Here is a 70,165-nt window from a genome sequence, read left to right on the forward strand (position 1 = left end):
GGTTAGGGCTTGCAACCCAACTTTCTGCAGTAAGTTGAACCAGACCTGTCGGGTGAAGATGCAAGATGCTAGCAACTGATCAATTGTTTCCTCATTTTGATCATATAATGGACAGCGCTCCGGATGGGGCAGATTTCTCTTAGCAAGCGATCAGCCATCCAACATCTGTTATGAGCAACCAACCATAGGAAGAATTTGCAATTTAGTAGGTTAACAATTTACTTTGTAATTTGTAGTTTTTTAAATGCTAGAAGCTCTGTTATTCATTAAAGTAGAATATAATTTTACACCTAAATTAACCACTAAAAGCCATTTCCTAAAAAACAATAAAAGACCGCCAGGAAGTGAACCCTAGAAGAGGATTACAAGACAATTTTTGTATGTAACTTTGTTCTTAGGATCTTGAACAACTCCTTTTCAAAATGTATGGTATGGTACGTGCTAAGACTACACTTTGAGAGATCCAAAGATTGTCCTAAGTCAAACTATTCTATATTGGATGAAGTTTATAAAGAAGAGTATTACCATTAGCACATCAAAGAAGTAAATTATGAATGTATATCTCATAGTAGATCTAATTGTGTTCATTTGATGTTGCGAATATTATTATTCTTTTCGATACACTTACTCAAAATAGTTTGACTTAAAACAAACTCAGGGTCCCTTATATATATTTCAGAATAGATTGAGTACAGTATAAAGATTATAAGCCTTCTTAGTTAAGACTAATAATAATCCGTGTTTCATATTCAAAAAGAACAGGAGGGAGCACAAAAGAACAAGAGGGAGCACTGTTCTTGCTTGCGTATTTCCAGCGTCCAGCTCTTCCGAGCTGGTGTGCGTGCGAATCATTCGGTTAGAAAATAGCACATTTTAATTTGCAAGTTGGCGCTACTATATGCCAACACCTTTCATTTCTGCCAACAGGGATAACGCCATCAGCTTTTCGATCGAGAGGTCGCAAGAAACGACGACGAACGTTGGTGAACTTTACATGTTTCAGAGATAATATCTTGAATGCCCTTTTTTACAATTTTCAGCGTCCACCTTAGGTACCTTTTTATCTCCTTCCTATGGACTATATATGGAGGATATAAAGGCTTCAGGAAAAAGCCACAGGCAACATATATCTTTAGAAGAAGACGTCTGTGAGAAATATTTCACGTTGGGTGCAGGTGATGTCCAAGTAAAGTTCTTTAATTTCTATCCGCGAATACATCGGGCTCTTCATTTCCGTTCCACAAATTTATGTCTGGGCGACAAAGCCTTCATGTCCATTTTCCCAATATTATCATACAATAACTGTATTTTTGTCCTTCTGTTAGCTCTTTAGGGCATGAGAAACATGTGTGGTTTCAGTCCTACGAAATTGTTTGCAAGTTGACGCTACGACCCTTATTTTTGTTTTTTTCGTTTTTTGCTTTTTGAGAGGCTGCAAGAAAGCACAATATGGATATCACGGAAGAGGACATTATAGGTAAGCCTAACAAGTCGCCAAATGTTATTTCTTTTCCCCGCTTTTACAGTTTTACTGCTGTCTGATCTGGAAACTTCGCCACATCAGATTGTCCTCACGATAGAAGCGTTCTTTCACATTTTCCACTGGCACTTTTTTATATTCCAGAAGGGGCGTAGAGAAATATTTCCATGTTGTTTTTTTTTAAACGAACCGGCAGGAGAGCTACTGCTATATTAAAAAGAGGAAAGTCCAGATGAGCGCATACAAAAAGTCACATTTACATCACCACACAGAGGGGAGGAGAAACACTCATGCTTAAGAATGAACTCCTAGAAGTGACAAAAAGGGGTGGGCAGCTGTCCTAAAGACACCGCACGAGAACCGCAAGGTGCTTTGCTCCTGCCGCGATCCACATTGAGGCTTCGTTCTTTATGGATTGTGTGACTTGCTGAGTTATAGATTCTCGGTGATCGAAAATTCTTGCGTTGCGCTCCTTCCAAATAACCCAGTAGACGAGGATGATAAGGGATTTCAGACCGCTTTGGTCAACACTCACGGAGGCGGTTAGGTTTGTCCACCAATGATGGACAGAAACCTGTTGTGGCCAGTTTGCGGGTCGGAGATCGATGTTGGCCACCCACATTGCTATCTCGTTCCAGATTTGCCTATTGAAGCGGCACTTTGCAAAAAGATGGCAGCCCGACTCCTGGTCCTGCCGGCAGAGAGGCAGTTCCCTGAATTTGCCCACCCTCGCACTTGCAGCCTATCCGATGTCCACACACGGTTTTGGATGGCCAGCCACACGAAGAACTTGCATTTTGATGGTGCCCAAGTTTTCCAAATCAACGTTTTCAGATTTGTCTTCGCAGCTACGATGAATTGCACGCGGTGCGCTGAAGCTGTTGTGTATTCTCGATTGTTTGAGAATTTCCAAGTGATGGCGTCCTGCACATTTTCCCTTAGGCCAGCATCTCTGGTCTGGCCGCCCTCCATAGTTGGACGAATTCAATGAAGTGCTAAACCAAAAAGTCTGGGTGACGCAGGTTTATATCATGAACCCATTTATTATTGTTTAAAGCTTTCTTCCATGATTTTTTTTCCTCCTAGTAGTGAGGTTATGTCTACTTGATTATGCCATACTCAACTAGTATGCTCTGATAATACAAGCATACCTTGGTAACTGTTTGCTCACTAGGTAAAGACTTACGGTCTTGGATGGATATCTCCTGCTGCAAAGTGTCATCAGCGATATTACATAATACATTAGCAAAAACTTTAATATTACTGTTGTAGCTATGTACATTAGAAATAAAGTATCTATTCTATTACCTGCACTTCATTTGTGGGAGAGTGCACATTACCAATTGAGTGTGCAGGGCTGTGTTCAGTATGACTTTCTGGTTCTATAAGTCCATCCTTGAAAAAATAAACAATTCGGAGGGCTTACTTCCAAGTGGTAGGCATCACATATATGTAAAAATAATAGATTGAACCATTCTGATGTTTAGAGCATAATAGCATATCTAATAATTGTTATCAATGAGAAAAAAGATCTAGTTGCCATTCTGAAAAAGGAACAGATGTTTATCTTCACATCTTATTTGATTAGAAATACAATACTATGTTCTAGTTTAATATGTAAGGCATTACTGGCCATGTATTGTGCTTTAAATTCTGATTCCCAAAGGGGTTAAATCCATCACTTGCAAGACCAAGGCATACATTACGAGCATTAAAGTCTTTCTAAGCTTCACCATCTGCTGGATGTTGTAGTTTTCCTTCTTTCGTATGGGCCTCCTCATGCCATCACATATCATTTGAAGTTTTGGTAGTTGAAAATAACCTTTGGATCCTAGGTATCAATGGAAAATACCTCAACACTTTTTGTTGGTTTCCTTTTCCCCTTAGGTTTAGCTGATGAGGCATTCTCCTAAACAACTTTCAACGAGATCTCTTGCACACATGGCAAACATCCATTTTGGCATGTTCACCTCGAAATAGCATGCAATCTTTGGGGCAAGCATGGATTTTCAAATAATCAAGACCTAATCCACGGATGATTTTCTTCACTTCATAATATGTCTTAGGTAGATTTACTTTAGAGGTAGCGCAGCAGATAGTAGACCCGGTAGTGCTGCAAACAATTCTTGTGACCAACCATTTAAGCACTTCAAGTGATACAAGTGGACCAAAAATGACAGCCTTGAGTATTCACAACCAAGGTATAACCTTATATGTGCATCCTTCAAGAACCTTGCATATATATTCTGATCCCTCCCCGAATCATCACCTTGAGCTAAATTCACAATATCCTCTGGGGCATTATGTTCCATATCTGCAAATCCTGACTGAAAATCATTTGCTTCGCCTTGAGGCATGGTTGCAGCCCTACCAAATGTAGCATGTAGCAGTTTTGCATGCTATCCGATTCCCCATCCCGGCAACCTTGTACTATACCCGAAGCAAGCAATGTTGTGATATTTAGCACATCAACAAATGTAATTGATGATCTGTCATAATTCTCATCATGATGAACCCAAGTAGTATAACCTTGAAGAATACCGTCGCACCGCAGATGTGTCATAACTTCATCATGACTTTGGTTTATTCTATTCTTGCATTTTTTACACGGACAAAGTATCTCGCTATCTTGTGGAAGGTCCCGGTAAGCAAGAGCTAAAAATTCCTCAACATCATCTTCATATGCCGTCTCCCGTCTAACTTTTTTCATCCAACTTCGATCCATCACCCTATGTAAGGAGCTGTAAAATTCAAATAAAACAAATCAGCTAGTTTAATTTGCATTACATAGTTGTGACAGAGATGAATATTAGGTGATGGTTAATTTCTAAAATAAAATGTAAACACAATCCTTAATCATTATAGAATTGTGAATTACTACAAAACACAAATTTAATCTACTGGATAAACTCAATTTACTAATAAAACTTAGAAAATTCCAATATTATTTATTTCAAAGCAATATGCAAAACAATTTACTGATAAAACTTAGCAAACTCTGAGTGAATCTGACCAAATAGTGTTAAGCCTGCATGATGCTTTAAATATGGCATGCTTCTCAAATAGTTACACTGTATGCCCTTGAGGGAGATGCTTAAGTTATGAAGAATACAGAGAGAGACAACTTGCTCAGGGAACTTTTGGCTGATAGGTTTAAGTAGCCCAAATAGGCTAGTGTTAGCAACAATGTAATAGAAGATAGTCTAATCCCGTCAGCTCAACTAGAAATATGAAACTCTACTTTGGTTTTAAGAAGTCTTACCCTCTCTTTTTTAAGAGGCTTCCACCTAACCAGCTCAAACAGTAGACTGCAAATCAGAAATAACAGAACTGCACTAATATGAAATTCATGGTCATGCTTCACCAGCCCATATTAGTGAACAAAAAGTCCTGAAATATGCATCACAAACCTGAGCTGACACTTAGGCCATGTGCTTCAGATCAGAGGAACTAAAGTGGTGATGAGTGATGACTGATGACTACTCTAGGCTTTTAGACTACGCAATACACAGGAGGTCTTTAAATCCTATCACCGTATTAGGGAGGCCATGGCCCCTGCTGCGCCCCCCCCCCCCACCCCACCCCCGGTTCTGCCACTGGATTCAAGATTTACCGGCCATGCGCTACAATGGAGTTGAACCAGACAAAGGGAGAGGGATGTAGGAGGGCGAACCAGGACCTCAATGTAGCTGCCGTGCTGCTACCCTCCAGCATGCCCAGGGAATGAGGATTTCGAGTGCAGCAGGCTGGCACCTGGCGCAGCATTTTGTCGAGTTGGAGGAGGAGTGCCGATTTGGTCCGTGGGTGCCTGGCCAGATGTACTAGGTGGGTTACGTACAACCAACAATAATTTTATTTAGAGACTTGACGTGCTTACTTTGCTAACTCAATGGTATGGCTGCAAGTCTCTAAAATTGCCAGGTGCGGATTGATTCCTTGGAGGCACCTATTTTTTCCTTTTTTTAATTCTGTTGTACACAGCTAATTTTAATATGGTTTTTAGCATGCAGGTCTCTAATATCTTACTAACGCTATAAATATTAGGTTATATGGTAGTTGTATTTTTTTTACCAATTCAAATATATTTTTTTTCATCCTTCAATGATTGCGAATATTAGGTTCTCTTATTCCGAATAAGTGTGTCATTTCCGTTTTGCATCAAAATTCATCTTTACGTGCCTATTAAAGTTATTTGATACACTTTATGACTTGTCTACATGCTATTCACGATTGAAAGCATGTCAAACTTTGTATCAATTCGATATGATTTTCTAATCGAGTCAGAAAGCATCTTTACCTGGCTATAGACAATTGTTTGATACGCTTTACAACGTGTCTAGGGGATAATGACGCTTTAAAGCGTGTCTAACTCTGTGTCATTTTGAGACAACTTCAATAGCATGTTAACAATGTCTTTATATGACTAATAACACTATAAGCGTGTCTAATATCGTAACAATCTGACACATTTTTGAAATTGTGTCAAAAAGCATCTTTACATGCTAATGTAGAGACACTTTTAGCGTGCATTACTACTATAGCGTAGCTAAGGAGGGGTTCTAGTAGTGAGCTACGTTAGGGGTTACAACCCAATCCAATGTTGATCTAAGATACATGAGACCGCAACAGCCGCAACCTCTGAGGTACTGGTAAGGAATTGAAATTTGCAATGCGCTGGGAACTAAAGGTGATGCTTGACTGAAAATAGCGATGGATCATGTTGCGACTTGCACAGCGGCCACCTCCCATGGAAGATTGTTGATCCCCTCACCCACCATGGCGAGCATTGCATCATCCAGCTCGTCGGCTTTGTCATTGTTGATGTTGAAAATCTCAGTCAGCGTGGCGATGATGTTTGCTGGTAGTGGTCCCATGAGCATGGCAAGGAACTCCTGCAGAGCAGCCAACACAGGGTCAATGATGAGAACATCACCTGCTCAGATACAACCACAATAATAAATTTTAATTCAAAGGTGAAATAATTCTTTATCAAGATTGTATTTGATATATTTGATGAATTGACGTTGCACCATAATTTGTGTTCATTGTAATTTTTAGAAATACGTACGTGGATCACAAAAAGTATTAAACACATATGGAATGCATGGAGGACCAAAGAAGTTGATTGTGGGCCAATTCTAAGTATTCCCAACATCCTTCACCAGGCCACCACGTCACTTTTGGTCCAAGGAAAGAAAGAGATCAAATCCAACACATTTTGAGGCTGGATTCGGACTGCAGCACTATGCCAACTTGCGACGGACGTCACGACCTCATCCGGACTCCATTTTGGGTGTTCAAGTACTTCTTGGAATCCTTATGAAGTCTATTTTCATATGGATCTGGACTCATATTAATATCTTTCTTGAAGCGGTCGCAATGATCAAATTATTACCGAGAAGTTTTTATGTCCATGGTGCTACGTTGCCTTATTATGGCCCGATAGGCCTTGTATCAAGTCGGATCCAATAAGGACGTGTCCTAGGGTTGGAGCACGACACCAGGACTCCCTGGTCATCCTCCTAGGTATTAATAAGGATTAGAGCCACCACAAATAGATTGGATTTTGTTTTGTTGAAAGTTTAGCCATTACTACTTCCTTGTAGATGCGTGTATTGACTAGACCATCCGTTCTACTCGATTTAGAACCCCAACTTTGTGAGTTCAGATTGGTTTTTATCTCCATATTTGCAATTGAGTTGCTTGTTCTACTTGCTCTTGCTTGTTCCTTGATTGCTTGCAGGAATTACCCTAGTGGTTTAGTTGATCGTGCTCCACAAGATCGCGACGACCATTGAAGATGGTATATCGATTGCTAAGGCGCAGCATCCTTGAATAGTTGTAGTCAGACCGTGAATGTCATCTCCATCCCCAAATCGAGTTATCCACCTTATCTCATTGAAAGATTGGGATTCAACCCCAACGGGTGCATATCAGTCAAGCTCATCACCTAGAAGCCCAAGCTTACAACACAAATTGCACTGCGTCCGCTGCATTGCCGTCATAGGGCGAGTCATAGAAAGCCGAAAACTGCGACGTACCAAAGTCATGTCGAAAACACGGCGCTGGCAGGGACCGGTGTCGGAGTTGGAGTTGGGACTATGGGTTCTTCCGATGACTGTAGCACTAGCTGTGGAGGAATAGAGAAGAGGCCGGCCACCCCGTTAGTCGATGGTGTGCCTGCTGGGAGAACTGGGGACTTTGGTGATGCAGAGTCGCCACCAGTCGCCTAGTGCGCGTCATGCACGAGTGTCGGGGATAGGGGCTGCCAGTCCCCATTCTCCTGTACCCCTGATTTTAGTGATGCAGAGTCGTCAGCGTCAGCCTGGTGCACGTCATGCACGAGCGTCGGGGGCTCGTGCGAGAGGAAGTCGCTCGCCACCGGTCCTCCGCTAGGCCCTCTTGCTAGGTGTGCTCAATGGACTCCAGCTGCACCAAGAGCCTGAAAAGCGCCTCGTCCACTTCCTGGATGGTTGGAGAGTTGAGAGGATGCATGGCAGAGGTGATTACGGAGAAGACACGATGCAGAGGCACATCTGGATGAGCTCTTGTTGTTGGTACCTCTAGGCTTCCATTGTTGTTGTCGTTGAACCAGGCTTCATCCCCGAACATGTCGACGACGCGTGATGCCTTCCCAAGAAGGTCCAGCACTAGGCGCGGCTCTGTTGCCGTCGAGCGCGCTCCCTGCAGGTTGAACATCTTCTGTGCAGCTCCGCCATGGAGTTGACCTGAAGGTCGAACATCAGCTAGAAGTCTGCCGCCTTGTGAAGCTTGAGGGATGGCTGGGCCTCGCCGTCCGTGTTCCTGCACCTTCCCCCATGGGAGCCAGTGCTCACGTCGTGACGTCGCGGCGAGCGGGAGCGGTCCTACCACTGCGGGTCTTGCCTGGACCCACTGGAGCGCCTGATGTCGCTGTGGCCACGCATGTCGCGCGGCCAACCATCATTGCCGCCGCCGCCGTCATCATCCTCTCTCCACCCCTGAATGTTGTGGAAGACGGGTCAGAGGCAAGTGCTTGAACGGCGGGAAGGCGGGCTTTGGTACAAGGTCACCGTCCCTGACGCCCCAGTACCAGGGAAGCCGCCGCTTCTTTGGTTCACCGACCGACACATCCGGGTTGTGTGGGTCCAAAGTGACCGAGGAGTAGTTGTGATTTCCCACAGGTGGATGAGGACGTGATGTTTGATTCCGCGTTGCCAACGCTCGGGCGGAATGTCATTGATCTACACAGAGGAGGAGGAGGAGCCGTCCACAGGGCTAGTCCTGAGTTTCGAGGGGGCCGGGACAAAACAGAAATCGGAGGGCCCTCTAAACACTAACAGCAAACTATTATATAGCAGTTGCAAAGATAATTTTAGTTCATTGTAAAAAATTATTACAGCTAAGAATAGTTTCAAAGGGATTTTGGACCTGAAATTAAAGTGATCAATGCATACGCTTGGAAGCCACCAATCTTGCGCTAGGGGTGTCTGATTGGTTAACGTCGGGCTGAAGTTTTTATTTTATGTTAGCACTTTATAAGTGCTTGAACTTGATATGTAGAAGAACTGATTACTAGCATATACTTGATGCGTAGTCATCAGGTACCGGTGGAAAAACGGGCATTAGTACCAGTTGGATAGGCTCATGTATCTCGAAAATTTAACCGGGACTAATCTTTTGAGACTAAAGCCCCTAGTCCTGGTCATTCACCTGGGAATAAAGATTTACTTTAGTCCCGGTTCGTATTACCAATGGGACTAAAAAGGTTAAAAAAAAAGTAGGTTGCCCTCCGTCCTGCCTGCTCGCCCCGCCACCCCTCAACTCCGCCTCGACCACCGTACCACCTCCTTGAGCTCCAACTCCATCACAGAGACAACCAAATCAAAAGCAACAAACATGCTCATCTCACAATGACCATCACATAAGTAAGAACACACAACCAATCAATTTGCACAAGATCTTATTCATAACACATAAGTTCGATTTGATTCACAACACGCAGTGGACTCACCAGCAAAAATCACAAATGAATCATTCACCGCTCGCCAATCTTACCCGCCCGCGGCTCGCCTGCTCCACGCCGCACCGGGCCGCCTGCGCCGCACCAAAGTAGCAGCCTCGCCGGGCTGCCTGTGCCGCGCCGGCTGCCGCGCTCACCGGCCGCCCGCGTTGCGCGGGGCCACCACGCCTCGCTGGGCCACGGCGGGGAGGAAGGAAGGGAGCAGAGGGAGGAGGAGGCCGGGGAGCAGCTAGAGCGAGGAGGGAGGGAGGGAGCAGAGGTAGGAGGAGGGAGACAAGCAAATCGATATAAGGATAAGGGAGAGGCATAGAGTTAGAGAGAATTAAAGGCCGCCGGTGGATTTAGTCCCGGTTGGTGGCTACTAAAACTAGTTCTTTTTGTCTCGGTTGGAGCCACCAACCGGACTAATTCATTTAGTTCCGGTTGGTGGCTCCAACTGGGATTAAAAGTTTCACTTTTATCTTGGTTGGAACCACCAACCGGAACTAAAAGGGCTCTGAGGGACTACGAAATTTAGACCCGGGACTAATGCTTCTTTAGTCCTGAATCCGATTCGTTCCGAGATTTGTGTCCAAGGATCGAACCCTTTGCACTTGGGGCCCTGGGCGACCACCCCGTTTGACACCACTACAGGGCCGGCCCTAGCCGTCCATGGAGCGGGTGGTGAAGACGAGCCACATCACCTTGGCAATCTTGCTCGGGTCGGCTGTCCACGCCCACAGTTCGATACTGCGCGTGTCCGCCGAGTGCAAGAGGTGGGTGTCGATGCACTGGAGGGCGCATGAGGGCACATGTTCGACCGACTAGCCGCTCGATGATGTCCAGGCGTGCCTTGGCACCCCGTCGAGGCAAATGCGGACACGGTAGAACATGGCCGTGCCGAGAGCTCCGGTGAGGCTGCGCCACGGCCTGACGCCGACTTGGTTGCCGCGGTCCATATATTTCCACGTTGACTTCCACAATGTTTGAGTGCCATAGAATTCTTCCCCGACACAAATCGCAGTCCATAAGAACAGCTGTTCAACTGCGTGCTCTCCACTCCTGGACAGTCTCAACCACGCGGCTACTCACAGTGCCGGAGACGGCGGTTTCGCGCGCCGGCCGCGACGGACAACACATCAGCAGGAACGGTCTAGTCGGCAAGTCTCTGACGTGTCCGAGCATCAACAGCTAGCTCGACTTGCTCGCTTCGTTCCATCTTCCAAAAGCTGAAGCCGGCGACGTCGTCTTTGCCGGCGTCGCTTTCGTGGAAATTCATGGTGACGGTGAGCTGACCGGCAAAATCTAACGATAAGTCGGAAAGGGGACGACGGGCCGATGCGGCGGCGACGGCGACGGATGCCACTACCGGCCGGTCGACCGCAGGTAAAGCTGCACCGGTCCAACTCCGTCTGACGAGTAGAGCCGTACGCCGTCACCTCCGGGACAAAAAGAGCCGTCGTCGAGGGACTTCGATCGATCGGATCGGAACTGTCGGGGATTTTGTGTGGCAAGCGTCTTTGTGTAGTGGGGTATGCAGAAGCAGAAAAACACGCCCTTTTCAGTCTCAGCTTTACCAAGTTCTTTCGAGTATTCTTCACCGCGAGGAGATGGAACACTTAGCTGGTTAAGCATGGAACCTATATTCAGCACGATTGGTCTCTCTTTTGTTGTTTTATTTAAGATCAATTGGATATAGGCTATTACAAATGTTATTGAAGATATACCATTAGAAATCACCTATTTGGAGATATGCCATTACAATTCATTCGAAACTCGAACCATGCTATTGCTACACCTCCCGCGACCTTGGGGCCACCTGCAGGTGTATGTATTTTCGTATGGACAAAAATACCCCCATACATCTATTCTCTCTGTACCACTGATGTGTGGGCCCACACGTCATACCTTCTTCCTCCTTCCCTCCCCAATCGCTACGACCATGGAAGAAAGAGGCGGCGCTGGACTCACGGCGGCCATGGAGAGGACATGCTCGCCGGCAAGCGACCTAGAGGGAAGAGGTTGCGCGACGCCCACCGCCTCCCGATCCGGTGAGGCTAGCTCCCTCGCACCGTGCCAACACGCGCGCCAGGTCAAGGCCGCGCCGGCGGTCATGACCGGCGATTTCCCCACCGGAGAGCACACGTAACGGACCAGCCTGAGCACGCGCACAAAACCAGCTACTTTTCTTGGTGGAAAGCCAGCCGGAGCATGGCCGGCGGCGGACCGGGCGGTCATGGCGGCACGGCCGCGGCGGCGAAGCCGGGAACGCCCATGGAAACTTGAAGAAAAAGAAAAGGCAAAGGGGAGATGAGTACCAGTGCCTCACCATGAGCCGGTTTGTCGTGTTGGTTGACGTTGAGGAGGACCGGGAGTAGGAGCTCGACGGTGAGCGGAGCTCGGGCTGACGGTGGCGCACGGTTGGCCGGAAATCCCTGGAATCCCGGTGGAGCAATGGCCAAAGCTCAATGTGAAGGGGTCTGGGGTGTATCTCAGAAGGTGGGCGAGCTGTTGGTGGGGGCGATTGGGTTTTGGCGCGGCGTGGCTTGAGGATTTGGCCGGCGAAGAGCTCAGGGCGGTGGCGGCCATGGCGGGTGGGGAAACTTCAATTCCCGGCAGAAGGGTGGAGGGTGAGTGGCGCGAGGAGGTTGAGGAGGGGGGCGAAGAGGTGGAGGATACGGGGGCGCGGGCTATTGGACTACGGTGGTGCGCTGCCGGAGTTCTTGGCCACCGGGCGAGCCTTGCTCGAGGGAGAAGAAAATGGATGTGCTAGTGGAAGGGAGGTGGGAGGAAGACGATGACTTGTGGGTCCCCTATGTCAACGCAAGGGTATTTTGGGCAATACGTAAGTATAGTGATCTGCACATGGGCCCAACGGCATCAAAGACGTAGAAAATGGTATGGTTCTGGTTTTGAATGACGAACAAACTGTGATGGTATGTCTCCAAATAGATGAATTGTAACGGTACATCTCCAAACCGTGACATTTGTAATGACATATATCCAATTAACCCTTTTAGGGTCTGTTTGGGAGCACTCCACTCAAAAAACCAGCTCCACTCCACCAGCTCCACACTTTCCTAGCTCCACTCCACCAACTCCAAAAAAACATGGAGCTGCTGCACGTGTTTGGCTGATAGCAGTGCTCCAGCTCCAAAAATATGAGCACTTGTTGTGAATGGTCTATTTTACCCTTTATGAACGGACCCACATGTCATACTCTTCTATTTTCTCCTCTCTTCTTCCTCTCTCTCCTCTTTCTCCAATCACTACGCGAACGTCCGTGGAGTCCGCGAACGCGAACAGCTTGTGGAACGGCACCCGCGTCGCCATCGCCGTTGCCGCCGCCGCGTGCCCCTTGCCGCCATTGCCCGTGCCCTGGCTCTGAGCCGAGGTGCCGGCGGCCCCTGCATCGGACGGTGAGGCGCTCGCCTCGGCGGGTCTCCAGGACTCCGGCATCCCCCTGCTGCTGCTAGAGATTGGGCAGGACACGCAGTCTAGCGCTGCTCTGCTCTCGCACTTGCTGCCGGACGCGGACGCCGAGGCCAGCAGTCCAGCACCCCACCACCGGGCAAAGGGAAAAGCAAAGCTTGGAAGAAAGAGAGAGAGAGGGGGGGGGGGAAAGAGGTGGGCGCGCGGCGGGCGGCGCGGCGGCATGGCATGGGCGGGCGCGGCAGGGGCAGGCGGCTGGCGCGACAGGTGGCGGGCGACGGGCGGTGGCCGGGCGGCGCGGCGGGCGGCGGGCGGCGGCCGCGCGGCAGGCGGCGGCCGGGCGGCGCGGCAGCCAGCGGGCGGCGCGCGCCAGGGACGGGGCGACGGGAGTCTATTTTTATTCGTGAACCGTTATTGTGTAACGAGTGGCAATGGTGGGTAAATACCCACCAACTCCACGAGGAGGTCTGTACATGGGGTTTTTGGAGCACCTATTGAGGTACTCCACAAAAAACGTGGATCTACCCCCCTGCTCCACCTTTTTCCTGGAGCCGGAGTTGCTGGAGCTAGACGCGTTTGACTGCGAAATTTTCGGAGTTGGTGGAGTGGAGCAATTTTTCGTGGAGTGGAGTGCTCCCAAACACCCCCTTATTTACCGAGGCTTCTGGTTAGTAGTGTACTGTTTCTAGTATCTTTTATTTACCAATAACATAATTGGTTCCTAAGGGTTTGTTCCCTTAAGTTGTAAGGGATTTAATCCCTTTGTAATCATCTACAATCCTCACCAAATCAAAGCACCAAAGAAGCATAATTGCCAGAATGCTAGCTGCGGCGGACGGTGAGGCTGCCAATGCATCCTAAAAAGTTGTGGTTCCATTCTAGTTCTACTTTTAATTTTAGATGAATTTTAAAGTTTTGAAATTAGATGCATATACAACATTCATTGTAATTTAAAAATCCTATGCAGAATCATTGAATTAGATGAAATTTTATATTGTGATTTTAAGCATTTTCATATAATTTGTATGTTGTTATAGCTTAATCTAAGCACATGCCAACAATTTAGATACAACATAAGACAAAATGAACACTATAGCGGGCCAAAAAATCATTGAATATATATATTCTTTATCTTTTGTTACAATCAATGAGAACAACTAAACTGGCTACAATCCTTAGGATCTACTCCTCCCGTTACAATTACAAATTGTAGGTCGTTTTAGTATTTCTAAATACATAGTTTTTATAATGTATCTAGACATAGCATATATCTAGGTGCATAGTAAAATCTATCAATTTGGAATGAAGGGAGTATGATATTTCGTGTGCAATCACTAAAATTTTTGGTATGTGTACTTATATTTCAGGCCACAAATGATACATATTTATGGTAAGTTCTTTTCCTTCCTAGTGCTTATTAGTGGCTAGTATCAATTATTTTACATTCTTGTACCACGAGGAAGTAGGATGGTCCAAGCAAGCTCTTCCCAAGCATGCATCCTAAGCAAGCTCTTTAATATGTAAAAAACTTTTACACATCTAGACGCTATGCAATTGGTTATATAAAAAACTCGGCTACTTATTTGAGCTAGGTCCATATTGGGATATCATCAAATGCTACTAAAACATCTTGTTCGGTCAAGCTAAATACACCTAAACACACAAATATAGTTGGTGCAGTTGTGCCTGATCCGCATAGAAATCCAACTGACCTCCTGTGTGGGCCTCAGGGAGGTACTTTCTTTGGTCATCCTATTCAGCTGTTCTCCAAATAGGAGCCTTTTGACCTCTGCTGTCCAGTTAACCTAATCAGCATTCCCACTAACACCAAGACTAACACAGGTTGCAGTATACATTTATATTCGGCTTGGTCTGTTTGGTTCCACGTACTAAATTTTAGTCTCTATCACATCGAATGCTTAGATACTAATTAGGAGTATTAAATATAGACTAATTATAAAATCAATTGCACAGACGAAGGCTAATTCGCGAGACGAATCTATTAAACCTAATTAGTCCATAATTTGACAATGTGATGCTACAATAAATATGTGTTAATCATGAATTAATTAGGCTTAATAGATTCATCTCGCGAATTAGCCTCCATCTGTGTAATTAGTTTATAATTAGCTCATGTTTAATCCTCCTAATTACCATCCGAAGATTCGATGTAACAAGGACTAAATTTTAACTAAGGATCCGAACACCTTCCAAGACGCCACATTTTCAGGTCAAAGATTTTTCAGCTTCCTACGCCACTGTGAACGCATGGAGGAAAGGTGCAAAAGGTGAAGCCGAAAGAAACACGGCAGAATCGTTTTTGCTTCCCTTTATGCCTGCGGCTCTCTTTGGTGGGAAACCCCTCCGAGATCTTAAAAATTGCATGGATGGGTAAGCAACCTCTATGAAATTGCCTGCTCCACGTGTTAGACGAAATGTATGAGAAATTTTCACGTGCTGGAGTAGTGCAAATGCATGGAGGATATTCATATTGGACGGTGCTGAAATTGTATCTTTGTCAACATTTATAAGTTTTGCCTATGAGATTTTGGCAATATTGAACAAGGTGTGAATATTTAATTTTCCATATTGATGCTATTGAATGTGCATATGAATGGTTCCAGCTGCTTCCATGTTTGCTACCTTGCTCGGCCCCCTCTATATAAGAGCACTCAAACTTATTCTGCCCATCTTCTCATTTGAACATGGCCAGTCTTGCACTAGCTTGTGGCCGGCTGGTACATTATTATCATCAATTGTTGGATTGAAGGTCTGCTGGATTTGATAGGTGAAAAGCAATGATGGATTTGAGAAAGGTAGCTGCAAAACCACACAGCATCAAAAAATTTGTTGTTGTTGACTTTTACCATCCGTCTTATTCAAAAATTTATTGTAATTGTATGAAAAGATAAGCCACGCTTACAATACCTATAATAGTAAAGTAAGCCACAAAACAAAATAAATGATAGTTACATAATTTTTTGAATAAGACGAATGGTCAAACGTCATGATCAAAAGTCAACAACAACAAATATTTTGATACGGAGGTAGTACCATTTTTTATTGGTTCACCATTAGACCGTTTTTCATGTATTCGATTTCAGTTTTGCATTCTACTCTAGGGCACTTATACAATTTTACCTATGATCATAATTGCACGCACTTTCTCCGTTGCATATTCTAAAATTCACTCTTAAAATCGTACATGTTAAATAACTGGATCCTCTGTTTTTCCAATAAAAATCACCGGATCCTAATGGTTCATGTCACATGGGAAATACCAATGGTCACGAGGTCTATCCCGCAAAACTGCCCCGGCTTACAACTCTGTCCCTTCTCCGCTGCCCCCGGCTCCTGCCGACTTCCCCACACAACACACGGCTTCTAAGGAAGCTGCTGCAGAAAGGAAGGAGAGAAAAAAGGTGGCAACTGAAAATCCAAAAGGAAACGGAAAACCCAAAACAAACCCATTGGATGGGATCCCGAGCCAAAGTTGTTACGCGGACGACTCCATTCCGATTCAAACACTTTTCTACTCCCCCCTCCTCTCTCGCCTTTAACATTCGTTCCTTGGCCTGTGGGATTTGGTGCGTGCATGCCGGCAGGAGGAGCCCCAGGGCCCCATCGTCCCGTGGTGGCATCGCATCCTACCAGTTCCTCCATGGCCAAGGAAAGCATGGCGCTTTAGGGCCCCCTTGCTTGCTCCCGTCCATGTCCATGTCATCCCCTGTCGACGATCGCCTCCTTTGATCATCGAGTATATATAAGCGCGCACGGCGGCCTTGGAAAGGGAAGCCATCGCGGGTCGCCTCGTTTGACACGGTGGTGGTCTTAGAGAGAGAAAGGGAGGGGAAGAGGTGGCCTGGTTGGACTTCTAGAGAGGGAGAGAGAGAAGAGAGGTAGCTGAATTGTATGATGAATGACTGGGAAAGGATGGCCACGTCTGGGAGTTTGGAGTAAATGGTGAGAGGGACTCCGGGAGGAAGAAGGTGGTAGTTCGGAGACGGCGCACGCGCGGCAGCCTCATCTTTGCTGGGCTCCTTTGTGGCTACAAGAACGGCGGTAGGAGGTGGATCAGAGGAGCTCTGTTTCTGCTTGCATGGTGGGAGCAGGGGAGGAGCTCAAACCAGGTGAGTTTTCAGAGATTGCGCTTCTGCAGTTTATTTTTTATACGTGCTATCTTTCAGACTTTGCATTCGGAATTCATGGCGCCCTGCTCTCGAGTTGTCCTAGCGCGTGAGATTTATGCCTATGTTTGAAGCTCGAATTTGGAGAATCCTTTTCCTTGCCCATCATCTTTCCCGCTAGAAATTTAGTTTGGATGATCTCGTTTATGTTGTATAAGTTTCTGAAGTGATGATAAGAACTGAGTCGCGTGTGATCATGTTGGGGTCGTGCATCTTCTCTTTAGCTCTGTTTTCATGGCTTCTTGCTTCTCTGAAGAAGGATTGCACCATATAGACTGCGACAAGAAATTCGATGAATTCAGTGCACGTTGATTGTTCACACTGCACTTTTTCCCCAGTTTCTCTAGTTTTCAGATAACAGGTAGACATTAACAGTTCACTGATATCTAAACATGTATGCTGCCATTTCTGAATTTACAGTATTCACATGTCAGTAGTAGTCGTATCTCTGAAGCTCAGCGTTATCGAGAAACTCCTGTAGTCCTGTTGGTATCAAACTCCTGTAGTGCCCATCTCACCGTATTCAACGGAGCTACGTTCCGCCATGACTCTGTTGGCTGACTAACACCTGTTAAGTTAGGTACGGGAGCATCGTACTAGTCCAAAATGGGATCAGGAAATCAAGTCATCTTCCAAGAAGTCAGTCTGAACACTGAATGGACAGACGGCACATTAGAATTCCAGACAAGTTAGGCTGCAGAAACTGCCAGGAAAAATTACATACGTTTTACACTAGAACAGATAGATGACAGTGCAAATTTTAGATGCCCTGGTTGATCTACGCACCCTTATGTATCAGTATGTCGGTATCTGGAATACAGTTTACGTCTTTGCACATGCGGAAAAAGTTACTTCCTTGCCGATCTACATCTTTTGGTTTTTTTTTCTCGCAGTCTTTATATGTCTAAATCACGATCGGAATGTAATTCTTGGAGCTTTTCTCATGGCAGCTTGCTAACATGGAACCGAGGAGGTTGGAGCAGTTAGTATTCCTGCTCTGCTGCTTTGCGGCAATCACATGCAGGTTACACGCACACGCTCAGGCCCAAACCACTTTGGAACACCTCAACAGCTCGCCTCGCATTGGAGCAGGTGAGTAATCCCTGATGTGTGTCATAGATAAACCAAGCAAATTGTATCGCCTTTCTGGTAACATGCAAATCAGGTTTACTTACAATAGACATCTGTGTAGTAGAGCTAAAGTGGCACGCCAGGACAGCAAAGTTATCCTGATTAACTGTTCTAGTTGACATTATTCCTGTCTCTAGTGCATTGTTCATTTAGCATGTTTTGTACTGTTCTGCTTGACAATGTTCTTGTCTGCAGTATATTGTTCGTTGTGAATGGTACCTGATCTCTGTTGCTTGTGCTGATCAGTGGGTAGAATTTTATCGGATGCGGGGAATACATCGGAGAGCGCTCTGTCGATGAGAACAAGGAGAATTGATCCTCTTGATGGACTGAGGAAGTATGAGGGAGGGTACAATATCACTGACAAGCATTATTGGAGTGTAAGCTCTCTGCTTCTCTGAACATACTCCCCAGAGTTTTAGGTGGTAACTGCCTTTTCTTTTAGCTAAAAAATGATGTCGAGGCAACAAATAAATGCTTTTAGAGAATAAATCATAATATCAGGACATGGTTTTCTGGCAGATGAACAAGGCACTACCGTATACATAAAAATTTTGTTCTTAGCATTCAATCGTGCTAAATGTGCAGAATGATATAGGTTTTGGTAGGTATCGATATGAGGATTAAAACTGATTGCCATTGTTTTTTACTTTTTTCAGTCGACCATATTTACAGGTAGATCTGGATACGTGATTGCAGCACTGTGGGTAATTGGTGGTATCATTTTTCTGGGAACTATACTAGTCTCCAAGATTTTATGCACAAAAAGGAAAGAAAGATACACTGAGTTCGACTATTTCCTAGAGAGATACGAAATTTTGACTGTGATACTGTGCATCATCCTTGCAGTTTTTGTCATGTAAGTTGCTCACATCAAGAATAAACTAACCTTCAACAGGAACTGTTGTGAATCTGCAAAAATATGCAGCACTGCATTTAGTAATTACTCTAGTATTTTATTTGCAGAGTTGCATCAGCAGTCGCTCTTCGTGGCACAGTACAATTCCACTCAAGAGCAGAATCTGTGAAAGAGATCATTGGGACGACTGCACTCCAGGCGACAGCAACCATTTACAACATAACAGGAGCCATTGAGATGATGCAAAACACATCGAAGCTATACAACTATACCAGCCAAGCGTGGGATCATCTCAACTCCACAGTAGAGGCTCTCAACTCTGAAGCAATGGAGATTCAGGCAAAGGCAGAGAAGAATATGCGCCTGGTCAGCAGAGGAATCAACACACTGTAAGAACTTTTCACAGCATGGGAAAGAAACATCCACAGATTACTACTTTCGCTATAATCTTTTGGTCATAATTGGAACTGAGATATTTGATGAATTTCAGGGAACTTGTAACCATTTTAACCGTTTCGCTGAACCTTGTCGCAGTTCTAGTGTTGTTGGGTAAGTGAATAGGATGTAGTTATTCAGAATCTGCAAGATGAATCTGTGAAGTATTACTAGTTATTTGCTTATTGCTGAGCCTAACAAGTTGCTTCTCTGAATATTGCAGTAGGAAGCCCCCTAAGACTGCAAAAACTGTGCTACTTGTAAGTATCGTACCTTCAAGCTTCACAAACCTGAATCATGTGACCTTTCAGCCTTTATGGCATTCTGACTCAAGAAACTATCTGCAACAGGTGCCTGGCCTTGTGCTGGATACTGACAGCCCTCTTCTGGATGTACTTCGGCCTGTACTACTTCTTCGATAAGTTCGCCGGCGACACGTGTGCCGCTCTGGACGAGTACCAGCTGAACCCTCAGAACAGCACGCTGGGCACCATCATCCCCTGCAGCGAGAAGTTCTCCGGTAGCATAATTCTGCACGATGTCGGTGCAGGGATCCATGACATCATAGATCAGGTGAACTCAAACATCTACACCATCAAATCGGAGTACCCGGTGAAGCGGTTGGACTACATCTGCAACCCCTTCACCGGGCCGCCGGAGTACCGGTACTGCCCCCAGAACTGCCCCTCCGGCGCCGCCACCATCGGCGACATCCCTCAGGTACGAACACGAAGTTTTTCCACAGTTCAAATTTCAGAACAATTTGGACGGTAATCTTGACATGGCGTTTGTTTCGTTTTGTCCAACTAAAGATCCTGAAGAGGCTGACGTGCTCGGACTTTGGCGGCGGCGCCAGCTGCCGGCCGGTGGACCTCTCGTCGGCGATCGATTACGACAAGGTGCAGTCGTACACGAGCTCGATCCAGAACGTGCTGGACATCTTCCCGGGCACGGAGCGGCTGGTGAGCTGCGAGCTCGTGAAGGCCGGGTTCGCGGACATCGTCGGTGGCCAGTGCGCCCCGCTGCGGCGCGGCGCGCGCGCGGCGTGGGGGGCGCTCGCCGCGCTGTCGGCGGCCATGGCGCTGCTGCTGCTGCTGCTCCTGCTCGTGCTCACCGCGGCGCGGCGCCACCCCGGCGACGACCGGATCTCGGTGCGGCACCTCACGTCCGCGACCAACTCGGAGATCTCGGAAGCGGAGTTCGCCGAGATGCAGGCCAAGAAAGTGCGGATCAGGGTCGGGCCGTGAGCCGCGCGAAAAGCTGACATGGCTGGAATTCATTTTTGCTGTGTTCTTTAATATTTGTCATTTGCAGAGGAGGAAAGAGTTGAGAATGTATACTGCTGCCGGTGGTCGAGACTGATCCAGGAGAGATCGTCCACCGCCGGCGCGCCATTGCTGCGAAGATGTTTGGGTTTCCGTTCTGTGGGATGGTCTGGAGAATCCAGCCATTGTTGCGTTGGTGGCATAGGAGAAATTGATTTGATTCTGTACATGAACATCGATCTGCAAAAGCATTGAAGAATAGCCAGTGGAATTTGTTCTCCACATGAGCAACAAAGGATCAATTGGATGATGAAGGTTTTGCGTGGTGCTCCGACACGTTCCTCCACCCAACACACAGCCCGGGCCCCGGGGCCATCCCTTCAAACCCGTCAGGCTGCAGTAAGCCAGTAAACCAAGACTCTTAACAATATTTCTAAACTCTAAAGCCCAGTTTGCTAGTCGCTATAGCTCCTCGTTAATGCGAGACATGGAAAATTGGGTGTCGCAACTAGAGTCGCATTAGCACAAAGAAATGTTTCTTGGAACATTAAACGGCTAAAATTTGGTTTGCCACTGCGACGTGCTTGTGTGCTTTATTTGTCTTGTTTTCTTTCAAAATCAGCACTCTTAGGCCGAATGCTGCTTGCTTTTTCGTTTGTGTGGTTGATTGGGCCCTTTGTGGGCAAGATTCAGGCCAGGCTTCTAATTTGCTTTTGGGGCGGATTCGTGTCCTTGTGATTTCCTTGTTTCTTTTCTTTGTTTTTCCTTTCAAATCTTGCTATTTGTTGGTCAAAATTTCACATGACCAAGTTTTTATAATTCTCCCAATTTTCAATTTCCATTTTTTGAAACATGTTTATTGTGAAATTATACTCAATTTATTTTTAGGTAGGGAACTTATGGTATGTTTGGTTTATGCCCATGCACACCCGTCCAATATCTGACATGTATCCGGATTCGAATAGAAAACTCAAATGTGTATAGGATGTGTATCTATCCACGACGATCCATACCTGAGAACAATTTTGAAAAATAAATAATTACAATTTTGAAAAATAAATAATTATCTATACATGTATCTACATATAGGGCGAAGCGAGCATTTTACACAAGTGTCCACAAAAAAGTTCTCTTTGAGAGTTACTCAAGAACATTGAGAACTCCAAAATTTCAATATCTGGAATGCTAGTTGAATTTGTTGAAAGTTTAAACTTCCCGGGCAAAAGGGTGGGGGATTTTCATTTTGATAAAATTGTCAAACATTTGATCGGGCCATTGGAACAAGGCCCTGCGAATTAGCCCGTTCAGCCCAACCCAGTATCCAGCCGTCAGCCCTAGCCCTTCCCGGCCCTATACAACCGATGCCCATGCGTCCATGAAAACCTCACCGATCTGTCTGATCTCTCGCAAGTCCACTCCAAGCCTCGCCGTCCTCCGCCGCCCTCTCCCTCTCCTCGCCATGGCGCCGCCGCGCCGCGCTCTCCTCGCCCTCGCGGCCCTCCTCCTCTTCTCCCTCTACCTCACAGCCGCCGCCTTCCAGTCCGACGAGCTCGTCCTCAACGACGACGAGGAGTTCGAGGGCGTCGGCGCCCGCCCGTCCTCCCCCTCCCAGCCGGCGGCCCCGGCGGTCTCCTCCTCCCGCCGCCGATCCGCGGACGCGGCGTCGGCAGCGGTCGGCGAGTCCAACGCCCTGCAGTTCACGCTTGAGCACGACCTCGGCGTTGGCAAGGGGTTCACCCCCGCCGGAACCTTCTCCGCTCGGCTCAAGACCTCCGCCCATGGCACGCAGGTAAGGCTTGGCTTTGCTTTGGTTGTTTCGCTGATCTGCATGGCCTGCCTACTCTCTGATCTGTAATCAGTGGATGACTAGTTCTTATCTTGTTATGGATCGTGATTTGGGCGGTCAGCATTGAATCTGTAGATGTCGTACTCCAGTTAGCTTTGTAGTTGTTTATTCAGGAGAGATGGCGAATCGTATCCTTCGAATTTGTATGGAAGGTGTGATTTGGGGATTGGATCTGATGATAGTGGATGTTTCCTAGTAAATTATGACTGGACGTTAGTCCTAGCACTAGTCTTGGTTTAGTTAGATCTATCCCGTATGGGTACCATAAGATCAGTTATTTAGCGCTAACGTGCTAGTGTGCTATTTGTTTCATACTTCTTTGTTTACTCATGGTCATGGGCTCAAATTATGAATTTGGTTCTGCAAGCAGTGAGTATTCTCCTATTGTTATGTATTTGAATGGTAGCATGATGCTAATGTGGCCATTCAGGCTGCTTGGTCTAATATTTACAAATATCAAACATACCCATTGTCTGCAGATCAAACAATGGATCAATTATTGTTAAAAAACAACCAAGATCAGTTTATATTAGTCTAAATTAGAAGATGGGAAGAAGATGAAAATTAAACAGCACTAACATCATCTTCCTTCTATCTTCGAATTGAGAAATCACAATTGGAGTCTGCGAAGTTCAGTCTCAAGCATGACATGCAAAAAATCTGCTTTGGCCTGGGGCTGAGGTTGTTAGCTTGGAAGTTACTGACTATTGTCTCATTTAGACAAATGACATTTCCTTACCGCTGGGAAACTACATTATCTGAGAAGATGTGATAACATAATTGGTAGTTGTAAGGAGAATATCTTAATGTTAGGAAGTATTTCACATTAAAGACAGTAAATGAACCTGTAAATAAAGGATAAATGGCATGAAAAGCTATCATCTGACTTGGTTTTCAATGTTACCTTTGACAAATGATGATACAGAGTGCGATTCTTTTCAATATCCTTGTTTACCTTACTGATTTTTTGGGTGCTAAAATTGAGAAAGAAATGAAGTCTGCATTTTATCCTGTAACTCATCATGGCACGACTGGATCTTTCCCCAATCCTGATATCAATGGCACATTAATGCCAACTTGACCTATGGTTCCTTACATACAGGTAGCAACAATTATTAAATACAACAAAAGCTCATGCTACATAGATAATTAGTTTTATATGTCATGAATGATTTCAGAAGAACAGATATCAATAGCAGATGAATGCCAACTTGACCTATGGTTCCTTACTTACAGGTAGCAACAATTATTAAATACAACAGAAGCTCATGATATGTAGATAATTAGTTTTATATGTCAGAAATTATTTCAGAAGAACAGAATTAGCTCGATGATACCTTGCTTGTATTCATCATGTTACTAGCACATCACAACATTTTGCATTTATGAAAATATCTTATATGCTATTCATTAGCTCTCCATGTCTGTTCCTACGAAGCATTGATATCTAATGTTATTATCTTTTATTTTATTCTCATTAGTCATTACATTGCAACAATGCATACTTTTGTGCGTTTGTAGTAGTACTTTAGAGTGGGATAGTTCATGTGATTGCAATCTGAATCTGATTTCTCTAAAATCTTCAGTGAATAGTTCCACCTCTTTTTAGCTCATCTATGTACAGGGCTTAATATTATAACTTCATGTTTCATTACATTGGAGTGTCGTGTCTATACACCAATTTCCAAATGGCCTGGACTGTAGAAGCTTATCTACAATCTTTTGAGCTATAGTTTATTCAATTGAACTGTATTGTGCAAAAGTCAAAAGGTAAAACAGAATGGCTCCTGATATGTTCCCTAAGTGGGAGTTTACAATATGATGCGACAAAGATCAGAGACCAAGCTGAAGTAGTTGGTTTTCTAGCCAAATATGATGTCACCTATGTCTGCTTGTGTGATTTGGTGCAAATTTTGAGCTAGCTCCTTGTGAGTGACATCTGGTTGGATGATGATTGGTGTTGGAGGTTATTTCTTACCTCACTTTTGTGAAAGACATTTATCAGGGCTGGTGATGCTATATTCTGTACATCATTTTACTGTTGATTGTTTTTGGAGTACATCATTTTACAAGATATTTTATGGGCTGTTGGCTTAATTGGGCCTAGGAAGGCTGGTGGGCTCACACTGAATGTCGTAGTTATGGCCCATATACACTCTATTTTCTTGTATTTTCTCTAATCTAACGCCTAATGCACCTACGCGATACGGGGGGGGGGGGGGGGGGGGGGGTCGCCACGCGTTGCCTTAACGCCTTTACAACCATTGTAATTATTCACCAGGCACAGTATTATTTACTGAGAATTATGTGCTTCTGATTAATAATTACTTTCACGTAGTAGTGGTTGATACAAACATAATGCATCTTTGATCTTCAATTGAAATAAAGGAACATTTTATTTGTAGTTACTTTTGGTTACGCTTGTATTCTAATTTGATTAATTTTGTTGATGACGGATCGACAATGTCAGTGTAACTTGCTATTGTAAATATATGTGTAGAGCTAAAATATCTTAATTGACTTAGTTTTGTAATTATAATCTGTTAGATTTCTAGTGTCTCTCTTCAACTATTAATGCTGAATGTGGGTGAGGAAAGCTATTTTCCTAACTTGACTTTTCATATGGATCAGACTCTCACAAAGCTTCGCTTCATGAGGAATGAGTTAACTGAGGATGATAAATATGCATTCAAAGTAACTTCTTGTCCACCATTCTTTTTCCCTTGTTTTACTTAACTTATGATTTTGTCTACTAATTTGGTGCTTCTGCATTTGTTTGTCAATGAAGAAATTGCTTCAGGAAGATGGCTTTTATACAATCAGGCTGCCATCTAATGTGTTGGACCCTACAAGAAAAGACAATGTTGTTTCCTCAATCAAAGCTGTAAGTTGACTAAATAGCTCCTCAGAGTGTTTCTCCTTCATATGATGATGATAAATCCAATTTTGAGTTACTCAAATCACTGCTTACCAACTAAAGCCTGTAAATATGATCTATTCTAAAAGGCACCCAACTAGCCTAGATAGCATGCACATTTTTTCAGAACAGAGTCAATAAATTAAAAATATTAAAATTACTATAAGCAAAATCCAGCGAGTTATTTTGTGATTCTAGAATTTTGTTTCAGTTCCTTAACTGTCTTGCCTTTCTCTTATGTTTCTTAGAGATGCATTCCACGTGACAGTTTGGATGAACACATTGTTATCCACATGGTAATTTCTCACTTCATTTCTTTTTATATTCATACATATGGAGTAAATTATTTTATGACGGAAAGATTTGGAACAGCCCCAAAACTATATATAGTTGTTGAATAACATAAATTGATGCATTGAACTAATTTTTTATGTTTACTTACATTCATCATGTGAATTCTGAATTCTTCATCCAAATATCTGATATTGATAGTAGAGAACAAAAGATGCACTGTCCACTCTCATTTTTCCGTAAAACCTGTACATGTAGTGATTATATAGCATGTTTGTTATTTGAAGTTTCTAAACTTTTTTTTTATCTTTGTAAAAAAACTGCTGTGTAATGGTATCGTATCATCTGCAAGTTGGTACAGAAAGAATTTTTATTTTTTCGTAATGCAGCCATTTCTTAGATGGCCGTCCACTAACTTTGTAGAAATTAATTACTGGTAGAAGTTCCCTTGGTTTTGCGACTCACATTATACTACTATGTTGCCTTATTTGCAGGATGGTGTAAGCATTTTGGCAGTCAATTATGGTTCTGTTGGTGGATGCCAATACCCACGACAAATGAAATTTGTAAGTTACCTTTAAGTACTTATATTTATAAGCATTCATTATAATTAATGATAGATAGTAAGAGTCTGATAACTTGTAACTTTCTGATATGCAAAAAATTCCATAAAAAAAGCGGTTACGTAAGTTCACATTATAGACTGGCCTTACAATCTAATTCTTGTTTCCTCATCGCAAGCAAACAAGTTATGGTGTGTATTTTTTATTTTTTTATACTTGTTATCTGCACCAATCACATATTTTAAATAGAGGCATCTGCTTTGTTAATGAGTAGCGCTAGTAAGAAAGATTGTTTCAGAATTGCTTTGATAAGACTTCAATAAGTCAATTCCGAATGAATGTCAACTAAGATTTGGTTTGGTTCTGAAATGGCTTGTTAACATAATTGGTTAAATATAAGTTGACATTTAATTAAAATCAGTTAGTTTTTACTGAAGCGCATTAAAAATACTTGCTCGATGTTTAACTGTTTTAAAAAGTTTACAAAATTCTCAAATTGAACTGTTGAGAGATGTGTTGCTCAAACTTTCACTAAATTATACTAAATTACAAACAACATGTGAGTGGGGTCCCCTCAAGCACCTTTTCTCATCTTGTATGCTGTTTCATTGGTGAGTAACAGTTTTAATGTTTGTGTGACTTATTGGGATGCTTTAATTTTGTTTCAGCCATCAAAATGGACATTCAGCTCTTATACTATTTTGAAGACTGCTGAACAGGCACCAAGGTAAATTACTACTTTATTTATATTATGATGATACTAAATAAAGAGAGTTACAAAGTTGGCAGTTTGCATTATGTTCAAATATAATTGTGATAAGCAACTGCGGGAATCTCTTCGAGGGCATGTTACAAGAATCTTGACATCCAATGGGAAAACTATCTTATGGATGCTTCGTTAATTTAATATTACTGTTTTAGTGCCCATAGCTACTGCTAATCATGGTTGCAATAACTTCCAACCCTTGCACTGACTTCCACAGTGGCAAAAAGGAGATGTGTCTGCCACGTCCCTGTGTTGTACATGACCTAAGAGATCTGTTCCTACTGGAACAATATCAAAGCATTTATAGCTTAAATGGCAGCTGGTTTCAAATTCTTTTATAAAATTTGTGCTCGCAGAACCCCATCATTTGTGGACCAGATGTTAGAAGCTGACAATGGACTTGGTGAAGTGATGAAACCACCTGAGAAATCATTCTGGGCTAAATATGTAACTCAGTTACTGCTTTAAATATGTTGTCACTGCGTTCAACTTTTCCTTCTATGTATGCATACTTATGTTTCTAACGTGTTCCCCCCTTGAATCTGACTTGTTTTGCAGTGGATGTACATCATTCCTCTTGGTCTCATTGTCATGAATGCTGTTACGGCAGCAGCAAACATACCAGAGGAGCAAGCTGCAGGCCAGGGCCAACCTGGAGCACAACGAGCACCCGCTGCTGCTGCAAGGAGAAGATGATTGTTGTTTCTATGTGTTTTCGGTGTCAGGTATTGTCATTTGTTCAGCTATCTTCATACAATTTTCTGGATTTTTGGTATTGTGTGAATACTAGCATGACAGCCTGGTCTTTGGTACAGCTACTGCATGATGATGTCTTTTGCCTGTGCGATGAAACATTTTTAAATCCATTTCCAAAAGGAATTGATGTAGATCTTAACACAATTGAGCAACCATTTGTAGTTTGCCACTGGAGATCATATACTGAGCCTTAGAGCCTGCTCTCCACAGTCCATACTAGCATTTTTATTTGAATACGGTATAATTTATCATATTTATCCGCTGATAATTTTATGCTTCCATTCCATATTTTAAGCTGCTATTTTTTTATTTTTGTGGCAATAAATTATTATGTTTGAAATTATGAACTTGTTTCTAGCTTCTAAGAGTAACTCCAACAGATTGAGAAAATGAATCCCCTTTCCCTATAAACAGCCATAAAGGGGATTGAGGTCAAAAAAACCCTCTCCAACAGATTGAGAAAACAATCCCCTTTCCCTATAATTTTTTCTCAATTGAGGAAAACTATCTCCCAATCCCCTTCAGAAAGGGGACTCAACAGCCTCTCCCCTTTCTCCCTGTTCCTCCCAACTGTTCTTTTCTTTCCCTCGACTGTTCGCTCCGCGTTGCTACCATCGAGGACATCCGTCGTCGGGGCTCCTCGCCGGGAACTAGCAGGAGGACGGCCGCCGGCTGGAACCGGCCTGGCACCCCGCACGCGACTGTTTCATGACCTGGCGCGTCCTCTCCCTTCTCTCTTTCTTCCCTCCCGTGCTATGCATCGCGAGGTGCTCCGTTCTTTCTCTCGCTCCAGGCTGCCGCCGCCGAGCACATCCATCGCCAAGGCCCTCGACGGGAACTAGCGGGTGGGCGCTTGACGGCCGGAATCGGCCCGGTGACCCGTCTTCGTGGCTGGGGCCAGCGTGTCCCCAAATGGTGCCTCCCTGACGCCCATCCAGGCTGTCCAATCCGTCGAGGAAGAACCCGGGCTCGAAAACGAAGGTCGTTGGGGCTGCGTCTACGCCAATTGGCTGGTGAAGCGGGTTGATCACCGCCGGGGCAAGTCACTGCCGGTGTTGACGTGTCGTTCCTGCCCCGGCGACGGCGATGGCGATTCCACGCTTGCTGCTCGTTTGAAGAATAGGCTGCGATGGGTGTGACCAGCTCCGAGGTCACGTGGTGGTCTGCTATTGGTTGGATCCGATTGTGGCAATGGATGGATTTTTTGTGGTTGTAGCTAGATGTGTGTTTCTCAGTGTAGGGGATGTATCTTTTCTCAATCTGCTAGAGCAGACATCCCCTTTACGTGGCAATGTTGTTTTCTCAATCCCCTTTCTCAATCTGTTGGAGATGCTCTAAGCAGTGCCTTGTGCCTTCCAGATCAATGGAGAATGAACAGGAGACAGCTCGTACAATAGCATGGTGACCGGATCCCATTCTGTACTGAGAAGTTTCCCATTAGCATAGTGGCCTTTGAAGCTGCAGTTGAACACTCATTTGTTGGTAGCAACTTTAACCAGTGCAACCTGTATTTGATGATGTAAAGTGACTTTATTTGTCCATTTTGAATCCTATGTGTTGTTTATAGATCATCCTTATTTTGTACCGATCGAAGTGGTCACTTGATTAGCCAATATTCTCGTGTTTCTCGAGTGCCACATGGACATTGCTGTATGAAGCTGCGCAAACTGTGGCAAGATGTTTTGTAGCTACCAAATATATGTACACGTATTAGACATGACATTGTGAGAGTTTGCAATTTCATATGGATCAAGGAAAAAGGCTCTTCAAAATAGACACGGCAAGTTTAGTCCTGGCAACTGGCGTACCTCAATTTTCCTAAATAGATTGGATAGACGCAAAATAAATTGGCATTACTACGTATTTAGCCTGAAATTATAACAAGAAATCATCGAAGCTGCAACAAGTTTTAGCCTTCCATCATCAAAAATTCAAAATAGCAAATTCAGTAGCCAAACGTTGCTGAACTTATTGCAGCTGTTCTGAACTTGAATATAGACTATTCCTGAACCCCTCAAAACTCTGAAGGGCACCTAGAAGTGCTTCAAACAACGCAAACCAATATCTGCGGCCAAAGATGCAAAGGAAAATGAGGCAAAACTCTGAAGGGCACCTAGAAGTGCTTCAAACAACGCAAACCAATATCTGCGGCCAAAGATGCAAAGGAAAATGAGGAAGAATTGCTACAGGAAATTGCAAGAAGACTGCAAGAGGGGAACTCCCAATCTTTTTGCAAAGAGAAGTCCTGCTTGCCAAATGCCAATTGCAGATGGACGGGGAATTGTGGATGCAGCTAGGAGAGGAAGAAGGCCATGGTACGAGCCACCTTAGCCAGTGATAAGGATCTTACTAAGTGCAAGGCCACAATTTGTCATGGTATAAAGTTGGAAAGAAAGGATGTCTCAATGATGAACTGACGGGGTTAGCTTTGGTTTTTTAATCGGGTGATTTCAGACTGTCCGAGCAAATCAAAGTGTTGCGAGCGCACTTAAGCTGTTTAAATGGCAATCTATATGGCATTTCTTTCCCTCTAAAACTGCAAGTCAACCCAAGCATATGCACTTATGTTGGTCAATATGGATTGTTTACTTGATTTTAACATATTATTGTTTGTATAATAAAATATAAACACAATAACAAGAGCAATATGATGAGAAGAAAATAAAATGCTTATAGAAAGAAAAAAACATTGATGTGTGACTCGAATGATTCTGAAAATGCCTAGTGATGAGATGCAGATCATGGGGGTGTTATGCACAACTGTGGTATTTGAATAACAAATTGAAGAAATTCATCTAGTAAACTGCTATATAGATCAGCAAATATTCGACTTCAAAGAGGTAGATCATGAACTGATTGCATGGCCACAACAATCCGCTAGCCAGAAATTAAACAACAATATGTTTTGTCAACAACAGAAAAACCATATTTAAATTATGCTAAATGTCTTCTCATGCACATAAATAATTCAAAGTTGAGAAAAGTTGATCAACAACATATGTTTCATTACAGAAATCCATAATGAGCACTCCAAGAGTCAAACAAGTTCATGTCGATATTTATTTAAGCGACAAAGTCACAGCATAATGAGCACTCCATGATTCAAACAAAGGAACAAATTCATGAAAGCTGCTACAAATGTTGCAAATTCTGCAGGATGGTTGTTTTCATTCCTGCAAAATAAAAAAGTTATGAGAATAAGCTTCAAAACAAATGCATCTGTAGTCATGTAAAATGATAAAACATGGAAGTAAAACCACTGAGTTACAACAACAAAATATGCATGTGATGGCTTGTTACAGTAACCCAGCAGTTATAAATTTTTCATGTTCTATGCAATGAATATAAATAATCGAGCTTTGAAATTTCAAATAATATCTCATTCTTGTCACAAAGAGACATATTAACAACGCAACACATCTACATGAATAAGAGCATATAAATATATTTATAGATGGGAATGTGAGTATAGTTATGAAATTAAGCTCTTTAAACATAGTCTTTTTACCGAAGCAAGGTAGGCACTGTATTGATACACATTTTGTCAAAAATTTGTTCAATTTAACTTCTCGAGGAGCTGGTTAATCCAGTTTTCTTGAGCTAAAAAAATGTTAAACAGTACTGAACTCAGGTGATATAATTGTTCAACTCAAGCCTAAAGTAATTTATAACACAAATAAACACCTGATTGCCATAAATGAGAAGTCAAAGTCATAGGTACCGAACTTGAAACCTGAGCACGATAAATCCATATATTACTAGTAATTTATGCCTACTCTATCAAACATTTCAGTTTTGTACACATAATATAATGAAGGAAAAGTGATCAAATAGTTATTGACAAAAAAAATGGGATAGGACGAATGTGGGGGGAACTTACCAAGAATTGCCCACTGGGTAGAATATAATGTGCATCCAATAGGAAGCGCGGTTCAGAATGAACAATTGGATGAATATGTTGGAGCAGCATGACAAATATTATTTTTGTTTATTTTTATGGTTGGGGTCAGGATGGTTTTTTGTTTGATTAAGGGATGGAGAATAGCAAGGACAGATTCAGTCCTGAAGCATAATAAAGATGGCATTGTTTTTTGATTTAGATAACGAGGGGAATTAATTATCAAGAACAACAAAGGATGATTTATTTTTCTTGCATGATAGAGGAGGAATTTTGTGGGAGGTAAGAACTATGTAAGAACTAGAAAAGGAGTACAGTGAAAATCAAATAGGAGAAGTGACATGTGTGAAGTCGGACAGAATTGGAGTAACTGATGGGAACACACAAAAAGGATATGCTGACGTGGAGCAACAAATGGGATAGAATGTGGGAGGAACTTACCATAATTGTCAAATCAGTGGTGAAATGCATCCAACATGAAGCCTGGATCAGAATGCGCAGCTGGCTGGAGCAGGATGACAAAATGTTTTTTTTTTCATTATAGATTTAAAGGACAGCAAAGATGAACAGAAATTTCAAGCATGACAAAGCCATTTTTTTGTTTATTTTTTATGGACAGGATGACAAAGCTTGATTATAAATGGATGGAGGATCGAAAGGATAGGTTTAAGAATTGGGAGTGATTTATTTTCCTGAGAAGAAGTATGTGGGAGCGAGAAATAGAGTGTGTAGAGGGTTTATAATGAAATGTGTGTGGTCCAACAGAATGGGACCACCACGATGGAGCGGGTGGTATTAATATTAATCGGAAAAAAATAGAAGCAGACGCTGTGATGGGCTGACGCTGCAAGTTGAAACAGAGGAGCAATAATAGAAACAGAGGAGCAAGAGAAATAGAAGCAGTGGTGAACTGGACAAATCATCCAAGCAGTTTCAGAAGATAGGATTAGATTATGTAGGGCTAAATGGCTAATTAAGAATCACATTTGGATGCCTGCCCAGTCCCAAATCGGACGCCAGGCTTAACTTTGCAAGTCTGCGACAGGAAAAGTAAGGATACATAAGTTACTATACATACGGAAAAATAAAGAGAGAAGTAAGCAACTATACGTGCAAATTTTATGGGAAACGAATTTCTTACCTTCCCTTTCATCGTTGGCAGTCAGCAAGTCCGAACTGATTACCGATCGTCGAAACACCAACAGGGAAACAGAGGATATACGTCAGCAAACGAAAGAAACGATCAAGTATATGTGGCAACTCAATGCTGGGTATATGTAAGCAAGCAAAAGTACCTTTGCTGCTCCGGACCCTTACGTACGTCTTCGTTCTCATCCTCTGCCATTGACGATTCGTAAAGTCTTGACAGCACAAGAGTTGGATGATTCGGGTGGCCGTCAACTGCATCCCTGATTTTGGTCTCTGCATCCTCCACCACCCTCGTCCTGGCACCAACACAGTCAACGTCAACGGTGACATGTTTAAGGGAAGTGAGGTTCTCCATGCCAACATCAAAACCGCCGCCCACTCTCTTCCGTGCTTGAAAGTGTAACTTAAGCCTTTGAAGCCTTGGCATCACTCCTTGTCCAAACACCAGCCAGCATCTTGAACAGTGCGTAAACTCAAACTCTGCTAGAGAGCGGAAGGGCTGATCACTGCCAATGACCAGCCGTTCTTCAGTGGTGCCATCTGAATCTACTTGTAGCTTAAGGAAACGTAGTGTGGGCAAAGCTCCAAGCAGTTGGATATCAACCTGCCTTAGCACCTCGACCCAGATGGACAAGCAGGAGAGCTCACAGAGGGATGAAAACCAACGTGGCAACTCAGAGAAGGTTATGTAATCTCCATTAAAGCTTTGTAGGTGAGCAGGGCCTCTCCACTGCTCCGGCATACAGTCTAGGGAACATGACCCACCGCCATCAAAATTTAGAGTGACAATATTGTTTAGATTAATGAGGGTCTGGAGAAATGTCTTAATGAGACCTTCATTTTCATCAAATCCAGTTATATCCAGCACCCGTAGTTCAGTAAGCTTAACTAGCTCTGCCAGGGTGTTTGGTGACTTTTCCACATCGAGCACTGCCAGCTGTTGCAGGGACACTAGGTTCCCAATCCCATCTGGAAATTTCACCCTTGTATCAGTAATCAGACGTTCAAGCTGTTTTAGCTGAACAATACTAGGTGGCAGTTCTTCTAGGGACGTGCCCCACAAATCCAATGTCCGTAGACTCTGTAGGTTTCCAATATGTTCTAGAAGCTCAGTTGCAAGCTCCCCTCGTAGTTCCAGATATCTCAGATGATGCAAACGGAAAATATCCTTAGGATCATTGTTCTTGCTTGGAGAAAGTTCCAAAACCAAAACACGTAGGACAGAAAACCTTGAAAGAGGTTGCATCCATTGAAAGGCATCACCTAGTGCAATGAGTGACCTCACATGTGACATGTCCACCGTTGCTGGCATTGCTGTTTGCCCTTCCTTTCTATCTTCTTTATCAGTATCTAACTCGCTACCTTGAAGCGATAATCGTCGAATCTTACATGCTGATGTTTTGAGGTCCGGGCCTTCTGATAGCATAGCAAAATTTTCTTGAGCTGCAAGGTAAATGATAAGATCAAGTACCATATCATGCACTCGACATCCTCTTGCACTACCATTTTCAATCATGCCTACCGGCTGAATCATGCTTCTATTAATAAGCTCACTGAAATATATTTCTCCTAGATCATATGAGTTGCTGCCCTTTTTTTCATCAACAAAACCTTCTGCTACCCAAAGCCGTATCAAGACATTTCTTGGAATCTCATAATCCTCTGGAAACATGCTTAGATATAATAAACAAGGCTTTAGATAGGATGGAAGATCACTGTAACTAAGGTATAATATCTTTCGCATGTTCTTAAGACTCTTGTCCTTTCCAAGTCCTGAACCCATGGAATTGTACACACCATACCATTCGTACTTTGTTTTATTTTGTATACAAGCCAACATACTTGATACAGTGATGATAGCTAATGGTATCCCACCACACTTATTCAAAATTTTTGTTGTGACCTCCTCAAGGTCAGAATAAATTACCTGTTCTTCATTAAAGATCCTTGTACAAAGCAGCCTTTTGGAATCCTCATCAGAGAGTGGATCTAGTTCATACAGAGCGCCGTCAACAGAAGTCAAATTAGCCACGTCAACATTGCGAGTTGTCACAATAACTCTGCTACCATGATTCTTGTCAATAAGAGCAGACATGATGTTTTTCCACGCTTCTTCCTCCCATACATCATCAATTACAATTAGATACCTGTGGTTTTGCAATGGTTCAGATGCATGATTTTTAGAAGTTAGTTAATACAAGTGCATAGTTATAATAGAGCTACAGTACAAAATAGAAATCGATTATTGGCGATAAAATTTGACACAAATAGAAAATTTAGCTTGATCGGGTTTCAAAACTGGATTAGGAGAGTTTGTCACAATGCAAATTAAACTTCTCAATTGTATAGGTCTCGTTGCGACAATCAAAATGAATATATAGAAAGTTCAATGTTGAGTTTTGATGAGGGAGTTTAGGCTTTAGAAAGAGCTAAACTAGAGGAAGCAGGTCAGACTGAGTTGCAAAACTGGCAAGATTGTTTTTGCCTGCGTATTTCGAGTTAAGAGTTGTATTCTAACAAGAAATTTGTAAGAGTTTTGACTCGTAACCGGACAATTTCTCCCACCCTATAAAAATATAGGACCCAAGCATGTAGGGACTTTGGCACCCTAAGAGCAGAAGGGGGTGTTGGGTTGGGGGGGGATGGGTTTTTGGGGAAGGCACTCTTGGAGCGAGCAGGGTCATGAGATGCCCAAGAGCGAGCGAAGACCCTTAAGTTGTTCACAAAGAGTATGCCAGCAAGGAGTCCACAAGCGAGGTCATAATAAGAGGAACAACTATAGCAAGGTCACTGTTACAAAGGAGAAAATTCAGTTGCTGGGCATCTGATCGATGCCCAGTAATAAATGGTTCCTATATTTGATTGATGATGGTAGGTACCACTATCATTTAACACTGCATTTGGTTCTTCATAATAGGCTGCACAACTAAGTCATACTCCCTAGGTTCTATTTCTTTTGTCCTTATTGACATTTTGCAACAGTATGTTCATGTATACTAATAAAATTGCGCTTGTCTTAAAAACATTTATGGAGAAAAATCTAGTAATCTATTTTTTTCTGCCAAATCTTCCCAGTTGTAAATGTATTAACAGCAAAACATTTAAAAGTTTGACAGCACGATTCTAAATGGAAAAAATAGAAGAGAAACTGAACAGAATGAAGGGGTACTAGGTACATAGCACATACTTCTTGTCCATGAGGAATTGCCTGATACTCCTTATAAGTTCTTCAGGATCCTTTTCTCCAATATTGGTGCATATATGTTCACTAATTTGCCGTAGTATGCTGCTGAAAATCTTCTTCACGTTCGGCTTGAGTGACACCGAAACAAAAGCTTTACAGTCAAATTGGCCCCCAAGCCTTTCGTACACCATATTGGCAATTGTCGTTTTGCCCAGGCCTCCAACTCCAACGATTGAGACAACCATTAGCTTCTGTTTTTGCGGACCCTTCCCTTGTGTTAGCAAGTTGGAGATCTTCTCTGTAGGGCCATCAGTGCCAACAAGCTTCGCTGCACGCTCAAAGCTTGCCAGGACGCGAGAGTCAATGAGGTTCGTGTCAGGTTGCGCTGCATTAGCTTCAAATTTGTACCTTTCTCGCCTATCGGTAACCTCCTTGATGCGTCTCTTGATCTCTTGAATGTCATTGCCAATATGATGGCGATTTTTGACCTTTGTCAACAATCCCATGGTCCTATCGAAAAACTTTCTGAAGCTATGCGCGTGGACAGGAACAGGACCATCGACACTCACCTTGAAAGCATCGACACTGTCCTCAATATCATACACCAGCTCCTTCAATTCCCTCACCCAGATCTTGTTAAGATCATCGATCTGATGAGCAGGCAGCCTGGACACGCTTTCGAGGGCAGCCTGCATGCTCTCCATTTCAGCTTGCAGGAACCTGATCTCCCCCCTCACCCCCTTCTGCAACTTGTATTCATCGCTGAGAAGGGTGGCAAGCTTGGGGAGAAGGCTGCCCAGAGCTGCCGTTGCGAGCTCCATGCATGCCTTGCTCTCTTTGGTGGCTACCTAGCTATTGAAGTTTTGATATGGCGATTGGGAGCGGAAGTTCTGTCAGCTGCGGGGAGGAGATGGGAGCAAGAGTTCCCTGAAAGGTTATGAAGACTAGAACCATATCGCAGAGGTCAAGATCTCGTTGGTCTCTAAAAACAATAGGGAAAATACAGAGCTCCTTTATTAATCACACAGTTGCCGGCCAGTTGTCTGCCATGTGCGCCTGTCACATAGATATAAAGCTGCACAAACCATCCACACGTTTAATGGACGCGTACCTACCGCAGATATTGACCAGCACTATTTCTTCTATTCTATTTCGTGGCTGTTTTGTAGTGACATTTTTGCATTTTAATTTCATTAGTAAGCTAATAGGTCGGCCACACGATGTTGTTCCTACGAACTTTGAGCTGAGCCTGTAATTAGAATCAAGGTGATTTAATCCCCTCTAATCTCCCAGCAAAAAGGCTCATGCAGTCATGGACTCATGGTCCGTTTATACTTGTATAAAAAACATCATTTATCAGACATTCAGTTATCCATGAAGCTTCATCTCCGGATAGGCAAATTTATCATCGATTCAGGCCTTGTTTAGTTGCCAAAGTTTGGAGGTGTCAAATTACTGTTACAGCACTGTAGCACACTGTAGCGTTTCGTTTGTATTTGTGAATTATTGTCCAAACATTGACTAATTAGGCTCGTCTCGCAAAGTACAACAAAACTGTGCAATTAGTTTTTAATTTCGTCTACATTTAGTACTACATGCATGTACCGCAAGTTTGATGTGATGGGGAATCTTCTTTTTGCCTAGTGCCAAAGTTGGGAGTTGGGGTGAACTAAGGCCTTGTTTACTTCTCTCCCAACTCCCAACTTTGACACTATGCAAAAAGAAGATTCCCCATCACATCAAACTTGCGGTACATGTATGGAGTACTAAATGTAGACGAAATCAAAAACTAATTGCACAGTTTTATTTTACTTTGCGAGACGAATCTTTTGAGCCTAATTAGACAATATTTGGACAATAATTCACAAATACAAACGAAACGCTACAGTGTTGCTACAGTAATTTGGGTGCACCCAAGTTGGGCAACTAAACAAGGCCTAAACAGACTCATTCAAACGGGCACCGGCCGATCCCACATTACTTCTCTATACGTGTGCGTTGATTCCACATCGGTTTTTTTCCGTACTTTTGTTGCAGACTCTCATCTTTTCATGGTGATAAAAAAATTTGGGTGCATGCCCTATGGATCCCTCGAAAGTCCCTATAGCGGCGGCCGGGACCCGAGGTCGACATGGGTAGGGTCCTCTAGCGACGTGGAAAGGGCCCGGAGCTCCGAGAGCGGCACGCGGTGAGTTCCATAGGCGGCGCCCCTGGTGCCCAGGGCTGGCGGGGCGAGCTCCCCTAGCTGGTGGGGTGAGGTCACCGGGCGGCGCGGCAAGGGCCCGAAGGTGGCAGGGGCGAGGTCGTCAGGCGGTGCCGAGCTCTGCCATCAGACTAAGGAAGAAGATGGGCTAGTTAGAATGACATGCAGGACTCATTACAAATTTAATGGTAAGCTGATCACGTATAGGTGATGTAGTCCATATCATTGGCTATGTAATCTTCATTAAAGACTTGTAGATGTACAGGGCCCCTCCATTGATCTGATAGGTTCAGCAGAAAAGTCTTCATGTAACTCTCATCTTCCTCAAATCCTTGTATTTTGAACACCCGTAGTTCTGTAAGCTTACCTAACTCAACCAGAGTGTTTGGTGATCTGTCCACATTGAGCACTGACAACTCTTGCAGGGACGTTAGATTCCCAATCCCATCTGGAAATTTTCAAGTGCTATTCACTAACAGACGTTCAAGTTGTCGTAGCTGAACAATACATGCTGGCAGTTCTTTTATGGACGCTCCTTCCAAATCCAATGTCTTCAGAAGCTTTAGGTTCCCAATTCTTTCTAGCTAGAAGCTCTGGCTCAAGCTTACCACGTAGTTCCAAATACCTCAAGTGGTGAAAACTTCCCAGATCCTTAGGCTTAATAACATCACTCGCAACACCTTCTAATAACAAAACACGGAGAAACGAAAACATTGCCAGCGGTGGCACCCTTGAACCGCATTACTGAAAACAATGAGTGACCTTGCATGAGCCATATTGTCTGTTGGTGGTAGTATCGTTTGTTCACTTTGCAGAGATATTCGTCGAAGCTTCCTCAGTGTAGGTTTGAGGTGCAAACCTAAGAGCATAGTGCTAAAATTTTGGATGATTTCCCATTCTTTTATAAGTCTGCTACCATTGTTCATGTCAACCAGAGCACATTTGATGATTTCCCATTCTTTTATATTCCAAACATCATCAATTACAATTAGGTACCTGTGGTTTTGCAAGAGGGACAGATGCATGTCTAGTAACAGGGAACACAAGCTTTACAATGATTACAGACCTACAGCTACAGTATAAATAGTAAAAAAGCTACTTTGGATGAAAACATTATAACACTATAAAGTTATGAGTCCTATATAGGTCTCGAGGACATAATAGTTTATTTTGGTGTAGATTATAATGTGTTTTTTCCCTAAGCTATGGGGGAAAGAGGGTACATGAGTATCTTCAAGGATAAAAAACTTGAGCAGAGGCAGGCACCATGACAGACTGAGTTGTTAAGGATCGGATGGGGACAGGGATTAAGGAGTATTGTCAGAGTTCGCCTAACAGTTTAGGTTTTCAGTCACGTTATAATTTCTTACAGAAAAAAATTATCATACTAGGCATACAAACAAACATGTCTACAGATTCTTCTCAAGGTCACATACTGGATCAGGTTTTGAGCTCTGCTTCAGAAGGAGGAGGATCAAGACACTTTTCTAGGGCTTGTTGAGCTTTGGAGTCGACCGCCATGGAGATTTTCGTGAAGAATGGGTGGCAGTTTAGTAATAGGCTTTGTCTATAATCTGTTGGCTTGTTTAAATTCAAAGTGTGTTTCTTTGTAATAATGGCCGGATTTTCGTAGAGGCCGGAATAATACTTATTTCTTTATCAAAAATACTAGGCATACAACAAGTACCTCTTATTATTGAGGAATTCCCGGATGCTTCTTATAAGTTCATCCGGAACCTTTTCTCCAGCTTTAGTGCCCTCGTCTTTCCTTACTTGCCGGAGTATTTTGCTAAGAATGTGCATCATGTCTGGCTTAAGCGACATTGGGACGAAAGCTTGACAGTCAAATTGGCCCCCAAGTCTTTCGTAGACCAAATTAGCAATCGTTGTTTTGCCCAGTCCTCCAACTCCAACGACTGAGACAACCATTAGCTTATTGTTTGGCGCACCACCCTTGCCTTTAATCAGCAAGTTGCAGATCTTCTCTGCAGGGCCATCAGTCCCAAAAAGATTCGCTGCATCTTCAAAGCAAGCAAGCACGCGAGGGTCGATTTGGTTCCTATCAGACTGCGCTGCTGTGGCTTCAAACTTGAACCTTTCTCGCCTATTAGAAACCTCATGGATGCGTCTCTTGATGTCTTGAATGTCATCGGCGATATGATGCCGATTCTTGGCTTTTGTCAAGAAGCCGATGGTCCTGTCAAAAAATCTTCTGAAGCTATGCGGCTTGGTGTGAACAGGAGAATCGACACGCACCATGAAAACATCGATGCTGTCCTGAATATCATAGACAAGCTCCTTCAAGTCCCTCGCCCAGATCTTGTGAACACCATCTATCCGATCAGCTGGGAGATTTGACACCTTGTTGAGGGCAGCCTGATCTTCCGGTCTTCCCCCCTCTACCGCTTCTGCAGCTTGTACTCGTCAGCAAGGTAGGCCTGCTAATGGGACGGTTTGAAATGACTTTTATAAGACGGGTTGATGAGATGCCGGTGGGCTAGCACCTTGGTGATGAGCGATTGACAACACGGTGTGCGTGTGACGTGTCTCTTGGCAGGTTGTGGTTGCAGGTGACAGGTGGAGACAAGGTACATGCGGCGACGAGTGAAGAACGAAGATAGGATGCCGCGTCGAAAAACCGCGGGGGCGGAGAAGGGCGGATCGAGGCTTGCGTTCGAGGGACAGGCGACCGTGCGGTGTACGTCTACTGTGCCTGGCTACATGGCGGGAGGACGTCGAGGGAGGTTTCCGGATTATGCCACAAAATCCGGGGTTCGCTGGTTGAGCCACAAAGCCATGCATCGTACCGGGACGCTCGTGCGGCGTGCGTTGGCCGAAGATGGAAATTCTGGCGATCGCGATACGATTTCGGATGGTCGTGCGGCGACATCGCGAGTATCACATCGCGGAGATGGAGGGATCGCGGACATCGCGGAATTTGCCATGGAGGACGTAATTGGAATTTACGCCCCTACGTTGGATTTATTTAGCGTAGGAGGTTATGTGAAAATAGGTCGTGCCAATATAAATATGTGGCACCTAGGGTTGAGAGTTGGAGGACGTTTTGGACTCCCGGCGAGTTACTATTCACGCGTGAACAGTACCCGTGAACAGTACTCGTGCCCTGGGGTTCCACGGTTCAATTTTCCCCTCTCCGGTCTAGCCTAGGGTTTGAATTCTAGTGAGAGGTTTTTGTTGATCTCTCCGATTAAGAGAGGGAGGATGTTCGGGCGGAGGCTAGATGCACTTTTGTAAGTTCAATTACTCGATTTAATCTTTCATCTATAATGATTGATTTTGTGCATCTCGATTGGTTCTTTACAATTCTCGTCAGCATCTGACATAGTCTGCTTGTTTTATTTTTATCTCAAGATCCGTAAGTCCGATTGACGTGATTCCAGTTGGGTTAGTTTCGTAATTTCATCTAGTTTAATCTGACAAATTTTTAGGTCGATCGGAGTTACGGATTTTCGTCCACATCAGGTTTACTAGGTACATAGAGTTCTGTCCAGATTTGAAAAACGTGATTTATTCAGGTTTTGTGTTTAGGGGAAGGGTTAGAAATTTTTGTTAGAAAGTTTTGGCTTCCGCGACCATTCACCCCCCCTCTGGTCGCCTGTTACGATCCTTCAATTGGTACCAGAGCCGGTTTAGGTTTTCTATACCTTAATCGGTGCTGAAAGCTATGGCGACCAATGAAAAGTTTGATGTTCGCGCTCCGTTTTTTGATGGGACTGATTATGATTACTGGAAGGCACGTATGACCAACTATCTCAAAGGCAAGTCGCTGAAGCTATGGAAAATCACACAAAATGCCACATATGTGATTCCAGCTGAGGAACCGACTGACGCCGCTGAGATCGGGCTTCTTGAAACAAATCATCGTGCTGTTGCTATTTTACAGGCTTCTATTTGTAAAACTGAATATGATCGGGTTTCTAGTGAAGATCTCGCTTATCAGATCTGGGAGAAACTTAGAAAATATCATGAAGGCTCAAACACTGTGAAAAACCGAAAATTTGAGATTCACCGAAAAGAGTTTGATGCTTTTTGCCAATTGCCTAGTGAGTCTATTGATGACATGTTTGCACGTTTTCAAGTGATTGTTAATAAGATGAAGGCCATGAATAGAAATATGCCTTATGATGATCATGCTAGGGCTCTCAGATTATTACATTCACTTAATGATGAATGGGATATGAAAGTTGAGGCGATCGTTGAATCTGTAGGTTATGAGACTCTCACCACTGATGAGCTTTACAGTAAGCTCAAATCAAAAGAGATTGAAATTGTTTCTAAGCGTAAATTGAAAAATCCCACAGCTGCTTCTTCTTCTGACGTTCCAATGGCTTTGGTTTCTGGAAATAAGACTAACACTAATGCTAATCCAAATGTTTCCAGTTTTGCTTTGTCTTCTTTGTGTCATGTTGCAGATGAGGAGTTGGAGGTGCTAGATGATGATCAGCTTGTACTGCTCTCCAACAAGTTTAAGCGTGTGTATGACAACAGGCGTAATAGAAGACGTTCAGATGGCTGCTTCAACTGTGGTGAGCGAGGACACTTTGCTGCTGATTGCCCAAACAAGCAGAGATCTTTTGAGCAGGGCAATAACTCCTCCAGGCGCCAGGAGAAGTTCAGGGAGAGGAAGAAGAAGAAGGATAAGCAATGGAAGAAAGGCGGACAAAAATACTCTGACAAGCAAGTCGCTAAGGCTGCAAATGTTTTGTTATCTTCTCTTGGACAGTATGTTTCAGGTGGCTCGTCAGACTCCAGCGATTCAGATTCCGAGGATGAGACACCCAAGAAGAAGACAGACGGACTTTGCTTCATCACTGACGCTGGCATCAATGATGGGATATGTACTATGGCCTTGGAGGGTGATGCATCAACCGACAGCAACGATGAAACTTCTGATGATGAGGTAGATACTTCTGCAGAACAAAGAATAGCTAATTTAACTAAAATTGTTCATAAGCAAAATAAAGTGTTGGCTAAACTTAAAACTGATTATGATAAAACTTGTGCTGAACTAGCTACTCTCAAAAATGCTGCATCTAATCCTGCTGAACCTGATGAATGTGAAGAATGCTCAATTCATATGATTCGCTCTCTAAATTGCAAACCAAGTATTCTTCCATTGTTGATGATCGAGATAAACTTTACACTGAACTAAATGAACTTCGTTCTCGGTCGAATTTGCTTGGTACTTGTGTTTCTTGCCCGCTTCTGAAAGTTGACTTGGATAATGCTTTATGTCGGGTAAAAATTTTTGAAGAACACACTTGTCCTGATTTGCCAGATTGTTTGATTTGTCCAACTTTACGATCTGAATTAAATGTTGCTAAATCACATATTGTTGAGTTGGAAAAACACACTTGTCCGGTTCTTCCTTCATGCCTAACTTGTCCTAATTTTGTTGTTGAAAATAATGATTTAAGGGCCAAACTTGCTGATTTGGAAGAAGAAAATAAGCATTTGAGAACTATTCTTGGTTGGTGTTCTATTCGTGAGCCTCAAATTGGTATGGCTATTGCTCAAATTAAACGGGGTGAGCGTTTTGGTCCCGGTTATGACTTGAAACATGTTTTTGGTGAAAAAAGTGGACCGCCTATTGATGAGAAGAATCCACCTTTGGCTAAATATACTGGACCACCTCCTAGGAAGGGTTCAGGTGTCACCTCTGATGGGTTGCTGGTTGAGACATCTAGATCTGCTCCTAAAAAGCAGGTTTGGGCGCCTAAGCCAAAACACTTCAAGGGTATACAAAATACTAAGCCAAATGGTTCTTTTTGTGATCATTTTGCTAAGCCTGTTTTTGTTGCTTCTAGTTCTAATGCTGAGGCTTCTGTCGCTCCTGCACGCAAGCTTTATCATTGCGATTTTTGCAGTCATGATGGTCATCTTTATGAGTTCTGTTATCGGAGGATGCGTGCTGAACGACGTGAGCAGTACCCCACACGTGGTACTCATGATCGTCGTGTTTTTAGATGTGAGCAGTACCCTGTACGTGGTACTCATGATCGTCCTATTTTGAGACGTGAGCCATTTGTTCGCTCTTCTGGTTTTCGCTCACGTACTCGTGCTCTTGCACAACATCGGGATGACAAACCACGTTTTCCCCCTCGTGGTTCTCATCGTTTTTTTGAGAACTTTGATTTTGCTAATGCTTCTTTTGAGCAAGTGGCTCAGCACTGGTTTTCATTACATTATCCTAACCCCAGTGTTGAGTCATTAGCTCACCCTCGCTCTCGTTGTTGATTGCAGGTTGGAGGCGAGGAGGACATATGGATAATGGACTCCGGTTGTTCGCGCCACATGACCGGAGATGATAAATGGTTCTCCAGCCTCACCCCCACGAGCGTAAAGGAAAACATCACTTTTGGGGATAAAAGTCAAGGTAAGGTAATGGCGCATGGCTGCATCAAGGTAACAGATAAATACACGTTAAAGGACGTCGCATTGGTAAAGAATTTGCATTATAATTTGCTGTCTGTTTCGCAACTTCTTGAGGATGATTTTGAGGTTCGTTTTAAGAAAGGAAATTCGCGTGTTCTTGATTCTTCTGGTAGCCTTGTTTGCAAGATTTCTCCTTTTAGACGGATTTTTAAAGCTGATTTTTCTAAATCTTTTGGTGAAACTCGCTGTTTAGTTGCTCATGGTTCCCCCCTGATTTGGAAGTGGCATCGTCGGTTGGGCCACTTGAGCTTTGATTTGCTTTGTCGTTTGAGTTCATTGGATTTAATTGATGGTTTACCGAAACTCAAGTTTGAAAAGGATTTGATTTGTGCTCCCTGCAAACATGGAAAAATGGTTGCTGCTTCTCATGCACCTGTGACTCAGGTGATGACGAGACGACCAGGTGAACTGTTACATATGGACACTGTTGGTCCAGCCCGTGTTCGGTCTGCTGGTGGGAAGTGGTATGTGCTCGTCGTTGTGGACGATTTTTCTCGATATTCATGGGTGTTCTTTTTGGAATCTAAGGATGAGGCTTTCTCACATGTTCATGATCTTGTTCTGAAGCTGAAAAATGAGTTGTCAAATAATGCCGTTAGAGCAATTCGCAGTGACAACGGTACGGAATTCAAGAATTCTCGCATGAAAGCTTTTTGTTCAGAACAAGGTTTAGATCATCAGTTTTCCTCACCTTACGTTCCTCCCCAGAACGGTGTTGTTGAGCGTAAAAATCGTACGCTTGTTGAGATGGCTAGAACAATGCTTGATGAACATAAAACTCCTAGACGTTTTTGGGCTGAGGCTATCAACACCGCTTGCTATGTTGCTAATCGCATTTTTTTGAGAGCTTTTCTAGGAAAAACATCTTATGAGTTGAGATTTGGTCGACCTCCCAAAGTTTTCCACCTTCGAGTTTTTGGCTGCAAGTGTTTTATATTGAAAAAGGGAAATTTGGATAAATTTGAATCGCGTTCTTCCGATGGGTTATTTTTGGGGTATGCCTTGCAAGGGCGAGCGTACCGAGTGCTTAATCTTGATACTAACCGCATCGATGAGACATGTGAGGTCACCTTCGACGAGACAATGCCTTGTTTTTCTTCTGCTTTTGAGTGTGCAGGTGATGACGAGATCGGGCAGGATATTTTTGAGGATGAGAAAGAGGAAGATGGATGTGACGATGACGATGACGATAATGCCCAGCCTGCGATGCAGGGGGAGCCTGGCGCCCAGCCTGAGCAGGCGCCCTCCACCACTTTGGAGGATGGACCATCGCCGACACGTACATCTACAGCAGAGCCTGCAGCTTCACCGACTGTTGATCATGTACCGGCTGCAGTTGAGGGGGAGGCGATTTCAGAACGTACAGCACCACGACACATTCAGAATCGTCATCCTGCCAAGAACATAATAGGTAATTTGGATGAACGCACGACAAGGAACAGAGGTACGAAAAATAAAAATTATTGTGTCTTTGCACATACTGCCTTTGTTGCCTCTTTTGAACCCCGAGATGTTGGACATGCTTTATCTGATTCTAACTGGGTCAATGCCATGCATGAGGAGTTAGAAAATTTTGCACGAAATCAGGTTTGGGTTTTGGTTGATCCTCCTCCTTCTTGTAAACCAATTGGAACTAAATGGATCTTTAAGAACAAACAAGGGGAAGATGGTCATGTTGTTAGAAATAAAGCTAGGCTGGTTGCTCAGGGCTTTTCTCAAAAAGAGGGTATTGATTATGGTGAAACTTTTGCTCCTGTTGCTCGTTTAGAAGCCATTCGTATTTTGCTTGCATTTGCTGCTTCACGTGGATATAAGCTTTATCAAATGGACGTGAAAAGTGCTTTTCTGAATGGTTTTATAGAAGAAGAAGTTTATGTTAAACAACCACCTGGTTTTGAACATCCCAATTTTCCTGATCGTGTTTTTAAGTTGCAAAAGGCTTTATATGGTTTGAAGCAAGCACCTCGTGCTTGGTATGCTAGATTGAAAACTTTTCTGCTTAAAAACGGGTTCAAAATGGGTTCAGTTGATAAAACTCGTTTTCTCCTCAGGCAAGGCAATGACACTTTAATAGTTCAGATTTATGTGGATGATATCATTTTCGGTGGTTCCTCTCATGCTCTTGTGAAAAAGTTTGCAGATGTGATGAGTAAAGAATTTGAGATGTCTATGATGGGCGAGCTGAATTTCTTTCTTGGCTTCCAAATAAAACAAACTTCGGAAGGTACATTTGTGCATCAAGGAAAGTACACGAAGGATGTCCTGAAGAAGTTTGCGATGGATGATGCGAAGCCAATTTCTACGCCCATGCCGACTAGCGCTGCTTTGGATGCTGATGAGGACGGAGAGCCCGTGGATCAGAAGGAATATCGAAGCATGATTGGGTCGCTGCTGTACTTGACTGCTACGAGGCCAGATATACACTTTGCTGTGTGTATGTGTGCTCGTTTTCAGGCGTCCCCCAGGACTTCTCACCGTCAGGCGGTGAAGCGCATAATGAGGTATCTTCGATTTACTCCTGCATTCGGCCTTTGGTACTCTGCTGCTTCAACTCTCAGTTTGTGTGGTTATTCGGATGCTGATTTTGCTGGGTGTCGTTTGGATAGAAAGTCTACATCGGGTACTTGCCAATTTTTGGGTTCTTCGCTTGTTTCTTGGTCCTCTAGAAAACAATCTAATGTTGCTCAATCTACTACAGAGGCTTAGTATGTTGCTGCTGCTAGTTGTTGTTCTCAGCTTTTATGGATGATAGCTACCCTTCGCGATTTTGGTTTGTCGTTTTCTCGCGTTCCTCTCTTGTGTGACAGCACTAGCGCTATAAGTGTTGCAAAGAATCCTGTGCTTCACTCTAAGACGAAACACATTGAGGTTCGTCATCATTTTCTGAGGGATCATGTTGAGAAGGGTGATATTAAGCTTAAATACATTGATACTAGTCAGCAACTTGCTGATATTCTGACTAAACCACTCGATCAAACCACGTTTGCACGTTTGCGTGGTGAGTTCGGGGTGTGTTACCCATTCTAGTATCATTGTAAGTTGCTTCAGTTACATATGCCTTATACTTGTTTTGGCTAGTTTGCGATCGATGCTTTTGGAGAGGTTTGAATGCTTTGCTTGACCAATTTTTATTTTGAAAACAGCACAGATATATACTTAAAAAATTATGTTGGGTTATGCTTGCTTTTCTGGATCTAGTGACTTGTTGAATACTTGACATATATCTTGCTCATGGTTCGGTAGTCAGCTTCTTTTAATGGGTTTTCACTGCAAATGTAACTCACAATACAAGTTTTAACTCGGGAGTGCATACTATGGTTGTGAGCAAAAACTCTGAATTCCCATATCTCTGCTATTTAGCTCATGATCTGCTTGCCTTACTGAGAATTTAAATATGGGCGCAACTCTGTTTTTCCCATGTCCCTGCTGGTTCTCGCTCATAAACAAAATTAAACAAACTGGCTGGGCACAACTCTTGCTTCCCATATCCCTGCTTATCATGCTCACAAAAGTCAGACTTAAATATGACAAGTGAATGCATTTGTGGGCGTTGCAGTGAACTTTGGCTGAAGCTGTGTATCTGTCATGTGAGCTCGCTATATGTTTTGTCTTCAGCTTTGCACTGAGTTTGGAATGTGCATGTTTTTGCCTGGCACATTAGTTGTCAAACAGATTTCAGTTCTAAATTTTTATTGGTTATGGCATTGTATTGTTCCTTCTCTGGATAGCTAGTGTTGTTGGTTAGCTTTTATAAGTATTTGGCATATGTCTCAGAAGCTTCAACTTGTGCTTTCTCACATGCTTTTCTCTAAATTGGTTCCTTGCATTTTATCTTGATGGAGTGCTTTGTCAACAAGGGGGAGAGTGAGTAGCGCACAAATTCATTCTTGCAGGGGGAGTTCGTTCATTCAGGGGGAGTTTTACTGAAATTTGTGAGGTTTGCTGCTGAGATTGCTTTTGGGAGATTGATATGGCTTTTGATTCACTTTGGCACGGAGATGGAGGGATCGCGGACATCGCGGAATTTGCCATGGAGGACGTAATTGGAATTTACGCCCCTACGTTGGATTTATTTAGCGTAGGAGGTTATGTGAAAATAGGTCGTGCCAATATAAATATGTGGCACCTAGGGTTGAGAGTTGGAGGACGTTTTGGACTCCCGGCGAGTTACTATTCACGCGTGAACAGTACCCGTGAACAGTACTCGTGCCCTGGGGTTCCACGGTTCAATTTTCCCCTCTCCGGTCTAGCCTAGGGTTTGAATTCTAGTGAGAGGTTTTTGTTGATCTCTCCGATTAAGAGAGGGAGGATGTTCGGGCGGAGGCTAGATGCACTTTTGTAAGTTCAATTACTCGATTTAATCTTTCATCTATAATGATTGATTTTGTGCATCTCGATTGGTTCTTTACAATTCTCGTCAGCATCTGACATAGTCTGCTTGTTTTATTTTTATCTCAAGATCCGTAAGTCTGATTGACGTGATTCCAGTTGGGTTAGTTTCGTAATTTCATCTAGTTTAATCTGACAAATTTTTAGGTCGATCGGAGTTACGGATTTTCGTCCACATCAGGTTTACTAGGTACATAGAGTTCTGTCCAGATTTGAAAAACGTGATTTATTCAGGTTTTGTGTTTAGGGGAAGGGTTAGAAATTTTTGTTAGAAAGTTTTGGCTTCCGCGACCATTCACCCCCCCTCTGGTCGCCTGTTACGATCCTTCAGTTGAAATAGGTTTTATGGGTGGGTGAATGAGTCAATTTATTGCGGATTTGGAGCTGGTTTCAACCCATCAGCAGGCCAACAGCGAGAAGGGTGCCCAGCTTGGGGAGAAGGCTGCCCAGAGCCGCCGTTACGAGCTCCACGGATGCTTTGCTCTCCTTGGTAGCTACCTAACGGAGACAAGAATGGATCTGGCGCATGGAGTGGAAGCTGGTGCTGTTGCCCATGGAGAGTTGGAGACCCCTAAAGCTTATGTCCGGCATGCGCGTGTGCCCCACCATTCATGCCAGCAGTTAATTTCGTGGACCCCAGAAAGGTGATTGATTTACTAAAAAAAGGAATGGTGATTGCTTGGCATGTTGGTATTCCGTTGTAATAAGCCAGCAGCACCTAATGTTTAATATAAAGGAGTAGAAATTTTCGATCCTCGGAAGCCTGGACCATTTAGTAGGCAACAACACCAGTACTTACCCAACATTTAGTACCAGGCGGTGTTATTGGCTGGTATTAAAGGCCTCTCCACGGGTTACTTCCAAAGGAAAAGCATATCTAACTTTATCAAATCTGTTGTGTAGGTGAGATGGTAAGAAAGGTTCGCGCGAGGCTTGAAGTCGTGGTTTTGAATCCCACGTACCGCACACGCGCATATTCCGTGTGAAATTCGCGTGATTTGTGACTATGCTCGTGTGCAGGGACCTCCCTTATCAATTTTTTTCTTTGTTTTTGGGTGCAAAGCCGTCGGTCTGGAGCCTGCTACTAAAGGGGGTTACTGACCGGTATTAATGGTCGATTCTCCAGTAGTAATTGAAGCAAATCTAACACTTTCTTGATTACTGAATGAAGTTAATTTTCGCATTTCAACATCATGGGAGAGAAATCTAGTGTTCGAAAAGGACTAGTATAAAAAGATCCGATAGTCAAGATTAATTATATAATGTGCGCGTGTGTAGGGGCCTCCCTCGTTAATTTTTTTCTTTGTTTTTTGGGTGCAAAGCTGTCGGTCTGGAGCCCGCTCCTAAAGGGGGATTACTGACCGTTATTAAAGGTTGCATTCCCCAGCAGTGATTGAAGCAAATCTAACACTTTCTTGATTATTGAATGAAGTTAATTTTCCCATTTCAACATCATGGGAGAGAAATCTAGTGTTCGAAAAGGACTGGTATGAAAAGATCTGATAGTCAAGATTAATTGTATACTACTGAACACATCACATGTGGTATAGGTAGTATACATGAGTAGTATCGGTAGTGTAAAGGTACCATGGTAAAAGAACATAAATGCATAGTTTTTTTACACTAGCGTAAAGTCTACAATATATGGAATCTCACTTTTTACAGTGTAGTAATTACTAAATTACACATAATAATGAACAGTTAGATCTCTTTATACTATATACCACTAAGTAGTAGTATAATACACTGTAAAAGAGCTCCTAAATACTGTACCTTTATTCCCATAGTCGTCTTTGGATTAATTATACTGTGCTTTGAACAATCCTTGCTTTGGAAGAACACGTTACCTTGTTCAAGCACTAGTGAGAGCTACTGCAGTGACTAGGCCCTTGTTTACTTCCCTCCAAACTCCCAATTTTGACACTATGCAAAAAGAAGATTCCCCATCACATCAAACTTGCGGTACATGCATAGAGTACTAAATGTAGACGAAATCAAAAACTAATTGCACAGTTTTGTTGTACTTTGCGAGACGAATCTTTTGAGCCTAATTAGTCAATATTTGGACAATAATTCACAAATACAAACGAAACGCTACAGTATCGCATTTATGGCAAATGCCAATTTTGCAACTCCCAGCTCCCTGCGTCAACCCGTCAGAGTTGGGGCAGTGTTTACCGTTGCTGCTTTGTGTAGATGCTCAAATGCCTCAAGACGACCAAACGTCCAAGTTCATGGAGCTGCCGGCCTGGCTGTTGGGATAAGCGCCCCCTTTACTTTTTGACTCTATGATACGTGGATTTCAAAAAAAAAAAATCTATCTTAAGGTTAGTACCAACTAAACACCTACCAAGGTTAAGTATGATAAAGTGTCCACCTCCTTTGATCAGAAACCGTGGATTCAACAAGTGCAACTAGCAACCTTTAATTTGGAGAAGAGGCCGTGCTGTTAACCTAGCAAGGCCGGGTCCGTGAGGTACAAAGGTGCGGCTCGCCACATGTGCTCCCCACAAAGGTGCGGCTCCCCACTCCAGCTGTCCTAGCTTGCTTGTCACACTCAATTTTAAAAACAAAATCAAGTGCTACAGTCAAGTGACATCATAAATAAATAACAGCAACATGATCATGAAAAGAAATAAAGAGAGGCTATCAGTGACCTACATGAGACATATTATCTTTTTTGGCAGTATCATTTGTTCACTTTGCAGAGATATTCGTCGAATCTTGCACAATGTAGATTTGAGGTGAAGACCGTCGAGTATGTTGCAAAAATTTTCTTGTGCTAAAAGGGAAATGATAAGATCAAGTATCATATCGTGTACTCGACAAGCTCCTGCAACACCATATTCATCCATGTCTACCGGCATAATCATGCTTCTGTTGACAAGCTCATTAAAATAGCTCTCTCCAATATCATAGGAATTGCTCCCCTGATTTTCAGCAACAAAACCCTCTGCTACCCAAAGTCGTACCAGGTGCCTTCTTGGAATCTCGTAATCCTCAGGAAACATGCTTACATACAATAAACATGGCTTTAGATATGAAGGCAGATCACTATAACTTAGATGCAATATATTTCTCATGTTATCCAAAGTCTTGTATTTTTCAAGTCCTGAACCCATAGAATTGCACACACGATACCATTCATACTTTGTTGTGTTGGGTATACTAGCCAACATGCTGGCTATAGTAATGATAGCTAATGGTATTCCACCACACTTCTTCAAAATTTTCTTTGTTACCTCTTCTAGTTCAGAATAAATTCCATCTTCTTCGTTAAACACCCTTTTACAAAGTAGTCTTCTGGAGTCCTCTTCAGAGAGAGTATCTAGTTCATACACTTCATCCTTAGAAGCGAAATTAGCCACATTAATATTACGTGTTGTCACAATAATTCTACTACCAAAATTATTGTCAACCAGAGCACATTTGATGTTTTTCCATGCATTTTCTTCCCATAAATCATCAATTACAATGAAGTACCTGTGTTTTTGAAAGAGCATCAGAGGCCTGTTTAGTAAAAGGTAAAAAAGCTTACAATTACAACAGAGCTACAATACAAATGTTACTACGAATGATAACATCCTCGTAACACTAAAAGAGTACGACATACAAATTAGCATCGCTGTCACTGATGTGAAATCCGGGAGGTAAACTAGTCCTGGAGTTGAACCTTGTAATTTCTGCTTTGTCCTACCTCTGTTTTCCCTTTTTCCATTTCGAAGAAGAGCAGATCCGTGCTTAGTTAATTAACTATGTTTCATTACCAATTTTTAGGGATAGTTTTCATTAGAGCAACTCCAAAAGCTCCCAAATCTTATTTAGGGAAAAACCTTACCTTCAACAGCTCCCCATGCTTCGCGTAAAATGTGCGGATGCTAAAATACCTCTGTCGCCCTGCATATATGCGGGAGACCGGTCCTTCCACAATCGTCCCGAACTCATTCCCATGTGCTATCCGTTCCCATGTGCGGTGTAGTGAGTGGAGGCGGGAGAGCGACGCGGTGGAGGCTCGACCGCAGGCCTAGGAGGGCGTGCACGTCCAGAAGCGGCACAGGCTAGGGAGGGGAAGCATGCGACGCGCGGCGGCGGCCAGGGCGGGGCTCGTCGGTGAGGAGTTGGCATGTCTGGGACAAGCGGGTGGCTGACATGTGGGCAGCGGCCGGGTGGCGCGCGCAGGCGACTGACCGGGCGGCGCAAGCGGACGAGCCTGGCGGTGGTAGGGGTAGGGCGTAGGTGGCCAGGGCAGCGCGAAGGCTCCGCGCGGCAAGCGGCCAGCTAGAGGGGCGGCGGTGCGGCCATGGCCCGTAACACGCGGGGCCATCTTTGACTCACCCGGCGGTGGGGAAAAAACAGGCGATGTGGCCCAATAACGTGCTCGAGCTTGGCTCGGGGTTCGAAGAAAGAGACAATAAGACAGGGAAGAAGAAGAAAGAATGAGACGGGGAGAGAGAGCAGAAGGCACTAGGCTGGGTCCAATTACGAGGATGTGGCCTGTTTTAAAATATTGGGGTTAGTTATTAGTGATCTGCTGTGGGTTGATATATTTTTTTGAAAAAACTTTTTAGAAGAACCACTACATAGTTTTTGGAAAAACTACTCTGTTTTGATTGTACAAAATTACCATGTATATGTACAGTACGTACCTCTTTCTTTCTAGGATACTTCTGATTTCATCTATAAGTTCAGTATGATTCCATGCCTCGGCATTTTGGTACTCCTTGTTGCTAACCTGCCGTAGAATGCTACTAAATATCTTCTTTATGCCTGGCTTAAGCGAGACCGAAACGAAAGCATGACACTGAAATCCTCCTTTGAGTCTCTGGTACACTGAGTTGGCAAGAGTTGTTTTTCCGAGTCCTCCGATGCCAACAATAGAGACAACCATTAGCTGTTGTTTTTCCACATCCTTCCCTTGCATTAACAAAGCAGTGAGCTTCTCTGCAGGGCCATCGACGCCAACGAGATTCTTTACATCTTCATAGAGAGCTGGCAACCGAAGGTCCATTGCTGTATTCTCAGTTTGCACTGCAGCATCTTTCTCGCCTACTAGTAACCTCTTTAATGCGGCTCTTGATGTCTTGAATGTCATCCGCGATACGATGGCGATTTTTGACCTTTGTCAACAGGCTGATGGTCTTGTCAAAAAAACCTTCTGAAGCTATGTGGCTTGGCGCGCACAGAAGCATCGACACGCACCATGAAAGCATCGACACTGTCTTCAATATCATAGACTAGCTCCTTCAAGTCCCTTGCCCAAATCTTGTGATGACCACGAATCTGATCAGTCGGCATGTTTGACACCCCCTGGAGGATGAAAAGGACCTATGCAGCGAAGCACGATGAAAAGGACCCAAACACTTGACTTGACTTGCATTCCTTCCTCTTTCCTGAAATTTCATGACATTTACATGTTCTTTTGAAAACCTGGAAGGGTGCAGAAACAGAGTAGCAGCGGATAAACAAATCTTACGGAATCCATGGAGAGGAGATGGCTCGGTCGTAGGGTGATGTTGGCCGCTAGACACTCTGGCCGCTGGGGTCCCAGCCTCTTCTGGAGACGGGCGCGGCGCATCTTGCTTTACTCCATTATCGTTGCTGTCCGGTGAGGTGCAAAGCAAAAATTGTTCACTTCATCCAGCTGGGCCTCTCAGAGCTCACAAGACTTAGTTTCTAATAAAAAGATATTGCAAAGTAGAGACTTCTCCGGGCTTGCTTGGGAGAAACAGGTGGCTCATTTGTCTACCGTTGCTAATACTGTCGCTGAAGCCAACGACTTGTTCCTACTTTTAATCTTCCTCTACTAACTCAGGATGCATGCATTATTCCTCATTTGAGAAAAATATTTGGTGCTACATCAGAATGCAAATTCCAGATCGTACTGCTTCTTTCATTTTACAATAAGAAAATATGGTAAGTTGTCTAATGGCACGGGAAGGTAATGGATGCTTAGGAGACATGATGCTGAAACACTCATGGAAGAATCTCAACAGATAATGAGAAAACGAATTGTATGTATTCCCAGTTAGTTTTGACAAGGCAGAGTCTGTTAAGGCGCCGACGGGTCCCAAATCTAATCATGGTAGAAATAATACTAATTTACATTGTAGTTCTAAATAGCGGGCTAAGAGGGTTAAACGATTGGTTTCTAATACAGCTAATAGTGAGCTAAATGAGATTACGCAGGCTATAGCAGGCTGTGCCTTGCCTTCGAATAGCTATAGCGGACTATGGTATTTAAAACCTTGCTTTCAATGCCTAATCACGGTTTAACTCGTCCGCCCTGGGCCCCGTGCCACCGCCCCGGTGCCGGTCCCGCCCGGCCCGGCCCTGCCCGCCCCCGCGCACACAGCGCACCGCCGCCGGCCCCTACCCCCACCTGAGCACCGCCTCCGGCCCGGCCACGCCACCGGTGCCGTGCCGGCCACCGCCGGCGGGGGGATCTCGAGCTGCACGCCACCCCGAGCCCCGCCGCGCCTGCCGGACCCCGCCTCCGCCCCATACCGCCGGCACCACCTCCTGCCCGGACCCCCACCCCACCGCCGGCCTATAAAAGGGCCGCCCGCCCGGCCTCCCTTGCCACCACACCACCACCACAGCTCGTCGTCGCCGCCCGTGCGCCGCTGCCTCCTAGCCATTACCGGCCGCCCCTCCTCCACCTCCAAGTTCGCACGGTAATGGGCAAAATGGAGCCCCCTCCCTTTCCTCCGCCGCCCCCGGCCCTTGGCTCGCCGCCGGCCAACCCCCCATCTCTCTCTCCCTTGGAGCATGAAGACCACTTCCCTTCCTTCCCGACCCCAAGTTTCACCTGTGTTTCTTTGTCCATGCCCGGTCCTACAAGTGGTCCAGGCCAGGTTTGGGCTTTACGTTCTATTTTAGTCAAAAATAAATAAAAAAATATAGGTGCTCGTTTGAAATTTGTTTTAAGCCTATGTTCGTCTCTGTTCAATCCCGTCCTAAAAATTGTGCGGGAAGGACCAAGCCCGTCAGCCACGGACTTCATGTTCTTTTCTATAAGAATCAAATAAAACCAATTATTTATGTAAGACAAAAATTTTGGAGCATACGTTCCTCTGTTCAAGCCCAACCCTATAAGTGCCGCGGGCGGGGGCTAAACATGTGGTGTAAATAAAGAAAGCATTAAATGGCATATGCCATCGGCTATTTAAGCCGACAGGCTAAGATAAAGAACTAAAGCACAAGTTTGCAAACAAAATTAGGTTCATGCCCTCGGTTTCTCGTAGTTATGCCCATGGAAGTTTCTAAACTTCGCCAGCAAGTCCTTAGATCTTGTTTAAGCTATATCTTTCGCGTTTTAACTCCGTTTTGAGTGATTCTTTCGCTCACGCATTCGTCTTAACGTGTAGATCAATTTTGTAATGCTTTTCAATACTATTTATGACGATTGGTGTACTATTTTTAATTTAATTTATTTGTTTGCTTGTGTGTGCGTGCTCTGGATGTTTGTCTTGGATAATTGATGCCAGTAGAATGTACGTTGTCCAAGAGCTTTGAAGAGCATGAAGTTGAAGACATTGTGAGCAGCAACATTACTTAAAGAAGGCAAGTGCGTTCTTGTGCTTTTGTCCTAATAACTATATTTAATCACTTTTACATTGCTCTGCATTTAATATTGATGGGTCCTATTAAGGTTTGCCTAGTTTTTATGATCAATCCTTGTTAACCTGGATTTATCTTTCTGTTGGGTAGCTATACTTAGCTGCTATACTTGGGTTATGGTGGTGTTAATGAATCAATGATGATTAAACTTGTTTTATTTACGCTATACCTTTCATTAATACATAACAAGATCACCATGCTTAATTGGAACATTAATCGACCACCTAGGAAAACAGTGCAGCCACAAGAACTGATGGACTCTGATCTTAGCTAATTAATTAGAGACTCTAGTTTGAAGTAATCTTACAAAATGGGCAAGAGGGGGGACTGAGTCGTTGTATAGCTCGGTCCTCTTGGGAAGTGGGGCTTTGCTAAGACACTGTACCCATTAGGAGGTTTATGCATGCCAGACACCGAAACCTTAGCGGGTTACCACTTACTAGGGAATCTTTGTAAAGGCCACGTAACATCCCTATGCAGTCACACCTCGGTAGTGTGATGAGTTCCTGATCAGCACAACATGGTTGGGTTTAAAGTTCTTTTGAACTTTTACACGACTTGTGGTGAATATGTACAATCTCTGCAGATTGTAAAACAGATATATTAGCCGTGTTCACGGTCAAGAGCAGCCTAGACCTGTAACATCCGCAAAATCACCAACCTAAAATCACCCGTTAAAAATAGCTTTTAAAATCTTTTTACCGCTGAGCTCCCGGAAATCTAAAATCTTCCCAGCGATTTCGCCATCCCGGCACCCAAGCCGACATCCATCATTTTATCTGTGCCCGTATTTCTCGCCGCATGCCGTCGTCAGACACCGCGCGCATGCTCCGACCGCGTGCCGTGAATGCCGCCGGTCTCCCCCTTTCCTTTCTCTTTTTCCCTCCCTTTTTCTTTTTTCCATCTTCCTTTCTTTTTCTTGTTTCTTCTTCCTCCTTCCTACTTCTCTTTCCTCCTCCTTTCTTCCTCTTGGCGCGCACCTACCCGGGCCTTAACTCATCCCGGCGCCACCTATCCTGGTGCCACGCCGCCTGGCCGCCTCGGGCCGCGCCCGCCCCGAGCCCCGTGCCGCCGCCCCGATGCCGGTCCCGCCCGGCCCCGCCCCGCCCGCCCCCGCGCACACAGCGCACCGCCGCCGGCCCCTACCCCCACCCGAGCCCCGCCTCCGGCCCGGCCATGCCACCGGTGCCGTGCCGGCCACCGCCGCCCGCCGGCCCTCGAGCTGCACGCCACCCCGAGCCCCGCCGCGCCTGCCGGACCCCGCCTCCGCCCCATACCGCCGGCACCACCTCCTGCCTGGACCCCCACCCCACCGCCGGCCTATAAAAGGGCCGCCCGCCCGGCCTCCCTTGCCACCACACCACCACCACAGCTCGTCGCCGCCGCCCGTGCGCCGCCGCCTCCTAGCCATTACCGGCCGCCCCTCCTCCACCTCCAAGTTCGCACGGTAATGGGCAAAATGGAGCCCCCTCCCTTTCCTCCGCCGCCCCCAGCCCTTGGCTCGCCGCCGGCCAACCCCCCATCTCTCTCTCCCTCTCCAAGTTCCTGGAGAAGGAGATAAGATTTCCTATATTCCCGATTTGACCCCCAAGTTTTCCCAAATTGCACATAGGTCCTTCCACTACTCTCATAACCCTTTTCGCGGATAAGCCCCTCCACCTCCAGAATATTTACAAATTGGTCCCTGGTTTATCGCAAATCAGTCCTAAACCTCCTTTTTAAGCCCCTAATCCATGTTTAACTCGTCATTTCATGCGCCAAACTTCCTCCAATTAATCCCAAATTTCACCACGTCAGCGTCCAGAATACTTCCGCTGATCCATATCTAAATTTCTCAAAAATATTCTTCCTACCTATTTTCCGTTCGCATTTTCTGTTCGGAGCTCAACGGTTGAAAACCGATTTTCTTTTATTTATTTGTGTGTCCGTTTGTGTGTGCCGTAGATCGCAGTTTACCCGAGGAGAAGTTTGACCGCGAGCTCGAGCCCGAGGACAAACAGCACGAGCTGGAACTCCCGGAAGGCTTTGAAGACGGCAAGTCCAATCTCACCCTTTGATGCATACTTAATACCTAGTTTTTCAAACATAACCTATTGGCCTGTTTTATAAAATGCATATTATTTTATTGTAGGACATGGTTGGATAGCCACCCCTTGATTGTTATGAATATTCCTTGTTGTCTCATGTTTATCTCTAAATATGACTTGCTCTGTTTAGATGATAACCACTGCTAGAGCGCTTAGGAGCTTGTTACTCAACTTCAATCGTTATTACAATGGTTTTTATGGAGAAATAAAGGTGTGTGTGTGTTCAAGTGGGAAAGTGATTTTCCGTGTTCAAGAGGGATGTGTAGATGAGATGGATGGGTGTTTCTTGTGTGAAATACCAGGATGTCGTGCTCGTACCTGATCCAGCTGGGCCTCTCAGAGCTCACAAGACTTAGTTTCTAATAAAAAGATATTGCAAAGTAGAGACTTCTCCGGGCTTGCTTGGGAGAAACAGGTGGCTCATTTGTCTACCGTTGCTAATACTGTCGCTGAAGCCAACGACTTGTTCCTACTTTTAATCTTCCTCTACTAACTCAGGATGCATGCATTATTCCTCATTGGAGAAAAATATTTGGTGCTACATCAGAATGCAAATTCCAGATTGTACTGCTTCTTTCATTTTACAATAAGAAAATATGGTAAGTTGTCTAATGGCACGGGAAGGTAATGGATGCTTAGGAGACATGATGCTGAAACACTCATGGAAGAATCTCAACAGATAATGAGAAAACGAATTGTATGTATTCCCAGTTAGTTTTGACAAGGCAGAGTCTGTTAAGGCGCCGACGGGTCCCAAATCTAATCATGGTAGAAATAATACTAATTTACATTGTAGTTCTAAATAGCGGGCTAAGAGGGTTAAACGATTGGTTTCTAATACAGCTAATAGTGAGCTAAATGAGATTACGCAGGCTATAGCAGGCTGTGCCTTGCCTTCGAATAGCTATAGCGGACTATAGTATTTAAAACCTTGCTTTCAATGCCTAATCACGGTTGGAACGGACGACCTGGAGTGCTACCCCTACCCCTCAAACTAACACAGGATGCATGCTCTGCTCTCCATCTCGGCTTGTAACAACCCTTAGTCCCTCCTCAACCCCTTCTGCAGCTTGCACTCATCGCTCTTGCGGAGGAGGCTGCCCAGAGCCGCTGTTGCGAGCTCCATGCTCTGCCACAGCCAGGACACTGGTTGACCGCAGCTTGCTCCATGTCTTGGTGGATTGCACTATGGCGAACGGAAAGGACGTAGAAACAGAGCAGTGGAAAACGAATCTTTTGGAGGAAAAAAGACATCGGAGCATTCAGCCCGGATCATATCAGCATCGTGGACAGCGAGGACATTGGCCTCGTCGGCCCGTGGGGCCGGCGGCTTGACTGTTTGGCTCTAATGGTGAAGGGCGTGGGTGCGTATATAATTCTCTGTTCTGGAAAGGAAGAGACAGGACGATGCGCTGTGCTGATCAATTATGCAAGCCACTGCTCGCAGCGTAATTGTCTACACGTCAGTCGGTGGATCAATCCATATAACGGAGGAGCGAGCATGGTTATCATTATAAAGCTAGGAGCCGTTGCGGGCTTGTGGTAGCCTGGGACTGCTTTTGTCAGAAACGTGGAAAGGAGCAAAAGCAACCGGCCAAAGCGGCTAGCACTTTATCCTTTTTTGCAGAAATTTATTTGTCCATCCGGTCCTAAGTACAAATCGTTTACCATAACTAGAAAATGACTGATCTTTCCCACTACTTTTTTTACCGTCAAAAATCTATAGCGGCCAGTGTACCCGTGTCCTACGCCGTCCGCGCATTCCTCGTCCGCTTACGCGAATGTGTTTCTTTGTCCATGCCCGGTCCTACAAGTGGTCCAGGCCAGGTTTGGGCTTTACGTTCTATTTTAGTCAAAAAAAATAAAAAAATATAGGTGCTCGTTTGAAATTTGTTTTAAGCCTATGTTCGTCTCTGTTCAATCCCGCCCTAAAAATTGTGCGGGAAGGACCAAGCCCGTCAGCCACGGACTTCATGTTCTTTTCTATAAGAATCAAATAAAACCAATTATTTATGCAAGATAAAAATTTTGGAGCATACGTCCCAACCCTATAAGTGCCGCGGGCGGGGGCCAAGCATGTTGGATTGGACTGTATCAAAAATACCAGGATCTAGTTCTCCTCCCACACTTTTAATTTGGTGGGAACAAAAATAAATACCTTCATTGGTCCCTGATCCAAACCTCCGTTTAATCTCAGTTATTGGATCCGAAACTAAAAGTCCCGGCCTTTAGTCCTGGGTACCTCACCTAAGACTAAAGACATCCTTTAGGTCCTATTTGGATGTAGATATTGAAGACTGGTGTTGACGTAAAATTTGAGCCTCGGGCTTCTGCGTTGAACAACACGAAGGACCTAGGAGATCTGCTTAACTCCAATGCAGGCTCCAAATCGACTTGTGAGTGGTACAAGGCGTGCCAGTCAATTTGACCTAAAAATTGACAAGGTAAACATTAAATTCCTAAGCTGATCGGCTGCAAAGCCTTTCGAACTCATGGGTAGACATTCTTGGAATAAACACCGCGACAAAAAGATAAATCAATGTAAATCATGCGGTGTAAATAAAGAAAGCATTAAATGGCATATGCCATCGACTATTTAAGCTGACGGGCTAAGATAAAGCACTAAAGCACAAGTTTACAAACAAAATTAGGTTCATGCGCTCGGTTTCTCGTAGTTATGCCCATGGAAGTTTCTAAACCTCGCCAGCAAGTCCCTAGATCTTGTTTAAGCTATATCTTTCGCGTTTTAACTCCGTTTTGAGTGATTCTTTCGCTCACGCGTTCGTCTTAACGTGTAGATTAGTTTTGTATTGCTTTTCAATACTATTTATGATGATTGGTGTACTATTTTTAATTTAATTTATTTGTTTGCTTGTGTGTGCGTGCTCTGGATGTTTGTCTTGGATAATTGATGCGAGTAGAATGTACATTGTCCAAGAGCTTTGAAGAGCATGAAGTTGAAAACATTGTGAGCAGCAACATTATTTAAAGAAGGCAAGTGTGTCCTTGTGCTTTTGTCCCAATAACTATATTTAATCACTTTTGCATTACTATGCATTTAATATTGATGGGTCCTATTAAGGTTTGCCTAGTTTTTATGATCAATCCTTGTCAACCTGGGTTTATCTTTCTTTTGGATAGCTATACCTAGCTGCTAGACTTGGGTTATGGTGGTGTTAATGAACCAATGATGATTAAACTTGTTTTATTTACGCTATACCTTCATTAATACATAACAAGATCACCATGCTTAATTGGAATATTAATCGACCACCTAGGAAAACAGTGCAACCACAAGAACTGATGGACTCTGATCTTAGCTAATTAATTAGAGACTCTAGTTTGAAGTAATCTTACAGAATGGGCAAGAGGGGGGACTGAGTCGTTGTATAGCTCAGACCTCTTAGGAAGTGGGACTTTGCTAAGACACTATACCCATTAGGAGGTTTATGCACGTCAGACACCGAAACCTTAGCGGGTTACCACTTACTAGGGAATCTTCGTAAAGGCCTTGTAGCGTCCCTATGTAGTCACACCTCGATAGTGTGATGAGTTCCTGATCAGCACAACATGGTTGGGTTTAAAGTTCTTTTGAACCTTTACACGACTTGTGTTGAATGTGTACAACCTCTACAGATTGTAAAACAGATATATCAGCCGTGTTCATGGTCAAGAGTGGCCTGGACCCTGACAGGATAATTGAACTTGAAGATGGACTTAAATCATGGTTTATGGTTATGCTTTTGCCATATGCTTATGGCGTATCTTTATGTCTATGCTTAATTGTGGGTTGGTATATACTTATACCTTAGTAATCAGGTGCTACTAAAATTTGACCAACTAAAAGTGCTTAATGCAGTCAACTAGTCAGTCTTTCCTTGTTTAAGCTTGTCATTCATATATTCTCCACACTTGCTGAGTACGACGTGTGCTCACACTTGTTGTAACCAATGTTGCTCAGAAGAAGAAGTTGCTATCAAGTTTGTTGAAGATGGTGCTGAGTTCTAGGCGTACGCAACCCCCAGTTGATTGCCTGTGAAGTTTGGAGCCTCCTTTTCAGGATTAAGCGTATATCTCTGATAGTCTCTCTTTATTTCTTTTTTGATACTATTGCTGTTATTCACTTATAATGTCACTATATGTATGAAACTAGATCATGGCATACATATATGTAGCACTTGGTTTTGTTTTTAAACCGTGTGTGACAGCGCGCCACTCCTGGTACTGTTCCTTGTAGCGCAGGCGTTGAACCCTGTTGCTATTATTCACTTATAATATCACTATATGTATGAAACTAGATTCTGACATACATATATGTAGCACTTGGTTTGGTTTTTAAACCAGGTGTGACAGCTTGCCACTCCTAGTGTTGTTCCTTGTAGCGCAAGTGTTGAACCCTCCTTCTTTGAGTCTTGGTCAAGCCTTTTGGACAGCACCATTCTCCAGGAGTTAGCTTCTCTTGATATTCATTGGGTGCTCCCTGTGATTCATCAATAACAACAGATCCGCACCTTGCAGGGTAGCTCAACCTATCATGCACAGATTGCACCTCCTTTACTTCATCGGATGCTTCGGCTGCACGATGGTGTATAGGTGTCTGATACTCCAATCTCTCATACACCGATCGGCATTGCCTCCTAGAATCCCAATACTCCTGATATTGCGAGCTGCACTAGGGCAGTTAACGACTAATGGTAACCTTAGCTTCTGATTCCAGTAATATTGGAAGAAAGGACAATTCTAGTATGATTCAAATCTGCTGTGATCATCATCTGTCCTAGCTTCTTCAACATTACGTCTGCACTGGTACTTGTTGATCAGCATCTTGGAGGTCACCTTAGGTTTCCTAGCAGATCGGCTGGTTTCAGCTTCCTCAACTTCATCGGCCCAGCTTACTTTCTTCTCAAACTCCTCAGCCGATACTTGTACATGTGGATCCACTGCACCAGATTCCTTTGCCATTTTTGATGTGAGCAAGATTGACCAGAGTCTTGATTCACCTTTCTTATCAATCGGTGCAAGCTCCACCATGTTAACCGTTGGGAATGGATGCTTATCAACCTTCATCGACTTCTTGTTGTTTTCAACTTTAAGCCTTCCCTGTTCTACAGCCATCTAAATCTGTTGACAAAAAGTCTTACAATCATTAGTGTGATGTGTAACGGAATTGTGAAACTTGCAATACTTCCTCTTCTTGAGCTCTTCAGCCGACGAGATCTTGTAACCTGGAGGCAACTTGATTTGACCTTCCTGTAACAGCAGGTCAAAGATCTTATTGGCTTTAGCGATATCAAAGTTGTATGTCTTTGTATTGGTTTTAATCCATGGACATGAGACTGGTTTCTTACTTCTAACCCACTCTGCTACACCAATCTCTCTGTCTGCATCAGAGTATTCATCAGATGAATCATAGGTGTTGAAGTGAGAGACCCCATATTTGCCCCTGCGTTTGCTCTAGAATCGGCTCTCATGAACCGACACTTTATGCACTAGATGTGTTAAGCTTTCAAAATCTTTAGGACAAACTTTTCTTTAGTGCAATCCGGTAGTCCTAAGTAAGCCAATTCAACCAGTTGTCCATCAGTTAGGTATATGTTGTAGCACCTATTGTGCATGTCTCGAAACCTTTGGACAAAAGCGGCCACTATTTCCCCGTTTCTTTGCTTCATTGTCATCAGATCCATCAACTTCATCTCCTAGGTTTCTATATAATAATGCCTATGGAATAATATTTCCAAATCTTCCCAATTGTTGATGGAGTTGGGTGCCAATTTTGAAAACTATGTAAAGGCAGGCCTTGTCAATGACAACGGAAACATCCGCACTTTCAGCGGGTCCATAGCAGCTGCTTCTCCACATTGGAACAGGAATCGGCTCACATGCTCCCTTGTAGACATATTATCTTCACCAGAGAATTTGGCGAAATCAGGAACATGGTACCGATGTGGCATTGCCACTTGATCAAACCAGGAAGGATATGGTGTCCCGTATGTATAGGATTGCTCTTGGGCTTCAAACCAAACTGGTTCCTCATGACATCAATAATCTTTGCAGCCCAATCTTCACTTCCTTGTGCATTGCCATGCTGTGAGTGCGGAGAAGGCAGCGCAAATCCATCCATGGCTTGATGAGTATCATATATCTGATTTCCGTCAGACGTAAAATCCGCTTGCCCTAGCTGTGCACTTGAAGTCTTTAGAGGAATTGATCCTGACTTTTGATAAGCCGGCTGACTAGTAGTTGGGCCTTCTTTTGGCTGCTCTGTCAGCTGTCCAGAAGATGTACCTAAACCATCTCCATAGCCAGACGTGTTAGCCACATACCCCTTCCAAGAGTGTTTCTTAACATAATGTTCCACAACCTGTATGATCATCCTTTGAATTTCATTTGCCAATACGCCATGGGGACTGATCAAAGCATTGTGGATCATCAAGTTGACTTTGGATTGTAGCTCTTCGTCCTCATCTTAAATTATCACATTGTCACCGATGGGTGGCGGCATTGACACTAGCAGAGGTTGCTTCCTATGAGCCTTGTTACGGTTTAAGCTGAATGTTTGCAAACATGCTGCTAAGTATCTATCCCTAGCATCTTCAACTTCTTTTCTTTGCAACTCATCCAGATGATCCAAGGTGACCTCAGTTGCTGGGTAAATGCCTGTTGGAGGTATGCCCTAGAGGCAATCATAGAGATGATGATATTCCATTTGTATCCATGATTTGTATATTGTGTTCATTGAATATCCATTAAAGGCTACTTGAATTGATTTGCAATTATGTGAATTGTATGTGAAACTCTTTACTTGTATGGTTATTATAAAGTTGTCCCTAGTCGGAGTTCATGTGAGGACACACATGAATATTAGACTAGCACATGTATTAGTTGATGACTATGTTTCACAAATCATGGACATGGAGATGTTGAACTAATAATGTGGACACATGTGGAGACATGTGTTAGGACTGACCCAACACGAGAAGTAGTTCTCTCTTTAAAACAACATATACGCTTTGTCCTTAGACCTGAGATTGTCGCATGTATTCTAGATGTGGATCGACCTACTTAGGGGCTATCAAACGCTACGCCGTAACAGGATAGTTATAAAGGTAGTTTTCGGGTTTGTCAAGAAGCATGCTATGAGACATGGTCAATCAAGATGGGATTTGCCCCTCTCTGATTGAGAGTGATATCTCTGGGCCCCTCGAGTGATCGGATCCGAAAATGCATGGCCATGCTACGTACGGTTAAGAGTTAACCTACAAAGGGATTCCGAATCACAGGATCGAGAAAGAGCGGTCGGCTTGAAGCTAGACCAAATATCGTGAGGCAAAGGGAATAGCATGTATATTATGTTGTGATGGTTCGTCTGATATGATCTTCGTGTGAGTATAGGAGTTGGCACGTCTTGCTAGAGGCCGCTACCGACTATTGGGCCGAGTAGGAGTACTCGGGCCATGTCTATGCGTATCCGAACCCATAGGGTCACACACTTAAGGGGCTGGAAGCCCAATTCGGATCTGATCCGAGTTGGATTAGGTTTAGAAGTACTAATGGGCCTCGGATCCAGAGGCCCCGTCAGGAACCTCTATAAATAGAGGGGTGGGGGCGCCCTAGGGTTTACACCTTTTGGCGAAACACACCTGCCGCGCCTCCCACGCCCTCGCCTGTTGCAACTCGCGGATCTAGCAGTCCGGCTTGCGACGCTTCCTCCCTGCACGTGTGGATACCTTGGAGGTGTTGCGCCTGCAGCACTTGGACGAGCCGCCGACGAGCCACGACGAGCCGACGACGAGCCGCGGTACCGGAGGCGATCTTGCTGCACGTGGACGAGCTGCTGAGGAGCTGCTGGACGTGATCGACTACGTACGACTACGTTTATCGACTACGTACGACTACGTGATCGTCTTCACGGCATCGACGCTTATCTACATCTTCCGCACCAGAAGTGCGTCGAGTGGTAATCCCGTGATCCTTATACGGCAGTTCTTCCTGGTTATACGCGGTAGAATTTTTGAATTGCGCTAGTGTAGCCTACCTCGTATCCCAACAGTGGTATCAGAGCCATAGCTGCTTAGTTTTGGATTCGGGATGTGTGCATATGGAGATATGCGAGTTTTCTCTTTGATCTATGTCCTGGTTTCGTGCCCTTGCTGCAATGGTAGTGTAACGACATACTCCTACCGGTCGGTTTCCGCCATCGGAGTTAAGTGATACACGTAAATCCAGTTGCAGTGAGCGAAGATCAATATGATTGGTCGAATCGAGATCCAAGCTTATACGCCAGGCACATTAGATGTGCAATAGTAGATGGGATGTACTGCCGGGGTCGGAATTTTGCCGTATGCGTATGCTTCGGTAAATCAGCCGTAACTTTTCGGTACGATCTCGGATTGGAGCGATTTTTATATGAAAATTGATCTACAGAACAAGTTACACATGAAATTCAACGGCTCTGCCGTTTTCGGCGAAATTAGATTTCCCAAATTCGGCTTGGAAGATGGAGTTTTGGGTCTCCCAAGTTTGGAACGTTAGGACGCCTAACTCTGTTCTGCAGGATGTATGTGTGTATCTTGTGATCAGTATGGCCCCCCTTGTGTATGTGATGCATGTGTGTAACTCATTCGTGACCTGCGTGTCGCGCGTACGGCAACACGGCAGGAGCCATATGTGTTGTCACCTTATTGTATTTAATGGTCTGCGTACCAATCTGTGATGACCCAAGCAACTATGTAATCTTCATTACTAGATTATTTACTAGCTATTAGGCGTAATAGCATGCTCTAGTTCTTGGAGGACTCATCACCAGGAGGATGGCGCACATGGAATATGGAGATGGAGATCACCATGGTGAACAGGTTCTATGAAGATGGAGATCACCATATGAAAACGGGCCATACTGTGTCACACCTGTGTGAATGCTATTCTGTTTATGTTTTACTTTCTGCATGCTGTGATGTTAGAAGTAGAACGATCCCTCACAAAGTTTAAGTTAGTATGACCTCCCAACTAAAACTTGCACCGTCCCATGTCTTGTACAATTAGTGGTGGGTCTATGAAATTAGGGTGCCACTAGTTTTCCTTGACTAGACGGGTTTGTGTCGGACACTTACACGCATAAGGGTTGGTTTGCTTAACAAGATTATCTTAATGGTTAAGGACCTTGGGGCATAACGCTTGGGCGCCGAGACATGGGGATGTCACCCAACAACAGGAGTCATATGTGATATGATTAGCAAAAGTTGCTTACCGATCTACCTTGTTTGCTAGCGGTGATGCTAAAGCTCACTAGTGGACTTGTTAGTTGTGGATCCTGAATCACTAAGTTTCAATAGAGGGATATTGATTTTAGTGGGAGTAGATTCTGTTAAAATAGTTTAATATGATTTGCTCTATCATGGATACGTTTGTCTTAGTGTATTTTGCATTACTTTGTTGTAGATTAAATGGCACCTAGCAGCACTACACCGTTTGCTTTGCGTTCGGTCCTTGAGAAGGACAAGTTGAATGGAACAAATTACTCGAATTGGATCCGCAACCTGAGAATTGTTCTCAGGGCTGAGAAAAAGGAAGATGTTCTAGACAACCCACTACTAGAAGAACCTGCTGATGATGCACCCGCTGCTGCTAAGAATGCTTACAAGAAAGCATGTGATGCTAACCTCGAAGTAAGCTGCCTTATGCTTGCTTGCATGGAACCCGAGCTGCAGATGCAGTTCGAAACAAACCATGAGGCGCACGATATGATCGTGGCGCTTAGAGACATGTTCCAAACACAGGCCAGGACTGAAAGGTTCAATGTGTCTAAGGCCTTTGTTGAGAGCAAGCTAGCAGAAGGCGCAGCAGTAGGACCACACGTAATCAAGATGGTTGGTTACACTCAACGGTTGGAGAAGCTAGGCTTCCCACTGGGCCAAGAGTTGGCCACTGATTTCATTCTTTCGTCTCTTCCGCCTAGCTATGGGAACTTCATCTCGAACTACCATATGCATGGGACGGAGAAGGGTCTGAATGAGCTGTATGGCATGCTTAAAACAGCAGAGGCTGACATCAAGAAAAGCGCTAGTACCAGCCATGTGATGGCGATACAGAACAAGCCTAGCTTTAAGAAGAAGGGCAATTTTTGGAAGAAGAAGGGCAAGGCTGGAACGTCCAAGCCAAACCCACCGCCCAAGGTTAAAGCTGGACCTGGACCTGCTCCAGACAAAGAGTGCTTTTACTGTCATGAACTTGGTCACTGGAAGAGAAACTGCAAGCAGTACCTAGCTTCCTTGAAGAATGGCGGAAGTAAGAGTACTTCTACCTCAGGTACGCTTGTTGTTAATGTTATAGACAACATATTTCTCGCTGATACAATTATTAATTCTTGGGTATTTGATACCGGATCGGTTGCTCATATTTGCAATTCGATGCAGGGAATGATAAGAAGTAGAAGCGTGGAAAGAGGAGAAGTTGATTTCCGCGTGGGCAATAATGCAAGAGTTGCTGCTTTGACCGTCGGGACGATGCAATTCCACCTCCCGTCAGGATTTATTATGGAGTTGAATAATTGTTATTTTGTTCCTAGTTTAAGTCGAAACATTTTGTCTCCTTCATGCTTGATGAAGGATGGTTATTCATTTGCGAGTGAAAACAATGGTTGTGTGATCTCTAAGAATAATATGTTTATGGCTTTTGCACCCATTGTGAATGGATTATTTGTTTTAAATCTTGATGGTTCACCTGTCTGTAATGTAAGTGCTAAAAGGCCTCGGCCTAATGATTTGAGTCCTACCTACTTGTGGCATTGTCGTTTGGGTCATATAAGTGATAAGCGCATGAAGAAGCTCCATTCTGATGGACTTCTAACTTCGTTTGATTTTGAATCATACGAGACATGTGAGGCTTGCTTGCTAGGCAAGATGACCAAGACGCCTTTCACAGGATTTCCTGAGAGAGCAGTAGACTTGTTGCAACTCGTACATAGTGATGTATGCGGACCAATGAGCACGACGGCTAGAGGAGGATTCCAATACTTCATAACTTTCACTGATGATTTTAGTAGATATGGCTATGTCTACTTGATGAGGCACAAGTCTGAAACCTTTGAAAAGTTCAAGGAATTTCAGAATGAAGTTGAAAATCAGCGTGGCAAGAAAATTAAGGCCTTACGATCTGATCGTGGAGGCGAGTATTTGAGCCACGAGTTTAGCAATCATCTAAAGAGTTGCAGAATTGTTCCACAACTAACGCCGCCTGGAACACCTCAGAGAAACGGTGTGTCCGAGCGACGT

The 70,165-nt window shown here is 44.0% G+C and overlaps 5 protein-coding genes and 1 long non-coding RNA gene across 7 annotated transcripts; 3 read left to right on the forward strand and 3 right to left on the reverse strand.

Moving 5' to 3' along the window:
* Positions 1-5,821: 5,821 nt before the first annotated feature.
* On the reverse strand, positions 5,822-12,515 carry LOC117866607 (uncharacterized). Its single transcript, XR_004642947.2, has 2 exons — positions 11,791-12,515; positions 5,822-6,372 (listed from the first exon to the last, which is right to left on the reverse strand). It is a non-coding gene; the product is annotated as an uncharacterized lncRNA (long non-coding RNA).
* A 3,841-nt stretch (positions 12,516-16,356) lies between these two features.
* Positions 16,357-21,084, forward strand: LOC117866370 (uncharacterized). The gene is made up of 9 exons (XM_034750568.2): positions 16,357-17,023; positions 18,031-18,172; positions 18,458-18,591; positions 18,871-19,070; positions 19,178-19,459; positions 19,561-19,619; positions 19,729-19,765; positions 19,856-20,225; positions 20,318-21,084. The coding sequence occupies exons 2-9, from the start codon at positions 18,040-18,042 to the stop codon at positions 20,750-20,752; spliced, it is 1,650 nt and encodes a 549-aa protein (XP_034606459.1). The 5' UTR covers positions 16,357-17,023; positions 18,031-18,039; the 3' UTR covers positions 20,753-21,084.
* A 1,074-nt stretch (positions 21,085-22,158) lies between these two features.
* On the forward strand, positions 22,159-29,631 carry LOC117833359 (uncharacterized). Of its 2 annotated transcripts, none has more exons than XR_011898910.1 (9): positions 22,159-22,559; positions 25,248-25,310; positions 25,405-25,500; positions 25,782-25,829; positions 26,319-26,390; positions 27,056-27,114; positions 27,510-27,608; positions 27,712-27,878; positions 29,269-29,631. XR_011898910.1 is itself a non-coding variant. In XM_034712819.2 (9 exons), the coding sequence occupies exons 1-8, from the start codon at positions 22,230-22,232 to the stop codon at positions 27,847-27,849; spliced, it is 897 nt and encodes a 298-aa protein (XP_034568710.1). In that variant the 5' UTR covers positions 22,163-22,229; the 3' UTR covers positions 27,850-27,878; positions 29,269-29,631. The 2 variants fall into 2 exon arrangements, 1 of the variants encoding a protein (XP_034568710.1); XM_034712819.2 differs by having other exon boundaries at positions 22,163-22,559; positions 27,510-27,600.
* A 1,212-nt stretch (positions 29,632-30,843) lies between these two features.
* LOC117833358 (disease resistance protein RGA5) lies at positions 30,844-37,161 on the reverse strand. Its single transcript, XM_072295531.1, has 5 exons — positions 36,144-37,161; positions 33,103-35,103; positions 32,949-32,983; positions 31,790-32,843; positions 30,844-31,082 (listed from the first exon to the last, which is right to left on the reverse strand). The coding sequence occupies exons 1-4, from the start codon at positions 36,959-36,961 to the stop codon at positions 32,830-32,832; spliced, it is 2,868 nt and encodes a 955-aa protein (XP_072151632.1). The 5' UTR covers positions 36,962-37,161; the 3' UTR covers positions 30,844-31,082; positions 31,790-32,829.
* Positions 37,162-42,028: 4,867 nt separating this feature from the next.
* Positions 42,029-47,287, forward strand: LOC140220218 (uncharacterized). The gene is made up of 8 exons (XM_072290245.1): positions 42,029-43,421; positions 44,172-44,305; positions 44,608-44,745; positions 45,184-45,418; positions 45,917-46,210; positions 46,568-46,772; positions 46,851-47,192; positions 47,254-47,287. The coding sequence occupies exons 1-8, from the start codon at positions 42,029-42,031 to the stop codon at positions 47,285-47,287; spliced, it is 2,775 nt and encodes a 924-aa protein (XP_072146346.1).
* A 2,291-nt stretch (positions 47,288-49,578) lies between these two features.
* Positions 49,579-54,558, reverse strand: LOC140220219 (toMV resistance protein Tm-2(2)-like). Its single transcript, XM_072290246.1, has 3 exons — positions 53,835-54,558; positions 52,011-52,671; positions 49,579-49,686 (listed from the first exon to the last, which is right to left on the reverse strand). The coding sequence occupies exons 1-3, from the start codon at positions 54,278-54,280 to the stop codon at positions 49,579-49,581; spliced, it is 1,215 nt and encodes a 404-aa protein (XP_072146347.1). The 5' UTR covers positions 54,281-54,558.
* Between the last annotated feature and the right edge of the window lie 15,607 nt (positions 54,559-70,165).

This window comes from Setaria viridis, chromosome 8 (genome assembly GCF_005286985.2).
Source record: "Setaria viridis chromosome 8, Setaria_viridis_v4.0, whole genome shotgun sequence".
Classification (NCBI taxonomy): Eukaryota; Viridiplantae; Streptophyta; class Magnoliopsida; order Poales; family Poaceae; genus Setaria; species Setaria viridis.

Bases quoted from the DNA above. Each gene is read 5' to 3' on its own strand.
- LOC117866370 (XM_034750568.2), top strand. From the start codon at position 18,040: ATGGAACCGAGGAGGTTGGAGCAGTTAGTATTCCTGCTCTGCTGCTTT. The intron at 19,460-19,560 runs GTAAGAACTTTT...GATGAATTTCAG, and splicing joins AGCAGAGGAATCAACACACT to GGAACTTGTAACCATTTTAA. The intron at 19,766-19,855 runs GTAAGTATCGTA...TATCTGCAACAG, and splicing joins CTGCAAAAACTGTGCTACTT to GTGCCTGGCCTTGTGCTGGA.
- LOC117833359 (XM_034712819.2), top strand. From the start codon at position 22,230: ATGGCGCCGCCGCGCCGCGCTCTCCTCGCCCTCGCGGCCCTCCTCCTC. The intron at 26,391-27,055 runs GTAAGTTACCTT...ATTTTGTTTCAG, and splicing joins ACCCACGACAAATGAAATTT to CCATCAAAATGGACATTCAG. The intron at 27,115-27,509 runs GTAAATTACTAC...TTGTGCTCGCAG, and splicing joins ACTGCTGAACAGGCACCAAG to AACCCCATCATTTGTGGACC.
- LOC117833358 (XM_072295531.1), bottom strand. From the start codon at position 36,961: ATGGAGCTCGCAACGGCAGCTCTGGGCAGCCTTCTCCCCAAGCTTGCC. The intron at 35,104-36,143 runs GTATGTGCTATG...GCAAAACCACAG, and splicing joins CAATTCCTCATGGACAAGAA to GTATCTAATTGTAATTGATG. The intron at 32,984-33,102 runs GTACTTTTGCTT...ATCGGTAATCAG, and splicing joins AAGGGTCCGGAGCAGCAAAG to TTCGGACTTGCTGACTGCCA.
- LOC140220218 (XM_072290245.1), top strand. From the start codon at position 42,029: ATGGCGACCAATGAAAAGTTTGATGTTCGCGCTCCGTTTTTTGATGGG. The intron at 45,419-45,916 runs GTACGGAATTCA...TTGAGTGTGCAG, and splicing joins AGCAATTCGCAGTGACAACG to GTGATGACGAGATCGGGCAG. The intron at 46,773-46,850 runs GTATGCTAGATT...TTTTCTCCTCAG, and splicing joins AAGCAAGCACCTCGTGCTTG to GCAAGGCAATGACACTTTAA.
- LOC140220219 (XM_072290246.1), bottom strand. From the start codon at position 54,280: ATGACATTCAAGACATCAAGAGCCGCATTAAAGAGGTTACTAGTAGGC. The intron at 52,672-53,834 runs GTACGTACTGTA...TCAAAAACACAG, and splicing joins AGTATCCTAGAAAGAAAGAG to GTACTTCATTGTAATTGATG. The intron at 49,687-52,010 runs GTACACGATATG...TGTCTCCGTTAG, and splicing joins GTGTTGCAGGAGCTTGTCGA to GTAGCTACCAAGGAGAGCAA.